Genomic DNA, 72089 nt, shown 5'->3' with positions numbered 1-72089 from the left:
GCCTTCATGTGTCCTATGGAAAGGTCCTCAGAAGGTCAGTTCTGATGGCCAGTGAAGTTGTGCCATCACTTCCCACCTGAGGGTGGAAGACAGCCCTCCTGGGGACTTGGCCAAACTGGACAGAAGGCAACATGTAAGAAAATTTCTACTGCCCATTCCATGTCCCGTTGACCCTTGCCTCCCGAAGTGTCCAGTCACCATTATAGAGCTCACACTTCTCATTCCCTGCCACTGGTGCCCTGGCCTGCCAGGTGATGGAGCTTCTGTTTCATTCTAAATAGAGCAGAGGATGTTGAAAATCTTCCATGGCTTCTGGCAGGTGAAGGATCAAAGTGGTGCTTGGCAGCCACAGGCACAATCAAAAAGGTTAAGATCAAAGGGGATGGGCTCCGTTTGAAAGTGAACTCTCCTGTTCCTCATTACAGTCCTCACCAAGGCTTCTATCATCCTCTGCTGCAAGGAACAAGGATGAGGAATTTGGGCTGCGGCTGGCTGCTGAAGCCACGTGCTGACAGACAGACAATCCCGGAACAGCTGCAATGTCATTGTAAGCCTTGAAATTAAAATAAAATCCATTGATTTATAAGAGGAAAACAGGGTCAACACTAGTGGGGTCAGAAAAACCAATTCCAAGAGCCCTTGGGTTGGCCTAAATCCTACATATAAAATGGGTGATGGAAGTATTTGCCATGGAAACCATCAGAGGGAAGCTGAGGGAATCCAGGTCTTGGCAGGTGATTGCAGCCGTTGTTGCTGGCACACAGCACACCAGGGGAAATAACTGAGGCCTCAATAAATAGGACATCTGGAGAGGCCAGAGCCTAGGCTCAATGTATTTTGTAAGGGGAAGGCTTCCTCACTGAGGATGGGGAATCTGCTTTCCAAACTGTATGGTCAGCAGCTTTGTGTATTTTGTGTCTGTAGGAGTTTATTTTAGCTCTGTGGTGAAGCTTTTTTTTTTAACAAAACGTTGAATAGGGTGCCCACAAGGTATTTGCTTGCTGGCTTTATTTCCCTCCCTGCCTGGGTATGGAGAGGTGAGCAGCACTTCCCCTGACTCAAGCAAACCCCTTCCTCTCTTTGTGCCTCAATTTCCCCATCACACAATGAGGATGCGAGATTAAATGAGCACTTCCCAGATGCACTTTTTAGAGAAGTGTTTGAACAAAACTTGGCTGAGGTATTGGGCGGATGGGACTTAAGTGTCCTAGTACTAAGATGAGTGTGTGCAGGTTAAATTCAAGTTGGCATGCAAACTGCCTCGGCTTTTGGCTGCAGAGTGAGGGCAAGCTTGACTCCTGCTCCTCACCCCAAATCTGCACAACTTGGCTTGCTTCTTCCCCCCTGGATGTTCTCCAAGGTTCTTCCCGGCTCTGACAAGGAGAGCGCTGCTGTAGGCTATGTGTCCTCAGCCCTCAGAGGTAGCTGTGGCATTGCAATTTCATTTTTCCTGGAGGACAAGTTCCCCTGGACTATTGCAGACCCCTGCACAGACTTTGTTATGGAATGGTACTGGGCTCCTTCTTTCAGAGTGAAAGCCTCCTTGTCCATCTGAGGCAAAGTTATTATTCCTTAGGAGCAAAGCCTTGTCCCTCCCAATGTGCTTCTTATCCGCCTTTTCTCTCTTGATCAACGTGAGTGAGTATTAATCTCTCTTAATTCCCTGCAGCTGGCCTTACTTTGCATGGCTGTTTGGGAATAAGGCTCTTTTTTTTTTTTTTTAATAGATCTTTATTGGAGTATAATTGCTTCACGATACTGTGTTAGTTTCTGTTGTACACCAAAGTGAATCAGCCATATGCATACATATGTCCCCATATCCCCTCCCTCTTGCGCCTCCCTCCCATCCTCCCTATCCCGCCCCTCTAGGTCATCAAAAACCACCAAGCTGATCTCCCTGTGCTATGCTGCTGCTTGCCACTAGCTATTTTACATTCGGTAGTGTACATATGTTGATGCTATTCTCACTTCGCCCCAGCTTCCCCCTCCCACCCTGTGTCCTCAAGTCCATTCTCTATGTCTACATCTTTATTCCTGCCCTGCAACTAGGTTCATCAGTACCTTTTTTTTTTTTTTTTTTTTAGATTCCATATATATGCATTAGCATACGGTATTTGTTTTTCTCTTTCTGACTTACTTCACTCTGTATGACAGACTCTAGGTCCATCCACCTCACTACAAATAACTCAATATCGTTTCTTTTAATGGCCGAGTAGTATTCCATTGTATATATGTGCCACATCTTCTTTATCCATTCATCTGTCAATGGACATTTAGGTTGGTAATAAGGTTCTTTTTATCCGCCTTTTCTTTCTTTTTAAGCAAACAGATTTTCTTTTGAGTTCTGGATGAATGTCATTCCAAGTTTTCGGTGGGAAGCAGCTCTCTCTAAAACATTCTCCTGAGGCAGGGCATTAGAGCAGTAAATAGGAAAGAAGCCATTTCCTGTGGTTGGAGAAATGAGTCTGGTTGGAGGCTTCTGTGTTGACAGGAAGGGTTATGGGGACGCAGGGGGTCTGTGTTTCAGGTCTGGATCCATGCTTACTTGCTGTGTGACCTTGGAAAATCCCGTTATCCTCTCTGGGCCACATTCTTGCCATCTGTGCAATCAGGAGTTTGGATTTGATTAATGATTTGCAATACTTAAGAATACTTTGGAATCCTCTCTTAAATTTAAATCTATAGAAACCCAATATGAATCATGTGAAATCGCTATAGGCTATATCATGTGGTTTGGTTCAGGCTTTCTCAACCTCCACACTGTTGACCTTGGGGGAGGATAATTGTGGGAGGCTGTCTTGCAGGATGGATAGCAGCATCCCTGGTCTCTACTCACCGGATGCCAGTAGCACTCCTCAAGTTGTGACAACCAAAAACGTCTTCAGATATTTCCACATGTCCCCTGGGGAGAGGGGCAGAATTGCCCCTGGTTGAGACCCACTGCTTTAATCTAATAAAACAATTAAAAGGTGAGGGTCTCCGTTGAAGGGGGATGGGAGGGAGTGTGACATAGATCCATTCTCTGTGGCCCCAGAGGCTCTTCTGACACACCAGTGTTTCAGGAGACACAGTTTAAAAACTTACAGACTCAGTCCTGATTGTCTCTTAGCTCAAAACTGCTATGTGAGTCCAGGGTCCCCTTTCCAAGTCAGATTTTTAATTGGAAAGGCAGAGGAGGGGGCTAGTCAGCAACTTTCTCAGTGCTCCCAGCTCCCATTTCATAAGGATGTGTAGCAGTGCAAGCTGCTTTTTCTAGGCATCCTCATTTGGACACCTTCTCCAGGAAACCTTCCATCATAATGCCAATGAAAGAACATACTCTCAACTCCTGTATCTATTCTGAAAAGGACCTGTCTATTCTGTTCCACCTAACTGAGCTGTCCTTTCCCTGCCACAGGCTCAGGCACTCAGGCTCTTTGAGATGCTGGCGTCTGGACCTAGGGCGGGTACTTGAGTATGAGGATCTTCAGAAAAGCAGGCCAAGCCTGTTCTGTGCTTGACCAGGCTTGGGGCTTGGCAGGAAACAAATCTGGTGTATTTGGATCCACACTGAGTCATATGAGGTGCCTCCAAGGCCCTCACCACAGAACCTCTGTCTCAGCCTCCATCTGGTTCTGTCACACCGGTTATGGGACCTTGGTCAAACCTCTACTTCCTCATTTACAAAATGCAGCCATTAAGATGTCCTTATAGGATGGCTGAGAAGAGGAAATTAGATTACCTACTTAAGTACCTACACAGTGCCAGGTACACAGTGTTCTCTTGGAACGTGGTTATGAGTGTGACGATTTCAGTGTTGGCACCCCGCCCCCAGTCTCCTTGCTCAGACTCTCTTCCCAGGAAGCCCCCAGCCTCTCCCATGGTGGTGGAGACCGGCTAGACTGGGGCAGGGGCTCCTGGGCCCTGGGTACCCACCAAGGACATATCTCATTATGAGGGTAAAACCTTTCCTCCATAATTAGAGATGAGGCTTTAGAGAACTTCTCACTGAATTTTAATTTGCTAGTCTATTGAAACAACCTCCTGGGGTTATACATTCATTCCACTGATTTTTTTTTTTTTTGAGCATTTACCATGAGCCATTATACTTTACTTGGAGGCTTCTTCCTTTATTCTCAAGTGTTATTTGCCTTTATTTTGCTTCAGTTATGTCTTTCCCCAAATAAAAATAACCATTTTTTTCTGATTATAAAAATACTACCTGCTCATTACAAATAAAATTTCAAACAATACAGAAAAGTATGAATAAAAACGACTCCAATTCCTATTTTGAAGATCTACCCACTTTCAACATCTCGTGGCCCACCTTTCAGAGTTCCTGGATGCACCTACACGTGATTTTACATGCATGCACTCAGGAAATGTCCACTATTTGCTTTTACCTTTTTATTGAAGTATAACCTATAACATGTATGTGGAAAAGTGCACAAATCCTAAGTATACAAATCAAACTTTGACCAATTTTTGCTCATGCAACCACATCACACAGATCAAAATATAGAGCATCCCTAGCACCCCAGAAGCCTTGCAGTCATTACCCATCTCACCAAGGCAACCACTATTCTGACTTCTGCCACCATAGATTGATTAGCTTGACTGTATTTGAACTTCACATCATGGGACTAATGCAGTGTGTAATCTTTTGTGTCTGACTTTTTAAGTTTGACATTGGGAGAGATTTATTTCATGACATATAGTAGCAGTTCATTCTTTTTATTGCTGTATGGTATTCCATTGTATGGCTAGACCACATTTATTTATCCTACTAATACATTTATTTATTCTACTGATGTCAGAATTTTGAGTTGATTTCAGCTTTTTACTTTTACAAATAATGCTGCTATGCACAGTAAATTAACCTTCTAAAGCCTAATGGTAAAGACACATTATCATCTGAAAGTACCTCTTAAACCAAAAGGAAACATGGAGATAGCTACCCCATGCTGGGTCTTGATTTCCCCTGTTGTACATTGAGAGGCTCAGAGGAAATGCTCTCTTAGGATCCTTCCATCAGGGAAATGAGGGGATTCTGGGAGCGCATCGCTACATCCAAGCACCTGCCTGGTCCCTCTTCAGTTTAAGGCAGATGTATTAGTCAGGGTTCTCCAAAGAAACAGAAACAATAGGATAGATATAAAGAGATATATAAGAGGAGAGTAATTGTAAGAATTGGTTCACATGGTTATGGAGGACAAAAAGTCCCACGATCTGCTGTCTGCTGGTGGTGTAATTCAGTCTGGATCTGAAGGTCTGAGAACCAGGGGAGCTGATGGCATAAGTCCCAGTTCAAGTCCAAAGGCCAGAAGCTCAGATGTCTGAGGGCAAGAGAAAATGGATGTCTTAGCCCATACAAAAAGTAAATTTGACCTTTCTCCACTTCTAAGATGCCCACCCACACTGGTGAGGGTGGACATCTTTACTTAGTCTACCGATTCATATGCTAGTCTCTTCCAGAAACACCCTCACAGACACACCCAGAAATAATGTCTTACTGCTATCTGGGTATCCTTTAGCCCAGTCAAGCTGACACGTAAAATTAATCATCACAGCTGGCTTCCATAGGACACATCCCTTCAGTTTGAGTGTTGATGGACATCTCCTAAGAAAGACAAAGCAAACCTTCATCTTGGACCCCCTCTAAGACCCTGAGTCACTTAAAGGGTCCCAGGACCATTTCTTCCCCTTCCCTGAAAGCTCCTGCCACCCCCCAGCCTTGGAGGTGTCTTGGCCTTTGGTCAGAATAAAGAACAGATCACTTCCCCTGTGTCCCACTTCCTGCTGGTTCTCCCCTCCCCTGCTTCCAAGCAAAGTGCTTTGTTTCCCACAGAGGACAGCAGGGAGTAGTCTGTGGTAGTTAGATGCTCTCGGCATGGGCCTCAGACAAGCAGAACACTTAGCAGTCCCCTGGAGACACAAGCTGGAGAAGAGCAGAATGGGAGCTCTTTGCACATGAGTGAGCAGGCTGGGCCTTACACAGGGATGTGGGAATGCTCCCGTGACCCCAGCCAACAGAAAATCCACCTCTGTGAATTCATCCCTTGGGATGAGTACCACCCACCCTGGGCAGGCAGATTAGGAATTGAAACACAAGCTTTCTAATAGAGTTTTACTTGCAAATGCTGACTCTGCCATTCAGCATCCAGGACCTTGGGCAAGATAATAACTTTTTGAAACCACAGTTTTGTCATATTTAAAATGAAGATAAACCCTATCTCCCAGGGTTGTCGTGAGGAGTAAATGAGACAATGCATGCCACCCTTTTGGTCCACAGTGCTTGCATATTGTAAGGTTGGCACCCTGGATCTGCGTGGAGAAGAACAGTGGTCAGGAGTCAGGAACCTGGGTTCCGGTCTCAGCCTACCCCCTATAATCCTGGGTGGCCCCATTGCTCTGATGAGAAGGTTGGCTTTGGTCATCTCTAGATCCCTTCTAGTTGTAATTCTCTTGGAATCTGTGCAGCCATAGTCATTGCCTCCAAAAACAAATTGCAATGTAGAATAGGGGGTGAAACTCAGGCTTAGAAGTCAGGGAACTAAATACTTAGCTCCCCTAAGCCTTAATTGTCTCCTGTATAAAATGGAAGTAATAATACCCATTTCATATAATTGCAGGAAGATTAAATAAAGCAATGTATGTAAAGCACTTTACACAGTGAAAGCCATGATAATAACAAAACCAGTAAATATTACATAATGATTGTATAATATTAATATGATCACTGATAAATAATTTAAATAATTAGTTTCCTCCAGTGGCAAGAAGCTGAACTTGTAAAGCTTGACTTCCACAGCAGTCATTGAGAGTAAAAGAGAATGTTGCTATGTAACTACCCCAAACTTAGTACAAAAATATAATGTTCTTTATTGTTTATAATGCTAAGTTAGCATGCAGAGACCTCACTCTACACAAATGGTGAGAGAATTTAGCCTGAACTCTTTCTCTGTTCCCTAACCCCCTACCCAGTTCTGGAGATTGGGTGATAATCCCTGGAATTCAGTGCCAAGGAATGGGTTGCGGTAAGAGGCTTGCAGGGCCATCTACTTCTCAATCATTGGTTCACATGGGGTTCAACATCCATCATCCAGTGGCCCTACAGGCCCAGAAGATCCATGCCCTCTGTGGGTTATATTTGGGGCATGGGATTCGGTTTTTGGGGTCTTGTGCCTGGGTGCATATTACCATTCCACCTTGGGGCCCAGGTCGCTGCCCTCCAGCTGGGAAGCACGATGCAGACCCCCTCTGTTTAGGACTCATAGATTTCTCCTCTCCACTCTTCTCTGCTCCCTCTGGGACCTGGCCTTCTGGAAACAATAGTCTGGAACTGAAATGCTTGGCAAGAATCGATTCTTTTTCTGCCTTCCCACACACTTTCTTTATCTTATCATAAGCAATAAGAGCATGCTAATGACACAACATTCTGTCTCATGAATTTTAGGTTTTGGTTATGGTAGCCTCCAACTCTACATAACAACTTATGTCTCAGTTATATATTGTTGTGTGACAAACCATCCCAGAACATAGTGGCTTAAAAAAATAACCATTTTTTCAGCTCGTGTTTCTGTGGGTCAGCAGTTTGGGCTGGGCTTACTGAGGCAGTTCTGCTGGTTTTAGCTAGACTTAACTCATGCATCTGTGGTCAACTGCCAGTCATCTAGGAGACTCTGACTGTGTGGGTTGGGTGGCTGTCAGTTGGAACAATGGGGACTCTGGGCCTGTGACTCTTATTGTCCAGCAGGCTAGCCCGACTGTTTCACACATGGGGATGGCAGGGTCTCAAAGGGCAGCAAGAAAAGGAAAATCCCAATATATAAACACTTTTCAAATCTCTGCTTGTGTTATATTTGCTGTTGTTTCGTTGCCCAAAGCAAATGACATGGCCAAGCTCCGAGTCACTGTAGAAGAAGAGTTACCCCTCCTTCTGATAGGGGCTGAAACACTTATTCTCCCTTGACATGGCCCTGCAACTTCCTGGGGTTAGATGTCATGGTTTGAAGCTCAAAGTGGGAGCATAGGATGGAAAGTACCCACACTCAAGGCTAGGGGAAAATCAGACTAGGGGCTGCGAGCTCCCTGCTCCCTTCCCTGTTGAAGCCATTGGTCCAACAACTATGAGTACAATCGTTTAACTTTATTAGAAACTGCCATGCAGTTTTACAAAGTGGTTTTTACCATTTTAGCTCCTCCCAGCAATGTATACTTGGCATCCTTGCCAATACTTGGTATAGTTAGATTTTTTATTTTTAACCTTTTTGGTGGTAAGTAATGATACTGGGGTTTTCATCACATTACTCTGATGGCTAATGATATTGAGTGCCCTTTCATGTGCTTATTAACTATTTGGATAGATTCTTTCATGAAATGCCTGTTCAAGTCTTTGAATCTTTCATGAAAGAGTTAATTAGGTGATCTGTCTTTTTATCATTGAGGTGTGGGAGTTTTTATACATTCCAGATATTATTTCTTTGTCAGATATATATATTGTGAATGTTTTCTCCCAGTCTGTGGGTTGTCTTCTCACTTTCTTAATGGTATCTCTTGATGAGCAGAAGTTTTAAATTTTGATGAAGTCCAATTTGTCCACTTTTTTCATTTCTGATTTGTACCTTTTTGTATCCTCTCTCAGGAATGTTTTGCCTATTCTAAGACCATGAGACTATTCTACATTTTCTTCTAGAAGCTTTATAGTTTAGTTTTCACATTTAGGTTTTGATCTGTCCTAAATTAATTTTTGTGTGTGATGAGGTAGGGACCAAGTTAACTTTATAGTAAGTCTTGATTTCTAGTAGTGTAAATCTGCTAACATTTTTAAAGGTCCTTTGGTTTTACATATAAGTTTTAGAATTAGCTTTTCAATTTACACCAAAAAAAAAAAAAAAAAAGACTGCTGGAGTTTTCACTTAGATTGAATTCACTCTATAGATCAGTTTGGGGAGAAATGACGTCTTAATAATATTGAATCCTTGAATTCATGAATATGATTTACCTCTCCATTTCTTTAGATCTTTAATTCCTCTTGGCAATGTTTTGTAGTTTTAAGTCAGATGTCTTTCAAATCTTCCATTAAATATATTCTTGAGTCTTTGATTTTTTTAATGCTATTATAATTAGCACTTAAAATTTTCATTTTCTGATTTTCATTGGTAGAAAAAGATTGATTTTTCATATTGAAAATGAACATGTTCTAACAGACTAACAGACTGATTTTTGTGTAGCCATGGTAACAAGTCACCACCAGAACTGGTTTTAAACTTGTTCAATTGATCAATGACAACTTGCTTCAGGGAATGTGCTTTTGCAAATCAACAAATTGTTGTTAGCTCCTAGCTTCTGAAAATCAGTCCATCAGGGGCAAACTCACTTTAATAAACACACTTCTGAGTGCCAACCAATCAACAACAGTCTCACCCAAGTAAGCATGCTCCTACAGATGATGTCAATACACTTATGTTATCTAAAATCCACCAACCCCTGAACTCCATTGTCTAATTGGTCCTTGTGATTTTTTCCTTTGACCCATGGGTAATTTGGAAGTGTATTCCTTGATTTCCAAGTGTTTGGGAATTTTCTAATTATATTTTTGTTATTGATTTCTGCATTATGGTCAGGGAATATATTCTGTATTATTTTAATACTTTGCAATTTATTAAGACTTGCTTTAGGGCCCAGCATGTGGTCTATGTTGGTAAATGCTCCATGTGCACCTGAAAATAATAATCTGTGGTTGTCCATCTCATATATGTCAATTAGGTCAAATTGCTTAATACTGTTGTTCAAATCTATATCTTTACTGATTTTTTCTGATTATTTTATTAATTATATAGATAGAGCTGTGTTAAAACTTCTAATTATGATTGTAACATTTTCCATTTCTTCCTTTAGTTCAATTTTTTCTTTATGTATCTTGAGCCTCTGTTGTTAGGTACATACACAATTAAGATTTTTATATCTTTCTGATCACTGTATTTTCTTTTCATCTACTGAAAAAAATGATATTCTTTATCTCTGGTGATATTTCTCATCTTGAAATCTACTGTACTGAATGTACTGAAAATCTGTCTTAAATTGCAGTGCTTAGTCTGTTTTCATTAAACGTGTTTACTAATATGGGTAGACTAAAGTCTATCATCTGACTATTGGTTTTGTATTTTTTTTTTCCCATCAGTTCTTTTGCTGTTTTTGTGGTTTCCCCTTTCCTATTTTCTTTTAGATTAATTGAGTATTTTCTATGATTCTTTTTTTTTTGGTCTCTGCTATTGAGTTTTTTAACTACACTGTATAAGAAACTTAATATAACATAATTATCTTTACCTCTCCCATTTGTGCCATTTTGTCACACATTTTACTTCTGTGCATCTTAGAACTCCATAATACATTTGCATTATATTTGATTTATCATTTTCTTTCAGCCTGAATAATATCCTGTAAGGTTGGTAGTAATGTTTCCACTTTCATTACCAATTTTAGTATTTTGAGTCTTTTCTCTTTTTGTCTTGATTAATCTAAGAAAAGGTTTTTCTTGTTTTGTTTTGTTTATTTTTTTTCAATTTGCTTGGTCTTTTCAAACAACTAGCTTTTGGTTTCATTGATTCTCTTTATTGTTTTTCTGTTGTCTATTTTGTTTATCTCCACTCTAATATTTGTTACTTTCTTCCTTCTGCTTGCTTTAGATTTAGTTTGCTCTTCTTTTTCTAGTCACTTAAAGTGGAATATTAAATGATCTATTTTGGATCTTTCTTCTTTTTCAATGTAGGCATTTATAGCTATAAATTTCCCTCTGAGAACTGCTTTCACTGCACCCCATAAGTTGTGGTATGTTGTACTTTGGTTTCATTCATCTCAAAGTATTTTTTAATTCCCTTGTGATTTCTTCTTTGACCTATTGGTTGTTTAAGAGTGTCTTGTTTAGATTTCACATATTTGTGAATTTTCTGAATTTCCTTTTGTTATTGATTTCTACGTTCATTCCGTTGTGGTAGGAGAAGATACTTTGTATGACTTCAGACCTTTTTATTTTATTCAGACTTGTTTTGTGACCTAACAAATGGTATACCTTGGAGAATGTGCCATGTGCACTTGAGAAGAATGTGCATTCTGCTGTGTTACATAGAATGTGCTATATATGTTTTTTGTTGAGGGATGGGCCCTTGGAATTCCCTAGTCCGTTTTCTCTGATGTCACTCCATATCTCCTGAAGAACATCCTTTAGTCCTTCTTGCAGTGTGGGTCTGCCAGTAGCATATTCTCTCCTGAATATGTTCTTATTTCTTCTTCATTCTTGAAGGATATTTTCCCTATGTAAAGAATTTTACAGTGACAATGCTATTTTTTTCATCATTTTGTTATCTTTTGCCTTCCATTCTTTCTAATGAAACTAGCCATCATTCTTATTGTTCTCCTCTGGAATCCAATATGTATTTTATTCTTTGGCTGCTGGCAAGATTTTTTTAAGCTTTGGTTTTTAGCAATTGATTGTGATGTGCTAAGGTGTAATTTTTGTGCATGTGTTTATCCTGTTTTGGATACGTTGGGATTCTTAGATATGTGGGTTGATGTTTTTCATCAGTTTTTCAACGAATATCACTTCAAATATTTCTTCTGGGTTTGGATTATTTCAGGACACATTTGAGTAAAACTCCCCTTTAACTATCAAATTGGATAGAAAAGCACATTCATAATTTTAAACTTAACATTTATTAAAGACTTGCTCTGTCAGGCTCTAAGCTGGTCATTGATGGTAAAAGGTAAATCTGATGTGTCCCTGCCCTCATGCAGTCCATACCCTGGTAGGAGAGGTAGATCTGAGGCAATATTAAGATCTGGAAGTCATTCATTGAATGAAAAGGTGACTGAGTCCCTAGGAAAAAGGGCTCTGCAAAATTATGGCAAGTATATACTGTGATAATTTCCTAGTTCTTCTCCAAAAGGACTTATGGCTATTTACTTGGGTGACTATGTCAGCAAACATTTCCAAGATTATTGGACACAGAGTTTGAACTGACATTAATATATGGAGACCCAAAGTGTCATCATGATGCCCTTATCAGAGTGGGGGCCTATAGAGGGACAGGTAATAAATGTAGTTCCAGCTAAATTCCAGCTCATAGTGGGCCCACTGGGTCAATGGACCCCACTCAGTAGTCATTTCTCCAAGTGCCCAAGTACATAAATTGGGATTTATATACTTGGCAATTGGAGTAATCCCCCATATTGGGTTCCTGGTTTATGGAGTTAGAGTTATCACAAAGGGAAGGAGGGAAGGCCAAATGGAAACCTCTGACCTGCAAGAATCCAGGAGGCCCCCACTCCATGGCCAAAATAGGAAATAAAAAACAACATTGTATCCTGCAGGAGGGATATGGCATAGATTAGTGCCACCATTAAGGGCCTAAAAGATACAGGGGTGGTAGTTCCTCTCATATATCCATTTAATTCAACTGTCTAGCATCTGTAGAAACTGAATGGAACCTGGAGAATGACTGAAGACTACAGTAGAGTAAACCAAGCAGTAACCCTGATCATAGCTGCTGTGCTAAATGAGGTGTCCTTGCTTGAGCAGACTAATAAAGCCTCAGCTACAAGGTATGTAGCCATTGATTTAGAAAATGCAGTCTTTTCCATTCCAATTTAGAAAGAAGATCAGAAAAAGTTCACATTTTCATAGGATGACTAATATTCACTTATAAGGCTAAGTCTCCACTGTCTGTCATAATATAGTCCAAAGACATCTAGACTGCCAGGTATCCCACAGAACATCATACTCGCCCATTAAATTTACAACTTCATGCTGATTGGACAGGATAAGCAAGGGGTGGCTAGCATTCTGTAGGCCTTGTGCTCCAGAGGGTAGGAGATAAATCCTGTGGAAATTCAGGGAGTGGACACTTCACTGAAGGTTTTAGGAATCCAGTGATTAGGAGCATATGAGGGTCTTCTCTCAAAAGTAAAAGACAAATTTATTCAAATTGAAATTCCTAACAAAAAGAAGGAAGCTAGGCCTCCTTGGGTTCTGTAGGTATGACATTTTATACTGAGGCATGTGGCTTCACTGCAAATACCAGGCGACATGAAAAGCTGCCTGCTGTTTGAGTGATAGGATCTGCCAAGCCCTATGATGTTGGAGATGTCAGAGACAGGAAAAGATGCACTCTATAGAGTCTATGTCAAGCTCCGGTGGGAGAATCATGATACAGGTCCCTGGAATTCTGGAGTAAGGCCAGGCCAACTGCAGCAGAGAATTATATGCCCTTTGAGAAGCATCTCCTGGTATGTTACTGGTCCTGGTAGAGAAGAAATGCTAGCCCATGGGCACTGAGTGACCGAATCTAAAACTTCCCATTATGAGCTGGATCCTGGCTACAAATTTCTTTAGGGAAGGATTGGGGAATTGCTTATTGGTAGTAGCATTGCATAGTTCTTCCTTAAGAGGACCCACATCCTTTATTCAGTGGGCTCAATAGGTTTTGAAAAATGGTTTAGATCTGGAAAGATCTGGTAAGGTATTATGATTTTTCATTATTATGGCTGACATAAAACGTCTGCTCACCAGCTCTTGACTTTTTCTGGTTATACAAGTTAAATAATGTCCAAATTGGCTGCCCATCTATCTTACTTCTAGGAATACCATTGTCTGTTATCCACTGTCATAAATCTCTATGGGATAAGGCACCCTGGTTGCCACTCTGTCTTTGCTGCCCATTAAGGTAATTATTTCTTCCTTATCTGTAGTGGTTAAGTAGCACTAGCTGGCCTCTGTTATTTCAGATTCATTCACACTGAATCTGGATAAAGCCTATTTTCATGGTAGAATTGATTACGGTCAACACTGACCTAACAAGGACTGTCACCATCAGGCTTCTCAAAGATGCTGGTGACCTTTACACTAGTGCATTCCTTGTTGCCCTTGTGAAGATAGCTCCTGGGTGCTCTTGGTAAACATCGTCAGGTGGTGGGTTCCCTCATTTTAGGAAATAAAGGTATTCTAATTGGCCCACAATCCCTAGCTTTCTGATCTCTTCATCAGGACTCTGCCATGGCAATTCTAGCATTCCCATCTCATTTACTATAGGCTGTCATCATGTCCAAGCTTCAAGGAGCCATTCCTGCAGCATGTTAGACCAGCCTGAGGCATTCGTTCCGGACCATACATCCTGAGTCATGAGAATGTGCTTTTGTATTAATCAATTCTCTCCCACACAGTCTTATGTTCTGCCCCATGCCTCAGGTCCACCACCCACAAGAGTCACTCCCACAAATGTTTTTTCAGTTCCTACCAGGACATATTAGCCATGTCATGCAGTTAATTCAGTGAGAAGGCCATTTCCTCCCAGAGAAGGAGCTATTTTCCTTGTTTAGGCTGAAACCTGCCCCTAGTTATTAGCTTGGGGAAATGCATGGAGCAGGGTGATCTTGACGAGGAAAAGCATTTTCATAGGAGACACATGTCATAGATCATGTATACCCTCTTCTAGTGAGAAGGAGAGAGCTGCTCCTGCTAGTCTGGAGAGTTTAAGAGAATCTGGATGGTCATTTCTGAAATGTATACATCCAAACGTCTCCAACCCATGTCTCGGCATCTTAATCATTTCTTATCTGGGACCTGACTTTAACATAGTGGCTCTTTCACGGCTGCACATTCAACCTCCTTTGTAGCTCTCTCACTCTTATGGTTGAATTTTGGGTCTAACTTTCAGAATGATCTAACTATGGTTCCAGGAGGTAAGGTATCTTTCAGAACTGACAGAAGGCCTTCCAATTTTCATGGCATACTCTGTGTTAATAGCTGAGTCTGTCATTTTCTTTTAGGTTTCCAAGGAACTTAAAAGCTAGCCCAAACCACAATCCTTATAATTACCATTGCCTCTATACCTTAGAGTTAATCCATACCTTAGTGCTGCCCCTCCAGCTGGAGAGAGTCTTAGTGACATGATGCCGTCTGACTGGTGAACGATCCAGTTACAGAATCCCACTGAGAGTCTCCTTCCTAGGTCTCCTCCTAGTACTAATTGACTTAGTTTGGTTCCCTGAGAGTAGAGCCTGAGGCAGAGAGGTGAGGAAACCACAAGATCAGTGTGTATTACTGAGACTGCTGCCGTGAGCAAGGAGAGACCAATTTCTCTAGGACTTCCTGCCACCTGAGCAGTGTACCGAATGTCTCCAGATGCTGGAGCACAGGGTTACTCCTGGGGGCTTTAACCGTCCTGTAATTCCAGTCTCACTTGAACAAAGACAAAGGGGAGAAAGTCCTGGAGCAGAGAATAGAAAGTCACGTGGCCCACCCATGCTTCAAGTGGCATGCTGTCCATGCAAGATGAGGCTGAGCCTGCACAGAACTGTCCACTGCAGCTATGACTTAAATCAGAAGTGGGCTGAGGTTATGTGACCAAGTGTGAGTAATGTCGTCGTCGTCGTCGTCGTCATCATCATCATTATTTGTGGCTAAACCAGCTATAGAACAAGGACAGAGTATTATAAATAATATAATAGAAACATCAACAAAATATATAGGAGGAAAGGGAAAAATGAATCTCACATTTGAGAATAAAGAGGTCTATATGGAGGAGATGGTATTTCCGTGAGATCTTAAAAGAGAAGTAGGATTTCATCAGGTGAAGTCAAGGCAAAACATCCAGGAGAGGAAAATGTAATTAACAAAGACTGTATGCAGTCATGGTGTACAGTGCTGGGGATGCAGTGATGGGTGTAGTTATGGGGTTATAGGGATGGGGTGTAATGAGGCATCTATCTGGAATGGCAGTGTTTGGGTTTAACGTGAATGTGAAGTGAGTTTGAAGGAAGATTATAAGAAGGAAACTCTAAAGGTCCAGCTCTGGGCCCATGTGGGATGAGAGGGGCATTGCCTGGTGACCTGATTACATCCCCAGACCATCCTCCCTTTGTTTTGTCAACCTGTAGGCCAGTTTCCACTTTGAGGCCACAGGGTTGCTCTGATGCCTTCAGGGTTCCTTCAGCCTCCCCTTATGAGAATCGGAAAGTGGGCTTTGATCTCCACTACCTATCAGCAGGGGTAGATTAGCGCATGTTTTAAGCCATGCCTCAGACTGAGGTCCTCTCTCGTTTTGTTTTCTCCCTCAGCGTTTCAGCAGAGCAATCTGGAGGACAGAGAGAGCCCATCAAAGGTCTATGTCTCTCTGGGGCCATCCAGGCCACTGGTCTGTGCTACTGATGGGGACATCACAGTCCTAGGAGGTGATGTCAAGTGGTTACTCAGCTTCCTAGATGATTAAGTGATTTTTCATAGTCCAAGAACTGCAGAAGTCAGCCAACCTTCCCGATCTTATTGTTGTTCCTCATTTCTTACTTCATCCTCTCTAAATGGCAAAGCCTGCAGCTTGGTGGCAGGAAATCTGGGCTCAAGTCCCAGCTGTGCTGCTTTTCAGCACTGTGATATTTGATAATTCATCCTACCTTGCAAAGCCTCAGTTTCCTCATCGGCAAAATGGGAATCATTGCATTAAATTAGGGAATGGCTGCAAAGCATTTAGCCCTGGGTCTGGCACCTACAAGGCATTCCATACATGAAAGCTAGTACCATTGTTTCCTGACATATATTAGTGTCTCCCAAAGTGGAGGTCCTGTACATTAGGGGACACCTGAGATAATCAAAGGTGACCTAGACAGAACAACAAATAGAAGATATGCAATTAGGAAGCCATATTCTCCACAGTTCTCTTTCAATACTGATTTTGCAGAGAAGATAGACTCAGTTTGGTGGTAGCATATTTCATATATACATATATACATATAAATTAGTAAGACATATGTATATATATCTTATATATACACATATATATGATATATACTTATATATCTTATATATTAATAAGATATATGTATATAATTATCTTAATAAGATATATATGTATATATATCTTGTTAATTTCCCTTTATAACAAAGAGAGAACACCCTTGTGCCTCCAGTTAATGGGAGAAAATTACATTGCGTTTAATCTGGTAAACTCAGTCCTATTCAATACTTTAAACAGTCTGTTTAAGTAACATAAGCTTTTTCAAATAAATGCATGGCCTCTCAGATTTGCTTCCCATCCTCCCTCCTCCTCTCCAAGATGCAGTCTGGCTGTATGAGTTAGGGGAAACATATATGACCATATGAGTAGAAGTGCAGAGGGAGCCTGGACCCACTTATGAAAGTCCTCTTGTTGTGGTGGTCTCCACAGCAACTTCCCTCTGCACCAGGTTCCTGGGAGGATGATGAATTCTAACATGGTGAGTTCGTGGTCTGTCCTCTTGTCTTGATCAAAGTCCATGGGTCCTCCCCTGCTAACTCAGTCCCCCACTTTGGCTCTGACCAGCACTCAGCACTGTGCTCCACCCAGGTCAAATTGTGGTTCCACTTTGTTTTCAAGCCTGGGAAGCACCTCTATAGGCCCCCTGCCCTCTTCCCCCTCCAGCTCCCAGCCAGGTTCTCAATCACCTCTCAGTTCCCTTCAAGGCCGTATCTGGGGTCCTTCCAAGGAATAGCAGATTTGAGGGAAGTGGGCGCATCACCTGAGATTTCTCTAACCTCTTTTATTTTGCTGTGGCTGCTGCAGGATGGCTCACAGGTGTGGGCACACAGGTGGCAGCCTTCTCCTGGAGATCCAAGGTTGCTTTGAAACTCTCCCACCTCTCATACCTCCCACTTCGGGACTTAAGTCTAAGAGGGGGAATCAAGGCAACTTGTGTCATCCTCTGCTTTCCCTACCTCTGTTTCCTTCTCCTTCCCAAGGTCCACAATGCAAGAGGGGCAGACTATCCTCTTTGTCCTATTTTGAGAACCTCTGCACCACACCCTCCTGCTTCACCATAATGGTTGTCGGGGGAAATGGGAATGATTTTGCAGTATGACAATGCAAAACGTACTGGTTTACTCTTTTTAAAGTACTATCCCATTGCATTAGATATTAAAGATTTCTTTGATAATGAGAAGGTCAACAAAAACTAGAATAAGCCACAAGCAGTTATCCTTCAGAAGGGTAAACACACATGAAATCTGATCAGTTCTTTATTGCACATGGAATAAATTATGAATGGCACTGTAATTAATTCCCATATAGCTCACATACCCATCCCTTTTAATATCCCTTTTAATAAATGTAACATGCAAATTGCTAATGTTTTATGTAAAGGCAACCTATCTGAATACTGATGCTGTTATTAGGAAAGGCTTTCCATGAATGCTGGCAAAAACTCCAGGCGTTTTGTTCCCCACACTGGGCTTCCTTATTCCAGGGCAATGTCAGAACCTGTTGTGCAGGGTTCAAGGCTGGCTTCTCCCAGTGCCAACCCTGGGATTGTGCACTTCCATGTTCACCACAGGTCAATTTAAATAAAATTTTAAAGGCCAAGGTCAATTTAAAGAAAGGTCAATTTTTTTAAGGTCAATTTAAAGAAAAATATCAAGTGAATTGATAGTCAAGTTAGTAGTGGGAATGATACAAATTGTAAAGTTAGGAGGTCAATGGCTGAGTTTGGGGAAACACCAGGGTACACGGAAAAAGCTGTGATGGATACATGAATGGAAAAGACCTTCTCAAGGAGAAAGGCAGTCATGTACACAACTCATTAGGAAACAGGAGGGGCGGAAAAAGCAAAGCATTGAGTTGTTCAGGAGAACCTAGGACAGCTTCTTGGAAGAGGTGGCAGTTGAACTGGCTTTTAAAGGATGAGAAGCTGGAGAAGAAAAACTTCCAAAATGTGTGGGGAGAGATGTGACAATAAGACAGTACATGTGAAGACACTTTCAAAACTGTTGAATGAGTAGTGGTATAAAGAATTAATATTATTTCTGAATGGATGCAGGGACAGAATTATAGAACAGGGAGAATCTTTTTGGTGGCACTGAGGGAGGTCCAGAGTGGGGAGTTAGTCTAAGAAGGCTCAAGATTGTAGACAAGGTGGACATTGAAGATCCTGGTTGGCAGGGCCAGGGGAGATGCCACTCTGAGCTGGCAAAGTTTGTGCCTAAGAGCCAACCACTTATCCTGTCAGCAGCCTTCTTCCTCTCCTTGGAAACTTCTCTGCCTCTCCACCCTGCTCTGGGTTCTTCTGGAATCACAGGCAGGAATGGAAACCTCATTCATACTTGGGCCTCTAGAATTTGTAATCCTAAAACGTCTGCTCAGTTTTCATAAGATGGGAGACTGAGGCCCAGAGAAAAGAAAGGTTTAGATTCTGACTTAGCAAACACTACTGACCACCTGCTACTATACGGCCCAGACATGAGCTAAGTGCTTTGATGTCTAAACAGCTATAATTCTTTTGAACCTGTTACAACAAACATGTCTATAAACATTAAATGAATTAAAATATTTGTATGCTCAATTTTTTTAGTGGCAAATAGTTTTTTTTAATAGTTCATTTTGCAATTTCAGGATGTTCTTTTTTTAAATTTATTTTTTCTTGAAGTAAAGTTGAATTAAAATGTTGTGTTAACTACTTCTGTATAGCAAAGTGACTCAGTTATACATATATACATTCTTTTTCATATTCTTTTCCATTATGGTTTATCACAGAATATTGAATATAGTTCCCTGTGCTATACAGTAGGACTTTGTTGTCTATCCAGTCTATATATACCAGTTTGCATCTGCTAATCCCAAACTCCCACTCCTACCCTCTCCCCCCACCCTTGGAAACCACCAGTCTACTCTCTATGTCCCTGATTTTGTTTTTGTTTCATAGATAGGTTCATTTGTGTCATATTTTAGATTCTACATATAAGTGAGATCATATGTTATTTGTCTTTCTCCCTTACTTCACCTAGTATGATAATCTCTAGTTGCATCCATGTTGCTGCAAATGGCATTATTTTGTTCTTTTTTATGGCTAAGTAGTATTTATTCCATTGTATATATGTACCACATCTTCTTTATCCATTCATCTGTCGATGGACATTTAGGTTGTTTCCATGTCTTGGCTATTGCGAATAGTGCTGCTATGAACATAAGGGTGCATGTATCTTTTTGAATTGTAGTCTTGTCTGGATATATGCCCAGGAGTGGGATTGCTGGATCTTGTATGCTTAATGTTAAACCAAAATGAGTAAACCCTGCAGACAAGCTGGAAACATTTTAGATATTCCCACCCCACCTCCCATTCACCTCCTGGGATTTACGGTCACCTCAAAGGTGGGCAGTTTGAACATCCAGACATCTGAAATGGGCAGTCCCTTTCTTCCTTACCCCCCGTCTGTGGTTCTCATCATGCATAGGGACTGCTCTCCAGGTGTCCGCTGGATTTCAGAGGCAATTTGAGGGATTTTCAACGTTTATTTGAACCATATGTGATTTTTTTGCTGAATTAAGAATCAAACCCTCACATAAGACTCCACTGAAGTCCCCTTTCCATAATCCTTAGTGCTGTCAGTGGCATATCAGAAATGGAGTTGCAGTTGGGAAGGAAGGTGTTATTTACTGGAGGACTTCAAATCTGCAAAAGTTTATGGAGCACCTGACTTGAGCAAAGTGCATGAGGCAGCCCCTTGCTCTGACCTTGAGGAAGCCCTTCCCTGCTTGTGCAGAGTTCTGTGCCCTGCTTGTCACTCCCCTGCCTCTTTTAGGAGGTGACTATTCTGGGAAACCTCCCATGCATTAGACTGATGCTTCCCAAACCCACTGTTGCTGTTGTTAAATTCCTTCCCCACATCTCCAGGGGGTGGGGCCAAAGAACGCACTTTTCAGCAAGTGCCCCTGATAATTCTGACTCCACCTGCCCAGCCCCAAGTATTTGGGAAGCTCTGTCCTGGGCCCTTAACCCTAAGTGAGGCATGGAGCCTGCGAGGGGCAGGATGGTAATCCTCCTGGGTCCTGAGGCGGATCTTCCATGACCCACCAGTACTGCAATGAGATCCTGGAATGCTGAGGACAGGCCCCGACAGAACTGCTTATATTAATAACTTCGCTCCCTAGGCTTGTCTTCTTATATTTACCGTGGGGGGCCTGGGTCTAGATCAGAATTGCAGAGTCTTCATCCACGACACAACTCAAGCCAGTAGAAATGCTGTGTTGGGCTCACATGGTGATTTTTTGTTAATTGAGACCACATTTAAGAATTGAGAGATATCATAGACTTCTGGTTTGGCCCACCTACATTGTCACAAGGCAAATGTTTACTGGAGTTGAGAAGTCATTGCCCCTTTAAACAGAGCATGTGCTGTCTAGTTTTCCACAGTCCCCATGATTCCCTATTGTCTCTCCTGGCCAGCTTCATTCACTGCTTGTTTGCTGCCTTCCTGGCCTCTGTAGACATCTGAGTTGATGTCTCTGGCTTGCCTGAACCCAAATGTACTCTCTGCTTCTACCATCCTGTGAGCCCAAAGCCTATCAAATTATCTTTCCCCCACTCAAGAGTTAATCATCAGCTTCTTGTGTAAATCAGAACAGGAAAGTCTTGCTTGGCCAATTCCTCCAAAAATCTTAGTCTGATGCTATTATTGTTCACCGAGCCTGTGTCCTGTGTCTGCCTGCTCAACACTTGTCTCCTAACCGGAAGCCCTTTCTTGTCCCTGACCGAAGATCCCTGAGGCCAGCCGTGGCCGCGGATGTCCAGGGAGTTCAGGCGGGCCAACCAGATGAGTGGGGAGTGGGTGCACCCAGGCCAGACCCTGTTCTGGGCTGTTTGGGTCCTTGCAGCTGCCACCGAGGGTGAGACACCCAGTGGGAGAGGAGGGCTCCTCAGAAGATGGGATAGGGGATTTCCCTACCTTGGAGGATTTTCCCTGGTGGAAATGAATTTACTTCTCAGGAGTCTCTAGGGGCCCATGGAGGGCTGTGTAGTAACCTCAGGGCACCTGACCAATGTCCTGGTATTACTGAGAGCCCTAGGCCAGGGTCTTCTCAGGTGTGGGTAGAGCACAGAAGACCCTGTCTTGTCCTTGGGTTGTTCGCACCTTTGGGAGCTTGGAGAGCCCTCTGACCTAGGCACTGGAGAGGGGCGTGGGATGGAGCCTGTGCTTCTGTAATGCCAACTGCCCAGGGAGGACTGTCACTATTGAAATGACATTAGAATAAATAATGCCAAGAAATCTGGGTCCTGCTAAGTAAATAGTTGAGCAGCTAACTTCTCAAGGCTCCATATTCGATGTAGAAACTGAGAAGCTTGCATTGCCATTCTCCATAAGAATTATCCTCATACCCCTGGAGGTGGATGAGCTGATTTCAGGTGGCATCTGCAAGAGAGTTTTTTATTTTCGTTGCTGTATATGTATTTTCATGTGTACTCAAAAGCATATACCTAAGTCATCAAAACCACAATTCCATAGACGTTACTGTTTACAATTCCTCTAAGTAAACTTTTAAAAGTTTATTTCAATTTAATTTTAAGAAAAGATAAAAGCCAGTAGTCACATGGGTGATACACAGACATGCCAGCAATTGTGCTGGTGGGTATAAAAATGACTGAAATGTGGGAAACTTTGAGCCAGAAGATTTTTGTGGGGTCCTAGGATCTCTAAAGGCTGGTGTGTATCAGTTCCATAGTAAGGGAAAGTTTGTGTGCAGCAGAAGGGAGATGGATTCCTGAATTAAATTTTGGAAGATGGTGTGGCTTGGTGCTGTGCTCCTAGGAGAAATTAAGTGGGTACTCTGATGCAGATGACTTCTAAGGGAATGTTGAAGGAGCAGTAGACATGGGTTCATTGAGAAGGAATCCAGATACTTGCGCAGCCTCTGGGTTGAGAAAGAGTGTCCCACTATGGGGAGCTCTGAGTCTGGCTTATTCCCAGCCTCTTCCCTGCCAGCTCTTGATTCCTCCCTGTGTGTTTCCCTAGGGCCAGCTGCAGATGCACCAGTGAGGAACACCAGGCTGGAATGGTCCCGGGGGAAGCAAGCTACTGTGCTGGGAAACGACATGCCTGTGAACGTGTTCCTTGGGATCCCTTATGCTGTACACCCTGTAGGACTCCTGCGATTTGCAAAACCAGAGCCTGCATTGCTCTGGAATGATTTCCAAAACGCTACGTCCTACCCTAAATTGTAAGAGCTGGCTCGGTCCTGTGGGTGGCCTGTGACCTGGGCGTAGGGGCAGAGCACATGATAAAGATCATGCAGCCCAGTGGGAGGATGTGGAGGGTCAGATGTGGGTGAGGCTTCTGTGATGGCATGGCTCCCCGTCTGGTTTAGAACAAGCAGATTCCCTGGGCTCCCTTCCAGACTTCCTGAATCTGAATCCCCAAAGCTGGGCCTGGATAACTGGATTGTAAAGAAACTCTCTAGGAAGTCTGAGGACCAGTCAGGTTTGGGAACCACTGTGACGGGCTTACTGAGTCTTTTGGTTAGAAGGGGTTGTTGAAGCGTTTCCATGTGACCTCTCCCCAGGCTTAGTCTCCACACTCAGACTAGGTAAGGGCTTTAGAGTGGAATGGATACATGAGTGTGTCTCTGTGCCCCAGGGTAGCTGGGAGGGCAGGAACTCCCAGACACTGCAAATTTTCAAGCTTAGATGGGCAAGAAGTTCACAGGTAAATTTTGGAGGTGTCTCGTGCATTGGATGGGAGGTGAGACTTGGAAATCGCCAAGAATCTGTTGACTCTCAGATTCTGTGAAGCCCTCAGGTTGGGCCATGTTAGTTCTTGGCATTGGGGTCCCAGGCAGAAGGAGTACCCTGGTGCCAGAAAACTCACTAAGCCACAGAAGACCCCATGTGGTCCAGAGACCAAGGACAATAAGCTGAATCTCATCTGCTTGTTCATTCATTCATTCAACTGATATCCACTGAGAACCAACAATTAAAATATAGGGTCTAACTGGAGAAATTTCAGAAGGCTTCTTGGAGGAGGTAGCGTTTTGACAGAATCTGGAAGAAAGGGAAGAACATGAGCAAGAAGATCTGGGGAGAGAGCAGTCCAGGCAGAGGTACCAGCTTAAGTGAAGGCCTGAATGCAGGAATCTCCCTGCTTGTCTATCTCAGTTGGTTCCTGGTAGAAGGCCTGGAAATGTCCTTTTGTTCCTGTAGGGGCAGAAGGGGGAGCCGCCAGAGTAAAACCCTTGATACGCAACCCAGTGTCCTACCTTTTACAGCTTGGGGAATTGTTGAGCCACCTTGAGTCTTTATGTGTGTGTCTGGATTATGGTGATGGGGGTAGGCATGGGTGGGTGCTGGGGGTTAATGGTATAATTATTCTGCATGATGTGCTTTCTTACCCAGGAACCAGATCAAAGAGAATTATAGCTTGTTTGTTTGGGCCACCATAGGGGTTGGGGTATTATTAGACTTTGTACCAAGAGTGCTGTATGCCTCTTCTGCTCAGGCACTGGAGACCGTTAGGCCTCCCTGCTGTCATAAGAACTGGTCCCTCCCAGGCAAGTTTGCTGACAGCAACTCTGAAGGTTTCTTCTTCCCTTTTTCAAGGTGCCTCCAGAACTCAGAGTGGCTGTTCTCAGATCAACACATTCTCAAGGTGCATTGTCCCAAACTCAGTGTGTCGGAAGACTGCCTGTACCTTAACATCTATGCACCGGCCCATGCGGACACTGGCTCCAAGCTCCCCGTAAGGAGGCCTGCCTTGCTGAGGGCTGCAGTTGGCAGGTTCTGTGCCTGGGACCCAGGCGGAGTGGCAGGATGTCTGGAATCAGATCTAGGCCCCCACTGGGTAAAAGGGAAATGCAATCACTTGACATGTCAATAACTTTCTTAAAAAATCATTCTAATGACAGATTCACTTTATCTCCTTTTCTGATTGCTTCCTTATTGGCAGTGACTTGATCTTTGATTTTTATTTTGTTTTGTTTTTCCCCTCTGTTGGGTATTTAATGGTCTGTAAGCATTTAGAAAAGACTCTGCTTCAGAGGACTCTGATTTTTCAGTTTGGGAAATCCTGTTTTAAAGAGGAAAAATGCCTTTTTCAAATTTTCTGTTTTCAATGAAGACAGTCAGGTAATAATGTGAAATGTTTCACTTAAGAATGTGAAAGATCACTGTACAAGTGAGTGGAGAAGGTAATTCTACCATCTAATTTTGAACCACAACCTCTATCACCCTCTCTCCCCTTGCCACTGCAATGGAGACTCGCTCTATTGTATCGTAACAGCAACACCTATTGAGGGCTGACTATGTGCCAGGCACAGTTCATTATCTCATCTAACCCCCACAATAACCCAGTGGGTGAGGATAATTGGACCTATTCTACAGCTGAAGAAGCTGAGGCACAGGAAGGGCATAAGTGACTTGGTCCATGTTATACACACAGTAAGTGGCAGATCCGGGTGTCAAAGCCAATGCTTTGTCCAGTTCTCCTTTTTCCTCTGTGGCTTTCTTCTCTTTTCTTGCCCCAAGAGTTGTAGTCACTAATATGACCTTAAAAAAGAGATGGGGAGGGATTTATTATTAAGTATATAAATTGTGGTAATACCATTTGAATGTTTGATGTTTCCTGGTCCCAGTTTTTCTAATCAGTATAGTAAAGCTTCCATACTTCTCTTCCCTTTTTTCCCTCCTCTCTTCTCTTTTCTCTGTAAGTAGGGAAAAGTCTTAGAAAAGCAGCTTTTCCTCTCATATATGGCTTACAGTGATTTCCATCCTCCTGTGGGTCACAAGTTCAAAGACATTTAGTTAACATTTTCTGAGCACTTGAAATATACAACATTGTTCTATAGACTTCGGATGAAGAATTTTATTTAAACCTAATGATAACCTCATAAACGAGATACTTTAATTCTTCACATCTTACAGATGAGAAAAACAAACCTCAGAGAGGTTGTGGAAGCTGCTCAAAGTCACACAGCTAGTCAGTGGCAGAGCTGGGAATCAAACCTAGGCACTCATATGCCAGAAGCCACATGCTTAATCCTGGGCCTTCTTCAAAAGACAAAAACCTCTGATGCTGTTTGGAAAGGAAAGTGAGACATTCATATTTCCCTAAAGAAAGAATGTCCCAACATGCATGCGGAGGGGATATGGGTGCCTGGTGGGCTGACTGGAGAGTTCCTCTCTCCTCCTTAGGTCATGGTGTGGCTCCCTGGGGGTGCCTTCGAGACTGGCTCAGCATCCATCTTCCATGGGTCTGCCCTGGCTTCCTATGAGGACGTGCTTGTTGTGACTATCCAGTACCGGCTAGGAATATTCGGCTTCTTCAAGTGAGTCTCCCCAAGTGATTGACACCCCTGATCCCCAAGGGGCAGCTGGACAGCAGCCACAGGGGGTTCAGTGCCCAGCAAGCTAAGGAGAAATGAGCCTTTAGTGACACTGAACAAATTTGGCCCAAATTAGTTAGGTAATTTTAGCGGCTATAACATGTAAACCCCCAAGTCTTAGTGGCTTAAAACAATAAAAAGCTCCTTCTCACTCAACTAAAATCCAATCAAATGTTTCTGACTGACAGATTTTCTTCTGTGTGGTCAATCAGGGACCCAGGCCCCTTCCATATTGTGGCTCTGCCCTCCTCAAGGGCCCCAGATCCTCTTGGATCTGCTGTACTTGGACAGCAGATGAAGAAAGAGCATGAAGAAAGTGGTCTTTCTGGGTCAGCCTGGAGGTGGCGATTATCACTGTGTTCACATACAACTGGTAGAACTCAGTTATAATAACCACACCCAACTGCAAGGGGGATGTGTGCCCTAGAAAGTGAGGAAACAGGGTGTGTGAGCAGTTCGTAGTCTCTGCCATAGGGCCCACATCAAGGCTCCTCAGGCGCTCACCTGAAAATAATCACTCCATTGCATGGCTTCCCTTCCCCCAGTAACATCGAACATGTTTCAGATGCTCACTATGAGCCAGGCATGGTGTTGTGCACTTGCTATGCATCCATTATAGCTCATCCTCAGAATAATTCTATGAGAAACATACTGTTGTTATTCCCATTTTACAGTTGAAAAATAGAGGCACAGAGAGGTGAAACAGCTTCCCAGAGGTCACAGAATAGAGCTGGGGCTCTTGGCCACTTCCATTATCCTACTTAGAACATGGCAGAACCTAAGCCCTGACCAGGATGCAGTGTGAGCCAAAGGAGTAGTGAGAGGCCACGGTCAGAAACTACGGGGAAGGTGGCAAGGAGTCCAGCGTGAATCCTACCCTCGAGAGGCTCTCAGTGTCATGGGGGAGATAACACAGGGACACAAATACCCTACCAGGCAGGACATGAGTAATGGTCTGAGGGTGAGAGGCGACAGAGCTGTAGAAACAGAGGGAGCTGCCAGAAACCAGCGAGGCTTCCTGAGAGAGGTGGAATTTGATTTGCACCTTAAAGATGAGGTTGGGTTTGGGGAGGAGGGGTTGGGAGAAAGCACACTTGGCAAAAGGAGCTGTCTGAGCAAAGGCTGGGAAGTTGGAAAGAAATGTAGCAGCACCTGGGCCTGGAGCAATATTTGCAAACTGGGCTTTGAGCACATAGCACGGGGAGGTGGCTATGGGGCTGCGGTGGAGGCAAGAAGGCCTGAGAGGGGTGCCCTGATTACACTTTTAGCAGATCTGTACATTGGGATTCTGCCTAAGATTCCTTCGACAGAAAGGTCTCCAAAAATTGCTTATAACGTCTGGTTCTAGTAGACAGGTAGATGAGGATATAACAGGAGATGGATGTGAAAAGGTAGGGACAGGCCTGATTGGGAAAGACCTTGAATGCTAGGCTGTGCACGGTGACTGGTTTTTATTGGATAAAGAAGGAGGGACAAGAGACTTCCCTGGTGGCACAGTGGTTAAGAATCCGCCTGCCAGTGCAAGGGAGATGGGTCTGAGCCCTGGTCTGGGAAGATCCCACATGCCGTGGAGCAACTAAGCCCGTGCGCCACAACTGCTGAGCCCACATGCCACAACTACTGAAGCCTACATGCCTAGAGCCTGTGCTCTGCAACAAGAGAAGCCACCGCAATGAGAAGCCTGCGCACCACAACGAAGAGTAGCCCCCGCTTGCTGCAACTAGAGAAAGCCCACGCGCAGCAACGAAGACCCAATGCAGCCAAAAATAAAAAAATTAATTAATTAAAAAAAATTTTTTTTTAAAGAAGGAGGGACCCAGGAGTGCCCTGCACAGCAGTATAGTAGGAAGGTCACTCCAGAGCAGAGTGCAGGCTGGGCTAGGGGCACCTGGCCTTCAGATGGGGAGTCCGGTAGGGAGACTGCTGTACAGCATAGGTGCAGGTCATGGGGTGAAACAGGCTGGAGGGATTGCTAACATGTACATGGCACTTGCTGTGTGCCTGCACCGTCAATCTTCACAACAACCATGTGAAGCAGGCACCGTTATTAACCCCATTCAGACATGAGAACAATGAGGCAAAGCAAGTTAAGTGACTTGCTCAAGGTCACCCAGATCATAAGTGACCAGATTATGAATCAGGATAAACAGAAATGGAGGAATGGGGACCAATGTGGGGCCTATGATGGAATGGAGGTAAAATTGGCAGGGCATACGTGGCTCCTGACCAGATACGGAGGCTGTGGGAGAGAGAGGGCGGAGTTAGGGCCAACCCAGGGGTCATGGACAGAGAAAGGGAACCAAGGGGAGGAGCGGTGTGGGGGACTGGGGGACAGGAGGAGTAGACTATGATCCCGGGGTTACTCTCATACATGGTGGGTACCACACGGATGTTTTGGTCTAGGCGTTTCTTTGATTCTGTGTTTCTCCCCTTGTTTCCCCGTTAATTGTCCACTCATCCTGGGAAACAGGCTATTCTGCAGGGGCAGCAGCATGGAACATGGTTAGGAGCATGGATCCAAATCTGCAACTTTCTGGCTCCTGGGCAAGGGATTTAACCTCTCTGTGCCTCCATTTACTGTCTGTGAGAAGGAAACGATGAATCCATCAGTATCCTTAGAACATGCTTGCGGATATCACTGATGGGCGTGGGGGTGATGTGAGCTGTGGCTGCAGAGAAATGCAGCCACTGCCTAAACCACTTCCCAGCAGAGGGTGGTGGGGCATGGGGTGGCAGAATAAACTTCCCAGTCCCTCAGTATCCCACCCTGAAGCCCCCAGCCGGTGTCTCCCACTGGCCACAGTTCATAAAGGTCAGTCTTTTGAGAACAAGGTGGAGAAGGGTGAAGAGAAGACCCAGAGGGATAAAGGAGAAAGACCAGCACCACCTACCTCACAGGGTGGGAGGATCATAGGAGCATCAGCTGTAAAGCCCTTGGGACAACGTTGTGCACGATGCTGCAGCAGCTGCTATTATTATCATTATTATTCATTTAGTCATTCATTGGAACCCCTGTGCCCAGGGAGGTCTTGCTTCCTGGTGCAGACCAACTCTCAGGGGCAGGACTTTTCTGGAATCCATGGATGCAGGGGAGCCTATGATTACCCTGGATTGCACATATAAGATCGTCTGTGCATTTTTCTGGGGTGTGGAGCTATCATCAGATTCTCAAAGAAACCCAAATCCCAGCAGAGGGTGAGAATTAAGCCTGGTTTTCCCAGCTGCCCCAGGCCTCTGACTCTCAGCTCCTTTCCAGCTGAGGTGGCGATGCCCTGACACCAGCCCACGGCCTCTGCAACCCACTCCCTGGGCTGTGAGAAGCAGACAGCGGCCACCTGAGCATTCTCACCCTGCCTCTTGTCCACAGCACAAGGGACAAGCACGCACTGGGGAACTGGGCCTTCATGGACCAGGTGGCTGCCCTGACCTGGGTCCAGGAGAACATAGAATTCTTTGATGGGGACCCACACTGCGTGACCATCTTTGGCGAGTCAGCAGGAGCTATAAGTGTTTCCAGCCTTGTGAGTTCTTCTCTTTGGGACTTGAAGGAACCTCGGTGTCACCTCATTTTTGAGGTGACAAAAATGAGGACAATGAGTCATTCACATCTAATTGCTGCTTTCATGTTGAACAAACACTTATAAACACATTGTCTCCCTCGAGCCTCACAAATACATTGTGAGTTAAGGGCTCAGTCTCATTTCAAGGACGGGGGGTGAAGGAGCTAGCACTCCCACGGCAGAATGCTTGACCTCCAAGTTCATGAGGAACCTGGGGCTCGGAGAGGTTAGAAAACTTGCCCAAACCTTCGCAGCTAGTCCTTGAAACCTCCAAACCAGGATTTTTTCCCCTCTGAGTTTAGAGCTCTTAAGAAGGCTTCCTGGGAAGTTTTCTTTAAAGAAGGGCTGGGTTTTGTGTGTGATAGGTGGGGAGCCCCCTGGATAACTTTTCCTGGGTCTCCTGTGTTCTCTCTCCAGATTCTGTCCCCCATGGCCAAAGGCTTATTCCACAGAGCCATCATGGAGAGTGGGGTGGCCATCATCCCTTACCTGAAGGCCCCTGATTACGAGAGGAATGATGATGTAGGTATATTGTTAACTCTTCTCCAGCTTCCTCTCCTTGGTCAGGAGAGAATGTGGTCAGGTGTCCATAGACCACGTGCTTGGCTATCCTTGCTGACCATGACCAAAGGATCTGATGTTGGCCCAAGGTGACCCTTGTTGCTCCATGGAAGGGCTGGTTCAATAGCAAATCGGTCCAGGTACACAATGCACTACTGCTGGTGTGCATGAGTGTGTGTGTGTGTGTGTGTGTGCGTGTATAAGCATATGTGTAATAGTTCTTACATCTTATCCATTACTCTTTGCTTGTGATATATAATTCAGTCCTCTGTATTATGTATGGCTTTTCTCCTGTACTAAATCTACTCCACCTAGAGTACTATGTTAAGAAAGATTCTGAGGTTGTTTCCAGCTCAGTGTGAAATAATGCTGTGACTGATAAATGCTGTCTGGCATGAGATTGTGAGGGGGAAGTGAGGCATATGCCCTAGGTATGTGTCATCTATCATCTTGTCTTAGCGCTCTACCAGATAAGAGGACCTAGAGGCCAAGGTCTCTGTATCTTTCATGTCCCAGCATAATGTCTGGTGTATATTAGGTGATTATAAATGTTTGCTGAATGAATGAGTTAACGAATGAGCTGATTCATTCAATGAATACTAATTAAGCCCTGGACTGTGGAGCCACCTCCTGGGTATTATTCGCTTTAGTGGTGCATTTTCTTAAACACCTTGTAGAAAATAACAACTTACACCAAGAGTGGGAACATAGAGTTATAATATCGTAAAACAAAATACCCTCAATACACAGGGAATATTGATTTTGGTAACATGATATATCAAGCTTTTTTTAGTTTGTGCATTCGCCACACACATATTGAGTGCTCATTGTTTTCCCTGCTCTGTTTTAAGACCCATGGGTTTATAAGTGGAGAAGACATATACTAACTTGAGAAGACTATAATCTTTTTATGGCAAGGATTTTTAACCTGGAATCCATGGAGAGTTTGATAGGTGGTCCTAGAACTCCTACAGTTGTATGGAGACTCTATGTTTGTGCATTTTCCAGAGAGAAGGTCTGTAGCTTCCATTGGATTCTCAGAGCATCTATGACTCCCACAAGAGTAAGGACCACCACTCTCAAGGGACAAGTTCTACACATGTGGGAAGTCCAATGACAGGGCAAGAAGGTGTTTAGCAAAGAGCTAGGTAGAGGAGGTGAGGACACTTGGAGTAACAGGAGATTAGAAGAGGAAGGGGCTCATGGGGGCTGCAATGGTCTAAAAGAATATCCTGGAAAAGATGGGACTTGGGCCTCAAAGAATGAATGGAATTGGTGTAGAGATAGAAAAAGGATGCTCAGGGCATGTTCAGATATTCCAGGCTGGGGTGGGGCTGGAGCAGAGCTGATAAGCTGAGATGGATCCAGCTCTGGTGATTGCTAAAGATTACAAGGAGGGTCAGGCAAGAGAGTAAGGATGATGCAGTGCCAACCTGTCCTCAATGTGTGCGTTCCATTATGAGCACGTGGGGGTGGGGAGAGGCAGCAGGCCGGACTTCATATATAAAGCACCAACCTGGGGCTGGACTGAGGACATTTTCCAACTTTCATTTTCCTGGAGGCTTTCAGTCCTGTGCGCTGACCTGTTCCTTCTCTGGAAATAGTCGCAGATGGTTGCAGATATTTGTGCCTGCAATGTGTCAGACTCCGTGGCCCTGCTACAGTTCCTGCGGGCAAAATCCTCCAAGGAGTTGCTGAGCATCAACCAGGTGAAGAGGGAGGGGAGAGTTTGGGGACAGTGTTGCCCTTTGAATGGAGTGGTAGACAAATCCTGCCACTCTCTTATTTATTTTGATTTGGGACTTGGACAGGTGGCGGTTGGGGATTCATAATAACGGCTGTAAAAAAGCAATGTGGCATGTAGAACCCTTATAGGTAATTTAAGGACATTGACAAGCCAGGGTGCTGCTTAGCTTGGATAAGACCCAACAAAATACAAAGGTTGTCTCTACATCATTGAAGGCATCTCACTGGGAAGAGGGACCACATTTGCTCCACAGGCCACTAGAAACTAAAGTCAAGATCAAGAGCTGGAAGTTGGGAAGCCATTTTGGCTTGAGATGACCAAGAACTTTCTAAAAACTCAGCTGTCTGAAAAAGGACCGGCTCCTTTAGAAGGCAGTGAGATACCCACCTCTGTAGGTATGCAAGCAGGGTCTACATGACTGCTGACGAATTTCAATCACTGGATGATTCATTGGACTGGATGATCTTTTATGTCTAATCTTCCAATCTTGAGACCCTCTGGTAGTCCTTGAGAGAATTAGGTCCTTACCTGTTCGATTCTAACATTTGTTAAATAGTTATTTGGCATGGATTGAGAATCTGCTGTGAGTTTTACTAGGGTCCGGGAAATGGGTAATAAGTTCTTGACCCAGTGTAGTGTGAAAGCTCTTTTGTGTGCTCCCTTCTACCCCCACTCCCAGAACAGAGACCTAAAAAAAATCATGAATAGAGCCAGGTGTTACTTCCTAAGACCCAAGAAATATCCATCCAGATCCAAGGCCCAGTGCTGAGGAAGATGCCTCAGGAAGACGCTCACACGAACCCACACTACCCTGGCCATCCCCTCCCCTCACCACTCTGCCCATCGCGTTTGGCCAGTGGTTCCACACTTGAGCATGCATCAGACTCACCTGGTGGGCTGGGCTGCACCCCCTAGAGTTTTGTATTCAGCAGGTGTGGGATGGGGCATGAGAATTTGCATTTCTAACAAGTTCCCAGGCGTTGACGCTGCTGGTCCAGGAGCCATGCTCTGAGAACCGTTGTGCAGGGGTATTATATTTCTTAGGTTATTACTATTATTATCCCTATTTAGCAGATGAGGAAATTAAGGCCCAGAAAAGTTGAGCCCCTTTGCCTAAGTGAATGGCAGAGCTGGCCAGGCAGCACTGATGTGTTGGGATGGGCCAAGAGTGGCTTATTTTTCCCTTCCTAATGCCCTTTGCTATAGTGGGTTGGCTCAGCTAGGCTAGGGTTTGGGGACAGCAGATTTCGTGAAGAGAAACAGCTGCCGATTTTTCTCTTCTTCCTTATTTCAGAAAACCAAGTCTTTAACTCGAGTGGTTGATGGCTTTTTCTCTCCCCATGACCCTTTAGACCTATTGGCTCAAAAATCATTTAAGCCAGTTCCTTCTGTCATCGGAGTCAATAACCACAGGTGTGGCTTCCCGCTGCCCATGGTAAGAACTCCTGCTGTGCCTCCTTCTGCTCCCTCAGCAGTGAGGCAGCTGTTTGCTTCACACTGGGCACGCCCATAGATTTCACCCAGCGTTACAAGGGCTGGAGCCCATCACCCAAGTACACAGCTTGGGTGTACTTCTCATCTTTCCTCTCTCTGAAGGAGGAGAACTGGGGATTGGGGGCAGCCGTAGCAAGTGTCCACCCTGCTCCTCGTATAGGTTTAAAGAAACAACTCTACAAAAAGTAAGAGAGGGTTGGACCCATTTGAACTTTGTTCAAAACGTTACAAACGATTGTTTCAAATAGGCACTGCTACTACCTCAAAGGTGAAATTCATACAGGTTTAGAAAACTTCAGTCCTTTACACTCTCATGTCCAGCCTTGGTTCTGGTATTTGATTTCCAAGAACGCTCTCTAAGGCAGTGCAAGTTGCAAGATTATTGAATTGTTTCATTCCTTCAACAAGTATGAAACAAGCATTTACTATGTGCCCTGCACTCATAAAAAACCAGCATTCGGCAGTGAGCAAGTCACATGGTTCCTGCTTTTTGCCCGCTTACATTCTCAAGGGGAGAGACGGGTGACATGCAAGATTGAAAGGATGGTTTCAGAGAGTCTAAGTGCTATGAAGGACATCAACTGGGAAGAGGAGGCTTCTTTAGGGAGGGAAGCAGGGGTCGGGAAAGGCTTCTCTGAGGAAGGATCATTTGAGCTGAGGCCTGAATGCTGAGTAGGAGCCATGATTTCGTGACCCTGTAGTTTGAGAAGACCCTCCCCATTCAAAATAAGCTTTTCGTCTGTCCTCAGAAGAGCAGAGTGCTCAATTCTTAATATATCAAAGCTCACTTCTGCAGACCAACCTCTACCTTTCAAGCTGGGGGAAGTGAGGTTATGAAATACAGAAGTGTGTCAAGTTACAAGGCTAGTTGGTGACACTCTAGAATCAGAATCAGAACCCTGAGTTCACTGAGCTGTTAAAGGCATGTTCTGGTAATTACTAATTTGACACATAGAGCAATGTTTAGGGGTAAGTAGGGTTGGGGATTTTTTCCCTCGTTGTAAATGAGACAACTGAGTCACAGGCTGTGGCTTAAGTTAGGTCTTCTAATGCTTTCTGGATCTGTGCTAGAAAAAGGAAGGCAGCTGCTACTGATAATAGCCACACCACCATAACCACTGTGACTGAGTGCCTTCCATAAGCCAAGTGCATGCTGTCGGTACAACTTGCAAACAGGCATTATTATCCCCATTTTGCAGCTAAAGAAACTGAGACTCAAAGTGACTAATGTGACTTTCCTAAGTCTCCTAGCTAGAGAGGAGACAGCAGTGTATAAATTTTGTGTATATAGGCTCTGCCTGTAAATGCTGAGTTCTCTATTTACCTGCTGTGTGACCTTTAGGGAGCTCCGTAACCTCTCTGAACCTCTGTTCCCTCATCTGTGAAATAGGGCTAATGTTATTACGCACCTCACAGGTACACATCAGGTAGCCTGGCATATAGTCTGAGTGCTCAGTAAATGTTAGATATTGGAATTATTCAAGTGGGAGAACAGAACTTGGTGCCCAGGTCTGCATGCACAAGAGGCTGCATGGGTGCTGTCATTCTGTGTGACCATTGCTGGTTGTTTGAGACCATAGGAAATCTCCAAAAACCAATCCTAGTTCCTGAACGTACAGAGAGGGTTCTTGTAGTTAAAATGTACTTATGGATTATTTCAATGACTCTGGGAGAAGACAGATATGTTTAAATATCTGTCATGACTCGTTACCCCAAGATTTTCAGCAGAAAATGTACCAGAGAAATTCATTTGACAAGTGAATTAGTATTCACTTCTACCCCCTCATGTTTTTTTTTGTTTTTTTTTTTAAGTTATTTATTTTTGGCTGTGTTGGGTCTTCGTTTCTGTGCGAGGGCTTTCTCTAATTGTGGCAAGCGGGGGCCACCCTTCATCGCGGTGCGCGGGCCTCTCACTATCGCGGCCTCTCTTGTTGCAGAGCACAGGCTCCAGACGCGCAGGCTCAGTAATTGTGGCTCACGGGCCCAGTTGCTCTGTGGCATGTGGGATCTTCCCAGACCAGGGCTCGAACCCGTGTCCCCTGCATTGGCAGGCAGATTCTCACCCACTGCGCCACCAGGGAAGCCCCCCTCATGTTTTTAAGCTGTGATATTGGCTAGGGAAGGGTCATTTTAAAAATAATTGCTCGTAGCTCTTACTCTGTACCAAGCAGCCCCTGTGTTTTTAACCATCCTCTCTGCAGCCTCACTAAGCTGCCTGCCCCTGCCAACTGCTGGCTTCTGAGACCCTAATGACAAAGGTCTTTAGAAAGAGAGCAGTAAATAAACCACTAGTTTTGAGATTTTCAACCTCTCTTTTAACTTGCTGTTGAAGCCAAGTGGTGGCCTGTGTTAGTTTCCTAGAGCTGCCATAACAAAATAACACAGACTAGTGGCTTAAACGACAGAAATTTATTTTCTCAATGTTCTAGAGGCTAGAATTCCAAGATCAAGGTGCCAGCAGATTTGGTTTCCTCTGAGGCCGCCCTCCGTGGCTTGTGGGCGGCCGCCTTCTTGCTGTGTCCTCACAAGGTCTTTCCTATGCGTGCGCACCCCTGGAGTCTCTGCACTTCCAAATTTCCTCTTCTTATAAGGACATCAATCAGACCGGATTAGGGCCTACCCTACCATCCTCATTTTAGCTTAAAGACCTCTTTAAAGACCCTCTCTCCATATACAGTCACATTCTGGGTGTTCAACATAGGAATTTGGTAGGGGACGCACTCAGTCCATAACATGGCCTTTCCACAGGGCAGCCACTCAGCTCCCACAAGACTGCAGCTATGACAGGGAATGGCTGCCTCTTATCAAATGTGAGGAGAAGAAACTTCGTTGCTCAACCAACCCACTGAGGCTGCTCCTTACACGTGGACCCCTGGGGGCTGAAAGGGTTCCTGCTCTTGCCAGCCTCCCCTCTGAAAGGCGGGTGCCTGGGCCCTCGGGGAGACCAGTTTCCCTTCAGATGACCTGCTGTGCTCACAGAGGGGGCACCTGCTTCTTTCCAAAGGAGTTTCCTGAGATCCTCGGGGGCTCCAACAAGTCCCTCACCCTGCAGTTGATACACTCAATCCTGGTAAGTGAGCCTGACTCTCCAAGATCCATTCATTTCACAGACCTCCTTGGGTCACACACAGGGGTAGCACTGGGGGTACAGATCTTCCTCATTCATTCATTTAGTAGGTCTTTACTAAGCAGAGTTCTGCAATCCCTTATCCACAATCTCAACATCCAAATCGCGCTGACAACCCAAAGGCTTCTTGTGACCCACATGGCAGCCAAAATTGACCTAGACTGATACGTAGCCGTTGGTCTTTATTGTTGCTATATGTTCATTCACTTTATCCCACCATATGTTTCTCTTTGGGCATATTAATATGGGGGCTGGGGTGCTGCCCCGTCCCCCCACCCCTGAACATATCACATAATATGTAGCATATGTACTGAATTATCTGTCTACGGACGGAAAAGTTCTGAATTCTGAAAACCACTTGGGACTAGGGACCCATATTCACTACATACCTACATACCAGCCAGGCACTGTACTAGGTTCTAGCAATACCGAGGACCATTACTCACTCACTCCCTGCACTAGGGATTTAGAGATATAGTTATCCTAGATACTAGGATATAGAGAAGGATTTCTTTCCTTCCTTCCTTTCTTCTTTCCATAAACATTTATTCAGTGTGTATTTTGTGGCAGATTCATTTCATTCATTTTTTATTGAACAAATGTCTCTTATGCATCCACATGCCCCAGAACTTCCCGAGGCACTGGGTGCAGTGATAAGCAGGCACTCCCCCTGCACTTGAGGGACTTAGATACTGTTGCGGTGGACGGACATGACCGGGCACTTTGGTACGGTGCTGTACGCACCAGAGCAGAGATGTGTTCGAGGCCCTGTGGTGCCCGCAGGAGGGAGCAGGTGGCTTCCTCGGGGAGGAAGGCTTTGGAGGATGAATTAAGTTTGTCTGGTTAATGGAGGAGCAGGACTGAGGGGAGCTGGAGGGGCTGAGAGGACCAATTAGGAGCAGAGAAGCGTAAGGAGATCAGTGGAAGAGGTTGGCTGCAGCAGGGGAGGATGCTGGCAGCTGTTTCATGCTATGGAAGGAATATAAAGTTTATTCTGGGGGCTGGGAACAGAAAAAGAGAAGCATGCTTTGACTTCCACTTTAGAAATAGCCCTATGGCTGCAGAGTGGCCCAGACTGAAGGCAAGGGATCCATCAGGTCCTAAGGCTTAGAGGGGATGTTTGGTGAGTCTTGGTTGTCTGGTGATGAGAGTTGGGATGAAGGTTTCAGATATTTACAATATGTTGGACAGAGGAATTTCTCAGGCTGGATTGGAGATGGCCTCATGGAGGAGGAGGCCATTGATCTGGGCCCTAGCAAAGCGGAACATTTGAGCAGGAGGGCATTTCAAGAGGAGAAGGTATCTTGAGCTAGGTCCCAGCGGGTGGGAAGTAGGTGTGTGGGAAGCTGCAGGAGGACCGGAAGGGCACGCAGTCTCTCTTCCTCCCAGTAGCAAGGCAGGAAGTACTTTCCAAATGGTAAGTAGTTTTCTCATGCAGAAGCCATAATTTTGCTCCAGAACCCTAGGGGTCTGCACTGTGACTGCCCAGCTGGGGCTCGCCAGAGGCTCCACATGGCGTATGTACCCCCCTTGGACACCTCAAGCACCGAGGTGTCTGCTGGTCCTATGGGCCATGCAGGGGAACTTGCACCAGAACCTGGACCTGCTGCAGAGCCCTCACTTGCTCTGGGCCTGATTAAAAGCAGTTGGCCTTCAGAGGACCCAGTGAATGTGTCCAAGCAGCATTCCCTGGCGTGGTATACGCTGCCTCCAAATCCCAAAGAAACCTATGAAGGGCTGTGCCTCTGTCTTAGTGGTAGGGGGTTGAGGTGCAGTAACTTCTCCCAGTGTTCCCCAGAGCACCAGACTCCCACGAACATCACCAATGTGGCAGACCTTGAACCTTTATGATGTTTCCCTTCCATCCTCTGGCATTTGTGCTGGGGCCACACTGAAGGACTGAAGACTGGGAGGCAGCCTGGTGTCAGGTCAAAAAAGCATGGGATGCTCTGTTAAAGGACTTGGCAACGGGTTTCAGAGGGAACTGACAGAACTGAAGGCCTGCTCTGTGCCAGGCAGCATGCTTTTCTTTTTGTATCTTGTGTGATCCTCTGAACAACAATTGTTGTTGAACAACAACAACAATAAATAAACAACAATTTTTTTTTTTTAATAGAAGAGGTAACTCCAAGAGACCAACTCGCTTAGATCAAAGAGCAAAGGTCTGGAGACAGTGCTGGTACCAGGAGCAACGCCAGCCTCAGGAGTGTGCAACCTGTGTAGTTCAAAGGGCCTCATGCTTAGAAGAGTCCTATACTTGGTTGAATGTTCTGTTGTCACTATCTTAAAATTCTTAGAGTTTTTGAACAAGGACCTCACATTTTTCACTTTGCACTGGGCCGCACAAACAACGTAGCCAGATCTGCCCAGGGGTGGCTGTTTCTAAAATATTTCAGGGAGGCGCACATACTGTGATTAGAGCATGGGATTTGGATGCAGATAGACTTGTGAAGGAATCATGGTTCTACCACTTTGGACAAACCATTTAACCTCTCTAAACCTCAGTTCCCTCACCTGTCAAATGGGGCTGATTTTGATACTTGCATCGTAGGGTCACTGCGTGGATTAAATGAGACAATGCATGTAAAGCACTCAGAATTTTGCCTGCACAGGCAAATGCTTGACTGTTGTTGCTGTGTGTTGGCTATTGCTGTTGACCTAGATCTCTTGCAACCATGATGTTTTACAGCACATCCCTGTCCAGTATTTATACCTTGTGGCTAATTAATATTTCTACAACAAGCACTCTCTGATTGATACACGAGATCGCTTCCTGGATTTGCTTGGAGATGTGTTCTTTGTGATCCGTGGGCTGGTCACAGCTCAATATCACAGAGGTGAGTCTCCTAGCACCGCTCCTCCTGCAAGGCTGGTGGCTGCAGGGATCCCTGTCGCCTGCTGACTGTCCACCTGCTCTGCCCTTCTTTTGTTTTGTTTATGGTTTGCTGAGAGGGGGTTCCCAAGGCTGTCTGGGATATAGCCCTGCATGCTGACCTTAGCAGTTCCCCTGCCTTTCAGAGTAGGAATGTTGATCAGTCCTTGTTGTTTATATTCCTTCCCCTTCTTCAGGACCATGTAGAAAAGTTCTACCCCTCCATATTTTCTGGGGCCTGGCCCCCACTTTCCTTCCTCTTCGGAAGTGTCTTCCCAAAGATCTTAACTAGAAGGAGTAGTGGAGCAATCAGAAAGAGAAGATTACTCGTGGGGAAGCAAACCTGCCCTTCTTTCTTTTTAAAAAATTTTTATTTTTATTTATTTTTTAAATTGAAGTATAGTTGATTTACAAAGTTGTGCGAATTTCTGCTGTACGGCAAAGTGATTCAGATATATATATGTGTATGTATATATATTCTTTTTAATATTCTCCTCCATTATGGTTTATCACAGGATATTGAATATACTCCCCTGTGCTATACAGTAGGACCTTGTTGTTTATCCATTCTATATATAATAGTTTGCATCTGCTAACCCCAAACTCCCACTCCATCCCTCCCCACCCCCCTCCCGCTTGGCAACCACATGTCTGTTCTCTATGTCTGAGTCTGTTTGTTTCATAGATAAGTTCATTTGTTGTCATATTTTAGATACCACATATAAGTGGAATCTCATATGGTATTTGTCTTTCTCTTTCTGACTTTCTTCACTTAGTATGATAATCTCTAGGTCCATTCATGTTGCTGCAAATGGCATTATTTCATTCTTTTTATGGCTGAGTAGTATTTATATATTTATATATATACACACCCCACATCTTGTTTATCCATTCATCTGTCGATGGACATTTAGCTTGTTTCCATGTTTTGGCTATTGTGAATAGTGCTGCTATGAACATAGGGGTGCATGTATCTTTTTGAATTATAGCTTTGTCCAGATATATGCCCAGGTGTGGGATTGCTGGATCATATGCCAACTTTATTTTTAGTTTTTTGAGGAAATTCCATACTGTTTTCCATAGTGGCTGCACCAATTTATATTCTCACCAACAGTGTAGGAGGGTTCCCTTTTCTCCACACCCTTTCCAGCATTTGTTATTTGTAGACTTTTTAATGATGGCCATTCTGACCGATGTGAAATGGTATCCCATTGTAGTTTTGATTTGCATTTCTCTAATAATTAGTGATGCTGAGCATCTTTTCATGTGCTTGTTGGCCATGCGTATGTCTTCTTTGGAGAAATGTCTATTTGGGTCTTCTGCCCATTTTTTGGTTGGGTTGTTTGTTTTTTTGTTGTTGTTTTTGAGTTATATGAACTGTTTGTTTATTTTTGAAATTAAGCCCTTGTCAGTCGCATCATTTGCAAACATTTTCTCCAAGTCCGTAGGTTGTCTTTTTGTTTTGTTTATGGTTTCCTTTGCTGTACAAAAGCTTGTAAGTTTGATTAGGTCCCATTCGTTTATTTTTGCTTTTATTTCCATTCCCTTGGGAGACTGACCTAAGAAAACATTGTTTCGATTTATGTCAGAGAATGTTTTGCCTATGTTGTCTTCTAGAAGTTTTATGGTGTCATGTCTTATATTTAAATCTTTAAGCCATTTTGAGTTTATTTTTGTGTATGGTGTGAGGGTGTGTTCTAACTTCTTTGATTTACGTGTGGCTGTCCAGCTTTCTCAATGCCACTTGCTGAAGAGACTGTCTTTTCTTCATTGTATATTCTTGCCTCCTTTGTCAAAGATTAATTGACCATAGGTGTGTGAGTGTATTTCTGAAACCTGCCCTTCTTTCCTTTCTCCCTCCCTCCCTCCCTCCCTTCCTTCCTTCCCTCCCTCCTTCCTTCTTGCTTTCTCTCTCTTTCGTTCTTTCTCTCTCTTTCCTTCTTTCTTTCTCCCTTTCTCTTTCTTTCTTTCTTCCTTCCTTCCTTCCTCCCTCCCTCCCTCCCTCCCTCCTTTCTCCCTTTCTTTCTCTCTTTCTTTCTTTCTTTCTTTCTTTCTTTCTTTCTTTCTTTCTTTCTTTCTTTCTTTCTTTCTTTCTTTCTTTCTTTCTCTCTCTCTTTCCTTTTCCCTTTATTCCATCCCCCTTTCCTTTCCTTTTCACAGATATTTTTTATCAAGGGCCTGCCATATGCCTGATACTATTCTAGGCCCTGCAGACATAGCAGTGAACAAAACAAAGACCCTGCAACCATGAAACTCACATTCTAATCAGGAAGACTGAAAACAAATAAACTAGTAAATATAGAGTACCTACTTGTTAGATGGTAATAAGTGCTATACAGTAAAATAAAGCAGGGTAGTGGATAGTAGTGACAGGGTGCTGTGGGAGGATACTGTATTATAAGGTCTATTAAACTGACAGGTAACAACCAACTCTTAAATTTGGCAGCTTGGAGGTCACTTGAGAGGTAACCTTGAGAGGAAACATTTTGATGGAATGATGGAGGTAAAAGTCTGATTAAAATGGATTCAAGATAAAATGGGCAAACTGATCTCTATACTCAATACAATCCCGATCTCAATGAAAATCTCAGCAGTGGTTTTGGAAAAATGAACAAGCAGATTCTAAAACTTTATCTGGAAACGTAGGGGTAGAGAAAACAATCTTGAAAAAGAATTACAAAGTGGAGGACTTACAAGTCACCTGATTTCAAGACTTATCTTTGAGCTATAATAATTAAGAAGGCCTTCTATTGGCTGAAGGATAGACAAATAGAACAGAGTGGACAGTCCATAAGATGGACAGTTAATCAATTTTCAACAAGGCACTTAGATAATTCAGTGGCAAAGGAAATTCTGTTCAACAAATGGAGCTGAAATAAATGGATATCTTAACATAAAAAGTTAACCTCAACTCCCTAACTCACATCATACACAAAAATTAGTTTGAGACAAATTGTAGATCCAAATGTAAAAGGTTTCATTGTATTTTAGCAAAATTTTTGCTTATCAAAATACACTGTTAACAACATCAGCAGGAATGGTGGAGTAGGGAACTTGCAAAGACTGCCCCACCACGAAAGCAGTGGATAAACTGGCAAGGACCGTCAGAATCAACTTTATCAGAACTCTGGAAACAAATTGAGAATTTACAGCAAGCAAGGGAACATTTCATCAAGACATAACCTTGAGTTTCAGTTAAAGAACTTTGTGGCATTTTAACTTACTCTGCACCATCCCCTGCTACCCAGCTAGGTGGTGGTCTTGAAGACAACAGCCCACACTTATAGTATAGGTTCCTAGTACTAGAGGGAGAAGAATGGGCCTTATTCTCAATGAATTGTGGTTGCTTGTTTTGACCTGTGTGGTGGCTCCCTAAACAGCTAAGCTCAAAAGGCTTGGTTTTTGTTTTGCCAAACTCAGAACTCTCTCAGGGGCTGAAGCAGCTACCTGATGGGCATTTTTCATAAACATCTGCAGGTGCCACTAGGGTCCAGGGATAACAAGTCGGAACAAATAATAGACAAGAAGAAAGACTGGGCAATGAGATACTTTGGAGAATAAAGGCTTGAAAAGCCCCCTCATGTTCCTGAGAATCTAGAAAGCCATGTATATGTCCATAGTGGGGAGCATGCTCAGAAAAGGCCTGAGAAGGCCTTAAGCTCTCACATCTGGCTGACCCTCAGGCTCTGCTCAAAGAGAACATGAATGCTAAAGGAACCTAATAGAAATTCTGGCATTGAAAATACAATAACTAAAAATTCACTAGAGGGGAACAGTGGTAGATTTGAGCATAGAGAAGAAAGAATCAGAGAAGTTAAAGATAAATCGATTGGGATTACCCAGTGTGAGTATCAGAAAGAAAAAGGAATAAAACAATAATAATAGAGAACCTAACGACCTGTGGGATGCCACCAAGCATGCCAACATATGCATAATAGGAGTTCCAGAAGGAGAGGAGAGAGAAAAGAGACAAAAATAATATTTGAAGAAATAATGATCAAAATGCCCCATATTTGATAAGAGACATGAATATACCCTGCCAAGAAGTTCAGTGAATCCTAAGTAGGAGAAACTCAAAGAGAACCCACACAGAGACATGTTATAATCAAACAATAAAAAGCCAAAGACAAAGAGATTTTTTTTTTTTTTAATTTTTGGCTGCGTTGGTCTTTTTTGCTGCACACAGGCTTTCTCTAGTTGTGGCGAATGGGGGCTACTCTTCATTGCGGTGCACGGGCTTCTCACTGTGGTGGCTTCTCTTGTTGTGGAGCACAGGCTGTATGCATGTGGGCTTCAGTAATTGTGGCATGCAGGCTCAATAGTTGTGGCTCGCAGGCTCTACAGCTCAGGCTCAGTAGTTGTGGCACACAGGCTTAGTTGCTCCACTGAATGTGGGATCTTCCCAGACCAGGGCTCGAACCCGTGTCCCCTGCATTGGCAGGCAGATTCTTAACCACTGCACCACCAGGGAAGTCCCAAAGAGAAATTCTTGAAAGCAGTAAGAGAGAGGAGACTAATAATGTACAAAGTCTCTTCAATAAGACTAACAAGTGATTTCTCATCAGAAACCACGGAAGCCAGAAGGCATTAGAATGACATATTTAAGGTGCTTAAAGGAAAAAAACCCTGTCAAAAAAGAATTCTACATCAATCAAAACTATAATTCAAAAATGAAGGGGAAATCAAGATATTCCCAGAGAAACAAAAAATAAGGGAGTTTGCTACTAGTAAACCTGCCTGAGAAGAAATGCTAAAGGGTGTCCTTAAAGCTAAAACAAAAGGACACTAGACATTATCTCAAATCCGCAATAAGAAAAAAGAACATCATTAAAGGTAACCACTTTACTTATGCTATGTTTACTTATAATATGAAAGAAAGTATTAATATATTTATTATTTCTAACTTCTCTTTTTTTCCATATGATTTAAAAGACAACTGCATAAAATAGTAATTATAAATCTGTTACTGACCCACAATGCACAAAGATGAAATTTGTAAAAATAACAACATAAAGGGTGCAAAGCTATATAGGGGGAAGTTTTTGTATCCTACTGAAGCTAAGATGGCATTAATTTGAAATAGATTATTAATTGTTAACTGTAATACCCAGGATAACCACTTAAAATAAAAATATGTAGTAAAAAGAAACAGTAAGGAAATCAAAATGGTACACCAGAAAATATTTATCTAACATAAAAGAAGGCAGTAATAGAGGAACTGAAAAACAAAAAGTATATAAGACAAACAAAGATAGGAAACAATTAGCAAATGGCAGAAATAAGTCCTTCCTTATTTGTTATTACATCAAATGTAAATGGTTAAGATCTCAGAAGGCAGAGATTACAGAACGAATGGATTAAAAAAAGTAATCCAACTATATGCTTTCTACAAGACACTCACTTTAGAATCAAAGATACAAATAGGTTGGAAGTGAAAGGATGGCAAAAGATACATTCCATGCAAACAGTAACCAAAAGAGAGTTGTAGTGGCAATACTTAAATCAGACAAAACAGACTTTAAGACTAAATAGTTACAGAGAAATTGTTACAGGCTAAAAGAGACAGAGAAGCACATTATATAAGGATAAAATAGTGAATCCATCAAGATGATATAGCAATTAAAAACCCAGATGTACCTTACAACAGAGCCCCAAAATATATGAAGCAAAAAATGACAGAATCAAAGGGAGAAACAGACAGTTTTACATTAATAGTTGGAGACTTCAACCCCACTTTCAATACTAGAACAACTATACAAAAGATAGACAAGGAAATAGAAAACTTGAACAATACTATAAACCAACTACATCAAACAGAAACATAAAGAACACTTCACCTAACAACAGCAGATTGCATATTCTTCTCAAGTACACATGGAACATCCTCAACTATAGACCATATACTGGACCACAAAACAAGTCTCAGTAACTTTTAAAAAGATGTAAATCATACAGAGTATCTTTTCCAACCACAGTGGAATGAAGTTAGAAATCAATAATGAAAGGAAATCCGGAAAATTCACAAATATTTATAAATTAAATGGCACTTTTTTATAGTTTAGAAAATTGTGGCAAAATATGCATAACAAAAATTTTACCATTTTAATAATTTTTAAGTGTACAGTTCAGTGGAATTAAAGTTCATTCACATTATTGTGCAACCATGCCACTGTCCATCTCCAGAACATTTTCATCATCCCAAATTGAAACTCTGTACCCATTAAAAAATAACTCCCCACTCCTTCTGTCTCTATGAATTTGACTGTTCTAGGCACTTCATATAAGTTGAATCATATAATATTTGTCCTTCTGTATCTGGCTTAATTCACTTAGTGTAATGCCTTTAAAGTTCATCCATGTCATATCATGTATCAATTTCATTCTTTTCTAAGACTGAATAATATTCTGTTGTATGTATATAACACATTTTGTTTATCCATTCGGCCATCAATGGACATTTGGGTTGTTTCCACCTTTGGTTGTTGTGAATAATGCTTCCATGAACATTGGTATACAAATATCTGTTCAAGTTGCTGCTTTCAGTTCTTGGGGTGCATACCCAGAGGTGTAATTGCTGGATCATATGGTTATTCTATGTTTAATTTTTTGAGGAACTGTCCTATTGTTTTCCACAGTGGCTGCACCATTTTACATTGTGCATTTATAATGCACAGGGTTCCAAGTTTTCCACATTTTTACCAATACTTGTTATTATCATTTTTAAGTAATAGCCATTCTAATAGGTGTGAAATGGTATCTTATTGTGGTTATGATTTGCATTTCCCTAATAATTAGTGATGTTGTTGATATCAAATATCTTTTCATGTGCTTATTACCCATTTGTATATATTCTTTGGAGAAATGTTTATTAAGTTCTTTGCCTATTTTTGAATTTAGCTGGTTTTTGTTGTTGTTGCTGAGTTTTAGGAGTTCTTTACATATTCTAGATACATTAATCTTTTATCAGATAAATGATTTGCAAACATTTTCTCCCATTCTGTGGATTGCCTTATTATTTTGTTGATAGTGTGCTTTGCTACAAAATAGCTTTTAAACAACAAACTCTTAAATAATCAATAGGTCAAAGAAGAAATCACAGGGAAAATCAGAACATACTTTGAGATGAATGAAAACAAAACCACAAGATACTGAAACTTATGGAGCATGGTGAAAACAGTGCTTAGAGAGAAATTTATAGCTGTAAGTGCATACATTAAAAAGAAAAAAAGATCTCAAATCAATAACCCAACCTTCCACCTTAAGGAACAAGAAAAATAAGAGCAAAGTAAATCCAAAGCAACCAGAAGGAAGAATATAATAAAGATTAGAGCAGAGATAAATGAAATAGAGTATAAAATCAATAGAGATAATGGATGAATATAAAATTTGGTTCTTTGAAAAACAACAGAGACTTCCCTGGTGGCACAGTGTTTAAGAATCCGCCTGCCAATGCAGGGGACACAGGTTTGATCCCTGGTCCAGGAAGATCCCACGTGCCGTGGAGCAGCTAAGCCCGTGTGCCACAACTGCTGAGCCTGCTCTCTAGAGCCTGTGAGCCACAACTACTGAAGCCTGCACACCTAGAGCCCATGCTCTGCAATGAGAAGCCACCGCAATGAGAAGCCCACACACCTCAACGAAGAGTAGCCCTCGCTCGCTGCCACAACTAGAGAAAGCCTGAGCACAGCAACGAAGACCCAACGCAGCCAAAGATAAAAGTAAATTAATTAATTAAAAAAATAAAAATAAAAGAGTGTTTATTGAAAAAAAAATAAAAGAAAAACAACAAAATTGACAAACTTTTAATCAGACTGACCAAGAAAGAAAGAAGACTCAAATTAGAAATGAAAGTGGGTGCATTACTACAGACATTACAGAAATAAAAAGGATTATTATGAACAGGTGTATGGCAACAAATTAGGTAGATGAAATTGAGAAATTCCTAGAAACACAAAAACTACAAAAACCAATTCAAGAAGAAATAGAAAATCTGAATATACCTGTGACAAAAGAAATTATTGAATCAGTAAGCAAAAACCTACCAACAAAGGAAATCCCAGGACCAGTTGTCTTCACTGGTGAATTCTAGCAAACATTTAAAGAAGAATTAAAACCAGTCCTTCTCAACCCTTTCAAAAAAGTGAAGGAGGAAGGAATACTTCGTAACTCGTCCTATGAGACCAGTAGTACCCTGATAGTAAAGCCAGACAAAGACATCACAAGAAGAGAAAACTATAGACCAATATCCCATATGAGCCTAGTTGCAAAAATCCTCAACAAAATCCTAGCGACTGAATCTAGCATATTAAAAGGATTGTATACCATAATCAATTGGGATTTATCCCAGGAATATAAGCATGGTTCAATATATGAAAACCAATCAATATAATATACCTTATTAATAGAATACAGGAAAAAACACACAATTATCTTATTAGATGGAGAAAAAGCATTTGACAAAATTCAACACACATTCATGATGAAGACACTCAACAAACTAAGAATACACAGGACCTTGTTCAAACTGATAAAGGACTTATGTGAAAAACCCACAGCTGATATCTTACTTAACGGTGAAAGACTGAAATCTTTCCCTAAGATCAGGAACAAGATAAAGATGTTTCCTCCCACCATTTCTATTCAAGTTCTAGCGAGGACAAATTAAAAGGAATCTAAATTGGAAAGAAAGAAGCAAAACTGTCTCTATTCACAGATGGCATGATATTATGTGTAGAAAATTCTAAAGAATGCACAAAAAACCATGAGAGTTAATAAATTCAACAGAGTTTCAGGATACAAGATCAGCATACAAAAGTCGGTTTTATTTCTACACACTAGCAGTGAACAATCAAAAAATGAAATTAAGAAAACAACTTCATTTAGAATAGCATCAAAAAGAATAAATTACTTAGAAATTAATATAACCAAGGAGGTACAAGATATGTGCACTGAAAACTATAAAACATTGCTGAAAGAAATGAAAGAATAAATGGTTTGGAAGATTTAGATTTAAGATGGCAATACTCCCAAATTTAATGCAACTCCTATCAAAATTCTGACTTCTTTTTTTGCAGAAATGGACAAGCTGATCCTAAAATTCATATGGAATTTCAGGGGACCCAGAATAGCCAAAATAATCTTGAAAAAGAACAAACCTGGAAGACTCATATTTACTGATTTTAAAACTCACTTACTACAAGCCAATGGTAATCAAGGTGGTGTGCTACTGGCATAAGAATAGACAAACAGATCAATGTCCAGAAATAAACCTATACATATCTATGGTCAACTGATTTACACAAGGCTGCCAAGACTATTCAATGGGGAAAAAATAGTCTTTTCAACAAATTGTGCTGGGACAACTGAATAACACATGCAAAAGAATGAAATTGAACCCTACCCTCACACCATAATCAAAAATTAACTCAAAATGGTTATTTGTAGTGAGGTGGATGGACCTAGAGACTGTCATACAGAGTGAAGTTAAGTCAGAAAGAGAAAAACAAATACCGTATGCTAACACATATATATGGAATCTAAAAAAAAATGGTTCTGAAGAACCTAGGGGCAGGACAGGAATAAGGACACAGACATAGAGAATGGACTTGAGGACATGGGGAGGGGGAAGGGTAAGCTGGGACGAAGTGAGAGTGTGGCATGGACTTATATATACTACCAAATGGAAAATAGATAGCTAGTGGGAAGCAGCCGCATAGCACAGGGAGATCAGCTCGGTGCTTTGTGACCACCTAGAGAGGTGGGATAGGGAGGTTGGGAGGGAGACGCAAGAGGAAGGAGATATGGTGATATATGTATATGTATAGCTGATTCACTTTGTTATAAAGCAGAAATTAACACACCATTGTAAAGCAATTATACTCCAATAAAGATGTTAAAAAAAAAAAATTAGCTCAAAATGGATCAGAGACCTAAATGTAAGAGCTGAAACTGTAAACTTCTTAGAAGAAAACAGGGTACATTTCCATAACCTCAGATTTGGCAATGGATTCTTAGATATAACACCAAAAATATAAACAAAAAAGAAAAAAATTGGGCTTCATCAAAATTAAAAATTATTGTGCATTAAAGGACAATATAAAGAAAGTGAAAAGAAAACCCACAGAATGGGAGAAAATATTTGCAAATCATATATCTGATAAGGGTCTATTATTCAGAATATATAAAGAACTCTTACAAGTAAAAAAACAAACAAACAAAAAGCCCAAACAACTCAAATAAAAATTGGGCAAAGGATTGAATGGACATTTTTCCAAAGAAGATATACAAATGGCTAATAAGCACATGAAAAGATGATCAACATCATTTGTTATTAAAGAAATGAAAATCATAACTACGAGATACCACTTCACATCCACTAGAGTAGCTACAATAAGCAAATAAACAAAAAACAACAACAACAAATCCAGAAAATAACGTGTTGTTGAGAATGTGGAGAAATTGGAACACTCATACTGCTGATGGGAATGTAAAATGGTGTACCCATTGTAGAAAACAGTTCGGCTGTTCCTCAAAAAATTAAACGTAGACATATCAACAACCCAGCAAGTACACTCCTAAGCAACTATACTCCAATAAAAACTTTTTAAAAATAGGTGGTCAAACAAAAATCTTACATGAGTGTTCATAGCAGCCTAATTTATGGTAGCCAAAAAGAAGTAACAACCCAAATGTCCATCAATTGGTGAATAGATAAACAAAAGGTGGTGTATATATATACAATGGATTATAATTTAGCCATGAAATATTGATACGTGCTACAATATGGATGAACCTTGGAAAAACTGCCAAGTGGAAGAAGCCCATAAAAGGCTATATGTTGTGTGATTCTATTTATGTGAAATGTCCAGAGTAGGCAAATCTATAGCACCATAAAATTTCCAAGGGCTAAGGGGAGGGGTGAGTGAGGGAATGACTGCTTGAATGGGTCTGGGTTTCTGTCTGAGGTGATGAAAATGTTCTGGACCTAGATAGTGGTGATGGTTGCACAACATTCTGAACGTACTAAAAGCTGCTGAATTACACACTTTGAAATTGTTAAAATGCTGACTTTTATGTTGGTGAATTTTTAAAAATTACTGTGAAGAAAATGCAAAAGCAAGCCACAGACTGGAAGAAAATATTCACAATACAAATCTGACAAAAAATTCATATCCAGAATAGAAGAACTCTTACAGTTCAGTAATGAAAAGACAAATAATCCAATTACAAATGGGTAAAAGGCTTGAAAAGACACTTCACTAAAGAGGATGAATGAAAGCAAAAAGCACATGAAAAGGTGCTCGACATTATTTGTCATCAGGGAAATGCAAAGTGAACCCAAAATGAGGCAACCATTTTTACACCTGCTAAAATGGCTAATATTAAAAACTCAAACCATATACCAAAAAGTATTGCCAAGGATGTGGAATGTTCAGAACTTCTGGTGGGAATATGAAATGGTTACAATCACCCTGGAAAACTGTAAGTTTCTTATAAACATACACCTACCCTGTTACTCAACCACAGAAAAGACTTGTATATGGATATCCACAGCAGCTTTAATCATAATAGCCCAAGATTGGAAAGAACCCAAAATGTCTATCATCAGATGAATGGATAAGTAATTTATGGTATATTCATGCAGTAGCTTACTACTTGGTGATTAGGAGTCAATTATTGATACAGGCAAAACATGGATGAACCTCAAAAGCGTTATGCTGAGCAAAAGAAGCCAGATACAAAAGAGTACATATTGTGTTATTCCATACAGAGTTCAAGAACAAACAAAATTAATCAATTGTGATAGGAATAAAAACTTTGGTTTTCTCTTGGTAGAGTGACTAGAAGGAGATACAAGGGAACTTTTGGGGCGATGGAAATGCTCTGTATCCTGCTTGGGGTGGTGTTTACATGAACGTGCATGCATTTGTAAAAACTCATCAAAATGTACACTTAAAATCTGTGCTTTTTATTGTCCATACTTGATACGTCTATTAAAAGAGAAAATGAGAGGAAAGGAAGCAGAGATAATAAGGCAACTGCACTGCAAGTCTTGCTAGAAGGGATTTAGAGAAATAAGCCAGTAACTGGAGGGGAAGTTGAGACCAAGAGTATGTATTGATATGTTTGTGTGTGCTTCTGTGTGTGTGTGCCCATATGTGTGTGCACACGTGTGTGTGCTTTAATGAGAGACTCTGTAAGCATGTTTGCTACTGATGGTGATGATCCAATAGAGAAAAACTGTTGATGCAGAGAAAGAGGGGAAATTACAGAGCAAAGACCTTTAGAAGAGAGGTGAAGAAACATAGGATGCAGCAGAGCATCTTGGTAGCAGGAAATAATTTTGTTCTGTTTTCCCCAGACAGTTGAACCAGGGTCAAACAAAGGAAGTCACAAGGAGGTAGATCTCGGATCAGTATAAAGGGTTTTTTTTTGAGAAGTAGTACTGTTGCCCTCTCAGGCCGCCCTGAGGAGTAGTGAGTTCTGTCTCCAGGGGCATGAGGGCCACTGTAGCAGGAAACACTAGCCTCACATTGTCTCTGGGCTGTTCCACCCACGAGTCTGTGGATCCCAGACTAGATGGACGGAAATGCAGGGCCAGCCCCTACTGCCCCCTGCATGCATGCCTGCCACAAACCCTTCCTACCTTTCCACAGATGCTGGTGCACCTGTCTACTTCTATGAGTTTCAGCATCGGCCCCAGTGCTTAAAGGATAAGAAGCCGCCTTTTGTCAAAGCTGATCACACTGATGAAATCTGCTTTGTCTTTGGAGGTGCCTTCCTGAAGGGCGACATTGTCATGTTTGGTAAGAAACTGGCTTCAGGGGCTCCTGCTCTTGCAGGAACATGAGCTTGGGATGAGTTGGGGAGAAGATGAGAATCTCCACTGTTAGCACGAAGCCTCACCAACCGCAACACTATGCAGGGGATGGGAGGACTGGCAGGGTGGTTTACAGACACAACCTTTCCCTGGAGAATGTCTCCACTCGTAGTTTCAGAAAAAGGGACCATGAAAAAGAGGGGCCAACATTTGCTTGATGAGTGTTTTTCTCTGGACTAAAGCCTATAGGGGTGGGCACTTGGGGGCACTCATGCAATCTGATTTTTTGGGGAAAAAAAAACAAAAACCACTTACTTCCTTCTCTTTGACACCTGGTCTCACCCTCCCTGCCCTTCCCAGAGCTCCCGTGAGGCTACCACCCAGGGCTTTCAAAGGCAAGAACCACATTTTTCATAATTGCAGCTGAAAGTGGTCTGGATCCAGGTGATCTAATGTAAATGCTTGTGAACTGTTTCTGGTGAGGTTAGCTCATTTATTCCTGAATTCATGACCTGTTCGGTGCCTAAAATAATAAGCCAATCAGATGAGGTTATCAAAATTTAAAAAACCATAGGAACTACATACAGGAGTTATGACTAAACTATTTAGTTAAAAAACTGCACAATATAGGCTCTTAACCAGTTCATGCTAGCCTCTCCGTGAAAAGGACAGAACCTCTCCTCTAGAGTGTGTCTGTGCATTGTGGTTTGTTCATTGTTCTATTTATTCTTTCTTATCTTATAATGCCAATAATAACAGAACTACCTCCTAGGTTGTCATAAGGATTAAATGAAACAATTCTCATAAATCATATGGTGAGTGTTTAAGAAATATTACTATTATTATTACTCAGTAACCATCACTGAACCTGTACTATGTGACGGGCACATGGACTCTCAAAAATGGAAAAAATGAACAACATATGTATGTATCAAAGGGTTAAATTCCTTGATATCTAAAGAGCTCATAAAATCAATGAGAAAAACACAACCCAGTCAAAAACTGGGTAACAGATATAAATAGTTTATGGAAAGGGAAACATGTGGCTTTTAAACATAAAAATCCATTCAACCTCGCTCATAGCAAAGAGGATTAAAAACTAACCTTGACCAAGGACTCATTTTTCATAGATCAAGGTTGGGAAGAACATTTTACATAATGTATTTGAGCAGGTGGGGGAAAATTGACAACCTCATATGTCAATGGAAAACTCTATCAAAATTTAAAATGCATGGGGCTTCCCTGGTGGCGCAATAGTTGAGAATCTGCCTGCCAATGCAGGGGACATGGGTTCGAGCCCTGGTCTGGGAAGATCCCACATGCCGCGGAGCAACTGGGCCCACGAGCCACAATTACTGAGCCTGCGCGTCTGGAGCTTGTGCTCCGCAACAAGAGAGGCCGCGACAGTGAGAGGCCAGCCTACCACGATGAAGAGTGGCCCCCGCTTGCCACAACTGGAGAAAGCTCTTGCACAGAAACGAAGACCCAACACAGCCATAAATAAACAAATTAATTAATTAATTTAAAAAAAATTTTAAATGCATGTAGTTTTTAGCCCAGCAATTCAACTTCTGGGATTTTTTGTGCAATTATACTTCCACATGTGCAAAAATATACACACACACACACACTAAAACATTGCTTTTACGAGCAAAAGATTGAAAAAAATGTCAAGACCCATCAATACAGTACTGGATACATGAATTATATATTTACATATATATATTTATGTATTATATATTTATAGAGCAACAAAGAACAGTAAATTGAAGGTTTATAGGCAGCAATGTGGAACTAACTCCTGGATACAATTTTAGTGAAAGAGAAAGATGTATAATGTGTGTCTACTATAGCACCAAGTGTGTTAAAAGTGTCTGCTTAAACCCTCATGCACGTCTAGACTCCTTCGGAAGTGCGCTCAAGAATGTGGTAACAATGGTTGCCTCTGAGGCTGGTAACTCGGTGACTAGAGGGAAGAGACAGGGAGAAACTTACTTTCATTAGATATACTTCCTGCATTTTGAATTTTGTGCTTTAAGCAGTGTTACATTTTCAAATAAAGAAGTACAATAATTGATTGATTGATCTAGAGAGAGAGGTGGTCTCTGTCCCCAACGAACTTGCAGTCCCGTGGAAAGGGCAGGAAGAGCATTGGATGGTCAGGGAAGATGTGTGTTCAGCCTCCACCATTTGGAACCATGATTCCTCAGGCAAGTCAGTATCTGCAAATACATGATGAGTGCAGTGACTTGGTAGGCTGTTAAGGATGAAATGGGAGGAAATGTGTGAAAGTGATTCATCCAACGTGAGGCCCCTTGGGCTTCTGGCGAATCATTGTGAGAGCGGGATTTTGTGCTTATCTCCTTCAGAAGGAGCTACAGAGGAAGAGAAACGGCTGAGCAGGAACATGATGAGATATTGGGCTAACTTTGCTCTGACTGGGTAAGTGAACCTCCCAGCTTCCTCCATAACCAGGTGTTTGAGGATGAAAACTCTCACCGGGTGTTTGAGGCTGAAAATCTCTCACTTCCAGGAATCCTAATGGGGAAGGCCTGCCCCTGTGGCCGGCCGACGGTCAGACTGAGGAATACTTACAGCTGGACTTGAACATGAGCATGGGACAGAGACTGAAAGAGCTGGAGCTGGAGTTTTGGACAGACACCTTCCCCCTGATGATGTCCTCTTCCGGAACTCTCCTTGCTTCTCTTTCTTTCTTAACCTTCCTTTCTCTGCTCCTGCCTTTCATTTTCTCTTTTGCTCCTTGACAGGTTATCTTTGTGTGATTCTGGTTTTCCTTCTCCTTCTGCGGTTTCTCCCACAATCATTAGCTTCATCTGTGTTTAGCTACTTTATGGAATCAACTGCTTTAGCTGATGTTTTGGGAACTTGGGGATGATCCTTAAAGAATTATTTTCAACATCAAAAAATGCAATTTGCCTTGGAAAGCTACCAGATTTGTTCAATAAATCGCAGGAGTGCTGGCCTATTAGTTGGCATCATAATGATCTTGTTACTCATATAAAATAAAATAAGAATGCAAAATATGTACAGGGAACAGAATTTAATTATGGGCTGAAAACTCTCTCCCTCTACGCCAGCATCCAAGATGAAGTGAACTTTCTAACATGTCTTGGTGTGTGTTATCTGAATTATGAGTCCTCCAACCCCCATCTAGGTGGGTTTTAGCCACGAACCAAGCATGGATGTCCTGAACATCACTGCCTTGAACTGGCTCTCTTCTCTGGCTCAGGAGATATGTCGGGGAGAGGGACATACCAGAGACCCTGCTCAGAAATGGAAACCAGACGTCCTCCAAGTTCTGGAATGCAGAAGTCAAACACCAGGCAGCAAGTTCAGTCAGAGATACCAAGAAGAAAGGATGTTTTACTGATGGGGTGGAGACTAATCCATCATTCAATAAATCTACATTGGGTGCCTGATATGTACCAGCAATAGCCCCACTGGGGATACAACGGTTAACGAAGACATACTCTCCACCAAATGGTGAGCAAACAGACAGTAAGCAAACATTCACACAAGTGACTATCTTAAGATATAAAGTTGAAGAGTTCACTCAGTAAAGGAAGGTGTTTTAAGAAAGTGTAAGAGGGGAACCTAATTTAGGTGAAAGTCTTAGGAAGCTCTCTCTGGAGAAATAACATTTGTAATAAGAAAGGATGAATTAAAGTTAACCAGATGATAAGTAGGGAGAATGTTATACATACCCTCATTCAAAGGATGCACTTTTACTTTTTATATCCATATAATTCCTGTTACATCCATATAATTTACCCAGGTAATTAGTATTTCTTTCTGATTCCTTCAAAATTACACGAGGTACATAGAATAGGAGGGTCTCTGAAATGTCAGTAACTTACAGTTCTTCTGGGTCAGAGATCTTCAACTTACAGCCTGAATCTGACCCCCAGAAGAGTTTTGGTTAGCTCACACAATGTCAAATATGTTTTGGTATTAGTTTCCACCTAATTTTAAATTAGGGACGTTTCACATTAAAAGCCATATTTCCAGCTTCTCAAAAACAAGAACAACAGATCCAGCAACATTAGAACTGTATTCCCACATGGTAACTAGGGCTTCTGAAAGCCCATATAACACCTTCGTGCAAATTAGAAGGTATCCTTTCCTCAAAACCCTCTACAGAAAATATCTACACCTATGATGTGAATGACATGTCCTCTGAAATAGTGTCCTTGTGCAGTGCACAACCTTCATAACTGTTCTCAGCAACCCTGATAAAACAATCTGCAGGAGCTGAGGAGTGGCTATCCCTTTACAAAGGCATGAACTCTCAACTTTCCCCAGTCCTCACTATTCTCCATTGTCTTGGTCCTGGCCCATTTCACTCACTGATATTACCTGCCCCCTGAAGGTGTTTAAGTTTGGACCCCTTACCTCTCATTTTACAGTAATCTGCAAGGGTGAAGGGACTCACCCAAGATCACTTGTGAGTTAGCAGCAAGTCAACACCAGGCCTTGAGTCTCTTGTCTCTCCAGCGCAAGACTCTTCCTGCCATGCTGCCTGCCTCCCTCAGCAGATGGTCCAAAGCTGTTGGATTATCTCTAGTTTAGGTGATTTTGAGAGTTATGGATCAGTGATGTTCGGGACATTTTATGGCTCTTAAAAGAGGGACTGAGCCGCATACAAGCAAGCTTGAAATTCAGTTGCCTCTGCAGCTGCAGAAGGCTAATTTCTACATTGGTATTTGGCAAAACTAACAGAACAGCTAGAAAAATACCACTCAACTCATATTTTTAAATATTATTATATTAAATGAAATTACACATTATTTATATACTGCTTGCAGTCCTAGTGTCATCAAATATGGTTCTTATTTTGGTTGGTACCTTGCAGGAGGGAGCATATATCCACTTCATCCAGATACAGGGCCCTCTTCCCTCCTTGTTCCTGTCCACATGCAATCAAATGTTTTATCAAATTAAAGTTGAAATATAAATGACAGTTGGCATCCAGGTTTTTTTCATTTAATTCAGAATTTTATATGGGGTGTAAGTAGAAATACACTTGGAGGGTTTTTCCAAAATCCAATGCCCTTCCACACCCAGTCCAACTTAGGCATAATCTTCTTGGGTAGGACCTGGGAATCTATATTTTCAGTTTTTACATGTTCAGTGCTGAGCATTAAGTGCTGAGCATTAAGAACTGCTGAGCATTAAGCATGTGTCATATGTATTTTCCAAGTTACCAGAGGGTCTTTAAAAAATCAGCTTTTATGGGGCATGGCCAAGATAGCAGAGTGGGAAGATCCCAATTTCACCTATTTACATGGGCACACCTAAATTACACCTATTTACAGACCAACTATCAATGAGAATGACCTGAAGACTAGCAGAAAAGATATTGTATAATTAAAGATATTAACTTTAAAAGGAACTACAATGAATGGGTTGGAGGCACAGAGATGTTATATAGTCAAGATCCATACCCCTGCATAGGCAACCCACAAACAGGATTATAATTACAATTGCAGAGGTTCCCCTCAAGAGTGAGGGGTCAAAGCCCCACATTGGGCTCCCCAGTCCAGGGGTCCTGCACTGGGAAGATGAGCCCCCAGAACATTTGACTTGGAAGGCCAGTGGGTCTAACTTTCATGAGAGACAGAGGGCTGTGGAAAATAGAGACTCCATTCTTAAGGGCACACACAAAATTTCACATGCTTGGAGATCCAGGGCAGAAGCAGGAATTTGAAATGACCTGGGTCAGACTCATTACAGAAGGCAAACATCACCCTGATACTGAAACCAGGCAAAGATATCACAAAAAAGAAAATTGCAAGTCAATATCACTAATGAACATAGATGCAAATTCCTTAACAAAATATTAGCAAATTGAATTCAACAATGCATTAAAAGGAACATATACCATGATCAAGCAGAATTTATGCCAGACATGCAAGGATAGTTGAATATCTGCAAATTGATCACTGTGAAACACCACATCAACAAATTGAAGAATAAAAATCATATGATAATCTCAATAGATATAGAAAAATCTTTTGACAAATTTCGACATCAATTTATGATAAAAACTCTCAAAAAAGTGGATGTAGAGGGAACAAATCTCAACATAATATAGGCCATATATGACAAACCCACAGGTAACATCATACTCAATAGTGAAAAGCTGAAAGCATTTCCTCTAAGGTCAGGAACAAGACAAGGATGCCCACTTTCACCACTTTTATTCAACTTAGTACTGGAAGTCTTAGCCACAGAACTTTGAAAAGAAAAATAAATAAAAGGAATGCAGGTTGGAAAGAAAGAAGTAAAACTGTTACTGTTTGCAGATGACATGATACTATATATAGAAAATCCTAAAGACACCACTGGAAAAAAATTAGAACTCATCAATGAATTCAGTAAAGTTGCAGGATACAAAATTAATATACAGAAATCTGTTGTGTTTCTATACACTAACAATGAGCTACCAGAAAGAGAAATTTAGAAAACTATTCCATCCACAATCACATCAAAAAGAATAAAATACCTAGAAATAAATCTAACTAAGGTGATAAAAGACCTGTACTCAGAAAACTGTAAGACACTGATGAAAAAATTGAACATGACGGGCAAATGGAAAGATATACCATGCTCATGGATTGGAAAAATTGACATTGTTAAAATGGCCCTACTACCCAAGGCAATCTACAGATTCAACACAATTCCTATCAACATACCTATGGAATTTTTCACAGAACTAGAACTAGTATTTCCAAAATTTGTATGGAAATACAAAAGACCCAGAATAGCCAAAACAATATTGAGAAAGAAGAACAAAACTGGAGGTATCATGTTTCTTGATTTCAAACTCTGGTACAAAGCTACAGTAATCGAAACAGTATGATACTGGCACACACACACACACACACACACACACACACAAAGACACATAGATCAGTGGAACAGAAGAGAGAGTCCAGAAATGAACTCACACTTATATGGTCAATTAATGTAGGACAAAGTTAGCAAGAGTATACAGTGAGGTAAAGACAGCCTCTTCAATAAATGGTGCTGGGAAAACTGGACAGCAACGTGCAAAAGAATCAAACTAGACTACTTTCTCACACCATATACAAAAATACTTTCAAAATGGATTAAAGACTTGAATGTAGGACCCGAAACCATAAAATTTGTAGAAGAAAACATAGGCAGTACATTATTTGACATCAGTCTTAGTAATATTTTTTTTTGGATCTGTCTCCCCAGGTAAGGGAAACAAAAGCCAAAACAAACAAATGGGGCTACATCAAACTAAAAAGGTTTTACACAGCAAAGGAAGCTATCAACAAAACAAAAAGGCCATCTATTGAATGGGCAAAGGTATTTGCAAATGATATATATGATAAGGGGTTAATATCCAAAATATACAAAGAACTCATAGAACTCAACATCGATAAAACAAACAACCTGATTTTAAAATGGTCAGAGGACCTGAACAGACATTTTTCCAAAGAAGAAATACAAAGGCCAACAGGCACATGAAAAGATGTTCAGCATCACTAATCATCAGGGAAATGAAAATCAAAACCACAATGAGATATCACTCACACCTGTTAGAATGACTATCATCAAAAAGACAACAAATGGCAAGTGTTGGGGAGGATGTGGAGGAAAGGTAACCCTTGGCACTGTTGGTGGGAATGTAAATTTGGTGCAGCTACTCTGCAAAACAGTATGGAGAATTCTCAAAAAACTGAAAATAGAACTGCCATATGATCCAGCAGTTTTACTCCTAGGTATTTTTCCAAAGGAGACATAAACACTAATTTGAAAAGGTATATGTATCCCTATGTTCATTGCAGAATTATTTATAATAGGTAAGATATGGAAGCAACCTAAGTGCCCATCAATAGATGGACATAGAAGATGTGGTGTGTGTGTGTATATATATATATATATATATGGCTGAGTATATATATATATACTCCGCCATAAAAAAAGAATGAAATCTTGCCATTTTTGACAATATGGATGGACCTAGAAGTTATTACGCTAAGCAAAATAAGTCATACAAAGAAAGACAAATATCATGATTTCACTTATATGTGGAATCTAAAACACAAAACAAATGAACAAACATAACGAAACAGAAACATAGTCGTAGATACAGAGAATAAACAGGTGGTTGTCAGAGGAGTGGGAGTTGGGGAGAAGAGAAGAACAGGGGAGGGAGATTAAGAAATACAAACTTCCAGCTGTAAAAAAATGAGTCATGGATGTGAAATATCCAGTGTGGGGAATATAGTCAATAATTATGTGTTATTGTATGGTGAGAGATGGTAACTAGACTTATCATGGTGCTTTTTTTGAAATATGTAGAAATAACATCACTATGTTGTGTAACAGGAACTAACAGTGTTGTAAGGCAATTACACTTCAAAAACAAACAAACGAGTGAACAGAAACTAGCAAACTTATATAAGAAGAGATTGTATTTGTGGTTACTAGAGGCAGGGGTGAGGGAGGGGAAATTGTATGAATGTTGTCAAAAGGTACAAACTTCCAGTTATCAGATAAATAAGTACTAGGGATATAATGTACAGCATAATAAATATAATTAACACTGCCATATGTTATAAAGAAAGTTGTTAAGAGTGTAAATTCTAAGAGTTTTCATCATAAGGAGAAAAAGGTTTGCTGTTTCTTTAATTTTGTGTCTGTATGAGTTGATGACTGTTCACTAAACTTATTGTGGTCATCATTTCATGATACATATAAGTTAAATCATTATGCTGTACACCTTCAACTTACACAGTGCTATATGTCAATTGTATCTCAACAAAACTAGAAGAAAAAAATCAGCTTTCATATCTGCCTGATGTGGATATATCACAATCTCTTTAGCCAATAGTGTGCTCCTGGATATTTATGGGCATAATTTGATGAGTAATTTTGGGAATGAGTACTTTTACTTTTTTACTTTTTTTTTTTTTACAGTCCAGGTCTTTTATTTTCTTTACACCCATCATGCCATGAATTCATGGGGAATGGGCTCCAACAGTTGAGGCTCCTTTCCGTTGGTTCTCATGAAGTGTGCTTCTCTGGGTGGAGCAGGCTGGTGCTTCAGTTGACCCCAAGTACCTTTCTCTTTGGCTTCCTTCTTTTTCTGACCATTTTCCTTCACCCGTTTCAGGAAGCTGTGTCGGCTCTTAGAGCGCTTAATATGCTTGATATGCACATTAATTCTCTTGGCAAGAATCTTGCCCTTAACTTGTTTATTTATAATGATGCCAACAGCATGCTGGGTAACATTGTAGGCTCTCCCAGTTTTACCATGGTAACATTTGTGGGGCATTCCTTTTTGAACAGTGCCCATTCCCTTGATATCTACAGTATCACCTTTCTTGTAGATTCGCATGTATGTGGCCAAAGGAAGAACTCCATGTTTTCTAAAAGGCCTAGAGAACATGTAGCGGGTGCTCCTCCTCTTTCCCTTTGTGTTGGTCATTTTGGACAATTACTGGAAGATGGCAGTTCCGGCCAAAAGGTGAGTACTTTTACTTTTTAAAATTACTTCTGGCTTCTGGATTTGCAGAAGATCAACTCGATCAAAGGCCCTTTGATTTTATTTATTTTTTAAATTTTTTATAAATTTATTTATTTTATTTATTTATTTTGGGCTGCGTTGGGTCTTCGTTGCTGCGCCTGGGCTTTCTCTAGTTGCGGAGAGCGAGGGCTACTCTTCGTCGCGGTGGGTGGGCTTTTCACTGTGGTGGCTTCTCTTGTTGCAGAGCACGGACTCTAGGCACGTGGGCTTCAGTAGTTGTGGCTTACAGGCTCCAGAGCGCAGGCTGAGTAGTTGTGGCGCACGGGGTTTAGTTGCTCCATGGCATGTGGGATCTTCCCGGACCAGGTCTTGAACCTGTGTCCCCTGTGTCTTAACCACTGCACCACCAGGGACGCCCCAAAGGCCCTTTTAAAATTACTCTCCTTACGTTCTACAAATTCAATTCCGTAGGGTCACATCACTTCACACTCATCAACAATACAGGTACATGTATTTCACAATCACTTCTGCTTTTTCATCATTGTAAAAACATAAAATATTTAACACTTTCTTGTTGTAAATTTTAAAAATTATTTGTTTACAGAAAAATCCTTTATTTTTTTCAAACAATCTTGAATTTGAATTACTAAATCAAACCCAAACAAAACTTTAGAGACAAATCAGCCTTCTCCTGTGGATTGCCTCTCATCCAGCAGAGGTCAGCAAAGTAAAAGGGGAAAAAATATTCCCTTCCCTCAGGGATCCTGGGATGCAGGTGATATGATACCCTAGAACTTAGAAGGAAGAGAAAACCATACAAAATAGTTAAGTTACAAACCTATACCATTAATCATTGTCCCTTTTCCCTGTAATATTTGGAAAGGGGAAAAGTACAGTTCATTACCTCAAAAGACTGAAATGACTCACAGGCAGAACAGAGTTTGGGGCCAGCAGGTTTTTTCTTTCCTGTTTTTTATACTTTCCCATCAAGTCCCTAGGAGCCTGCCTCAGATGGGCAGAAAGTAGTTCCTTCCCCTGTGGGTCCCTGTTCTTTCTACTCTTGCCTCAGTGGCTCTTTGGGCTCTGGACCTTTCTGCGTGACCCCCAAAGCCTGATTCTCCTCCCTCTCAGCCTCTGGTCTTGGCTGAAAGTCACGGGTTTCCCCTCCTGGCAGAGGTGGAACAAGGTGCAAGGTGGGCTCAGGACCTGCACCTGGGAAGCTGCCCTGCCTGGCACTGCCCCAGGTAACAAATCTACAAGATGAACCCCCTTCCCACAGCTGAGACTGACCCAGCCCACCATAGCCCTTCTGCTCTGCTAAAAGTTTGTATGTGTGCACCTCATTTTATTCCCTGGGAAGGGAAGAGTGGGGAGAGAAAAACCTGTCACTTGATTATGTCCAAATACAAGGGAATTCCTGGGCAAAGAGGTTGCTGTGCTCCATGGATGGGTTGGGTCTCAAATTGGGACCTAAAGAATGGATGGGGGGATAAAGGCCAGCAAAGGTGTGTGGAAGCTCGACCATAAATGTGCAGGGCGGGGAGAGGGCCAGCCCAGTGGGCAGCATGGCTGGTATTGTCACAGTTGCTAGAGCACAACTTTGAGGCTTAGGGAACAGCTTTTATACCTTGACCTGTAGGAAACAGATTTCTTTGTTTAGAGTGGGATGATTGATAAGAGGTGAATTTATCTACCCATCCATCCATTCATCCACTATCTATCATCTCTATCTATCTATCTATCTATCTATCTATCTATCTATCTATCTATCTATCTATCTATCTATCTATCTGGGCTCCTTTATAGGCATACCTCATTTTATTTCACTTGACTTTATTATGCTTTACAGATACTGCATTTTTTACAAATTAAAAGTTTGTGGCAACCCTGTGTAGAGCAAATCTATTGGTGCTATTTTTCCGAAAGAATTTGCTCACTTTGTGTCTCTATGTCACATTTTGGTAATTCTCACAATATTTCAAACATTCTTCATTACTATATGTGTTATGGTGATCTGTGATGAGTGATCTTTGATCTATTGTAATTGTTTTGCGGCGCCAGGAACCATGCTCATATAAGATGGCGAACTTAATAAATGTTTTGTGTGTTCTGACTACTCCGTCGATGGACCATTCCCCTCTGTCTCTCCCTCTCCTCAGGCCTCCCTATTCCCCAAGACAAAACTATATTGAAATTTGGCCAGTTAAAAAGCCTACAATGGCCTCTCAATATTCGAGAGAAAGAAAGAGTTGCACGTCCCTTATTTCAAATCAAAAGCTAGAAATGAGTAAGCTTACTAAGGAAGGCATGTTGAAAGCTGAGATAGACTGAAAGCTAGGCCTCTTGTGCCAAACTGTTAGCCTCATTGTGAATGCAAAGGGAAGGTTCTTGAAGGAAATTAAAAGTGCTGCTCCAATGAACACACTAATGATAAGAAAGCAAAACAGCCTTATTGCTGATATGGAGAAAGTTTTAGTGGTCAGATAGAAGATCAAACCAGTCACAACATTCTCTTAAGCCAAAATCTAATCTAGAGCAAGGCCCTGACTTCCTTTAATTCTGTGACAGCTGAGAGAGGTGAGGAGGCTGCAGAAGAAAAGTTTGAAGCTAGCTGAGCTTGGTTCATGAGGTTTAAGGAAAGAAGCTGTCACCATAACATAGAAGTACAAGGTGATACAGCAAGTGCCAAAGTAGAAACTGCAGCAAATCATCCAGATTATCTAGCTAAAATCATTAGTGAAGGTGGCTACACTAAACAAGAGATTTTCAATGTAGGTTAAACAGCCTTATATTGGAAGAAGATGCCATTCTAGTATTTTCATAGCTAGAGAGGAGAAGTCAATGTCTGGCGTCAAAGCTTCAAAGGACAGGCTGACTCTCTTGTTAGGGGCTAAAGCAGCTGGTGACTTTCAGCTGAAGTCAATGCTCATTTACCATTCTGAAAATCCTAGGGCCCTTAAGGATTATTCTAAATCTCCTCTGTCTGTGCTCTATAAATGGAACAACAAAGCCTGGATGACAACACATTTGTTTGCAACATGGTTTGCTGAATATTTTAAGCCCATTGTTCAGACCTATTGCTCAGGAAAAAAAGATTCCTTTCAAAACATTACTGCTCATTGACAGTGCACCTGGTCACCCAAGAGCTCTGATGGAGATGTACAAAATTGTTATTGTTTTCATGCTGCTAACACAACATCCAGTCTGTAGCCCATGGATCAAGGACTAATTTCAACTTTCAGGTCTTGTTATTTAAGAAATACATTTCATAAGGCTATAGCCGCCACAGATAGTGATTCCTCTGATGGATCTGGACAAAGCACATTGAAAACCTTCTGGAAAGGATTCATCATTCTAGATGCCATTAAGAACATTCACGATTCATGGGAAGAGGTCAAAGTATCAACACTAACAAGAGTTTAGAAGAAGTTGATTCCAACCCTCATGGATGACTTTGAAGGGCTCAAGACTTCCCTGGAGGAAGTAACTGCAGATGTGATGGAAATAGCAAGAGAGCTAGAATTAGAAGTGAAGACTCAAGATGTGACTGAATTGCTGCCATCTCGTGATAGAACTTTAACGGATGAGGAGTTGCTTCTTATGGATGAGCAAAAAGAGTGACTTCTTGAGATGCACTCTACTCCTGGTAAAGATGTTGTGAAGATTGTTAAAATGACAACAAGGATTTATGATACTATTGTACATAAATTTAATTGGTAAAGCAGCAGCAGGGTCTGGGAGAATTGACTCCAATTTTGAAAGAAGTCATACTGTGGGTAAAATGCCATCAAACAGCATTGCATGCTACAGAGAAATCATTCATGCTACAGAAAAATCATTCAATCAATCAGTGCACAGACTGCATTGTTGTCTTATCTTTAAAAATTGCTGCAGTCAATCCAGTGTTCAGCAACCACCACCCTGATCAGTCAGCAGCCATCAACATCGAGGCAAGACGCTCCACCAGCAAAAAGATTATGACTTGCTGAAGGCTCAGATGATTGTTAGTGTTGTTTAGCAATAAAGCATTTTTAAATTAAGGTATGTACATTGGTTTTCTAGACATAATGCTATTGAAGACTTAATAGACTGTTGTAGGATGTAAATATAACTTTTTTTTAACATCCTTATTGGAGTATAATTGCTTTACAATGGTGTGTTAGTTTCTGCTTTATAACAAAGTGAATCAGTTATACATACACATATGTCCCCATATCTCTTCCCTCTTGGCATCTCCCTCCCTCCCACTCTCCCTATCCCACCCCTCCAGGTGGTCACAAATCACTGAGCTGATCTCCATGTGCTGGGAAACCAAAAAATACAGAGATTGCCCATCTCCTCACTTTCAGTCTGTGTGCATCTTTAGATCTGAAGTGAGTCTCTTTTTCTCTTCTCCCCTATAATGTGAATGTTATTCTGCATGATGTTGTCCTATAGGTTCCTTAAGTTATCTTCACTTTTTAAAGTTCTTTTTTTCTCTTTGCTGCTCTGTTTTGTTGAGTTCCACTGCCCTGTCTTCCAGATCACTGATTCTTTTCAATGCTTCTTCTATTCTGCTGTTGAACCCCTCCAGTGTATTTTTCAGTTCAGTTTTTGTATTCTGCAGCTCTGTGATTTGTGTGGTACTTTCTCATGTTTATTCTTTGTTGAAGTTCTGCTGTGTTCATCCATCCTCTCCCAAGTTTGGTGAGCATCTTCATGACCATTACTTTTACATTTTTATCAGGTAAATTACCCATCTCTGTTTCATTAAGGTTTTTTCTGGGGTTTTATCTTATTCTTTCATTTGGAAAATATTCTTCTGTCTCCTCATTTTGTTTGGCTCTCTGTGTTTGTTTCTATATATTAGGCAAAACAGTCTTGAAGGAACAGACTTGAGTAGGAGATCAAGACTTATCATTTAACCTTGACCTAGCTCTTGGTCATCTCTTAATCATTTGTGATTGTCTAAGCAGCCTGATTTTTTCTTGCTAGGTCCCAGTTTTTGAGCGTGTCAAGAACTTTCTGATTTTTTCGGATCCCTGGGACCCAGAAATATAATACCCCTTGCCACCACAGTGAACCACTCAGTGGGTATCCCCGTTATGGGCTGCATGTGTCTGCTGGCTTTGGTGGGGCCACAGGAGTAATGCAGGGGCAGTGTATTTGCCCGGTCAGGTTTGGTGAGACTGTGGGAATAGCACAGGTGCAGGGCACTCACCCAACTGGCTTTGCTGGGGCTGCAGAAGTGGTAGGGCTGAGGTACTTGCTTGGCCAGCTTTGACTGGGGCCAAGGGAGAGTCTCAGATGCCAGACATGCCCCCTGTTGCTAACAGGTCAGAGGGAGAGTGCAAAAAAGGTGTCTGCCAAGCCGATGCTAGCAAGGTAGAAGGAGAAGCAGAAAGGGTGCCCAACAGTGCCGGTGTCCCCAGAGAATGTCCTAATAGGTTCCTGCCCCTCCAGCAGATGCTTTAGGATTAACAAATAAATCTTCTTCACATATGGTCTAGGCATTTTTCAAACTGCAGCTTTTCTGCTTGGTCCCAGGGCAAATGAGTCTGTGTACAAGCTCTTAAAGAAAGAAATCTCCATTCCCTATAGGCCTGTGGTTTTCCTGAACATAAGCCCTGTTGGTTTTCAAAACCAGACATCCTGGGGGCTGTCTCTCCAGTGCAGGTCCCAAGGGTTAGCATGCCTGATGTGGGCCACAAACCCCTCACTCCTCAGGGATAAGCAGTGCATTTGTGAGATCCCTCCTGCTTGTGGGTCACCATACTGGGGATGGGGTTTGGGGAAGACTGCAACTCTGCCTCTCCTACCCATCTCGATCTGGCCCTTTGTTGTGGAGGAGCTGATCTACTACTGTGAGTATATATTTATCTTTACCAGTGAGATTTTTTCTTCTGTAATTTTCATATCTCTAGCTGTGGTCTTTTCATTTCTTCTTAGAGAAGTCCCTTTAGCATTTAGTGTAAAGCCAGTTTTCTGGTGCTGAACTCTTTTAGCTTTTGCTTATCTATAAAACTCTTTGTCTTGCCTTCAAACCTGAATGATAGCCTTACCATGTAGAGTATTCTTGACTGTAGGTTCTTCCTTTCATGACGTTAAATATATCATGCCACTCCCTTCTGGCATGCAGAGTTTCTGCTGAAAAGTCAGCTGATAGACTTATGGGAATTTCCTTGTACATAACTAGTTGCTTTATCCTTGGTGCTTTTAATAGTCTCTATCATTAACTTTTGCAGTTTTAATTACAGTGTGTCTTGGTGTGGACCTCTTTGGTTTGATCTTGTTTGGGACACTCTGTACTTCCTAGACCTGGATGTCTGTTTCCTTTCCCATGTTAGGAAAGTTTTCAGCTATCATTTCTTCAAATAAGGTTTCTGCCCCTTTCTCTCTCTCTTCTCCTTCTGGGACCCCTGTATTGCAAATGTTAGTATACTTGATGCTGTCCCAGAGGTCTTTTAAACTATTGTAATTTTTTAAAATTCTTTTTTTTCCCGTTGGGCTTCAATGAGTCCCACTACTCTGTCCTGCAGTTCACTGATTTGTTCCTCTGTATCACCTACTTTACTGCTGATTCCTTCTAGCGTATTTTTAATTTCAGTTATTATATTCTTCAGTTCTACTTTTCTTTATATTTTCTAACTCTTTGTTATACTTCTCACTGTGTTCATCCATTCCTCTCCTGAGTTTGTTGAGCATCTTTATATTCATTACCTTGAACTCTTTATTGAGTAGATTGCTTATCTCCACTTTGCTTAGTTCTTCTTCCAGGGTTTTATCTTGTTCCTTCATTGTGACATATTTTTCCATTGCCTCATTTTGCCTAACTCAGTTTTTATTTTTGTGTATTAGATAGGTCAGTTACATTTCCCAGTCTTGGAGAAGTGGCCTCATGTAGGGGTTGTCCTATGGGGCCCAGCAGCAGACTCCCCTCTGGTCACCAAAATTGTAGGCTCTAGTGGTGCCACCTATGGGGGCTGCATGGGTCCTTCTATTTTGGCAGGGCCGACTACTGTGAGTCCACTGGTAGGTGGGGCTGGTCCCTGGCCCCGGTGGCTGCCAGTGGGTCCTGGGGGCAGAGCCGTCCCAGGGCTGGTCCCAGCCCATTGGTGGCAGGGCCATGTGCCAGTGTGGCTGGCTGCTGAGGCTTGGTGGTTTTATGGCTGGTGCTGTCCTGTTGGTGGGTGGGGCTGGGTCCTCGGCCTGTTGATGGGCAGGGCTATGTCCCAGAGTGGCTGGCTGCTCAGCCTAGGGGGTCCTGGGACTTGTGCCAACTAGCTAGGGGACAGTTAAGATTCAGTGCTAATAGACTAGAGGTAGGACTCCAAAATGGCACTTGCCATCACCAGTGTCCTTGTGGTAGAACAAGCTCCCATAAATGGCTTACGCTGTAACCTTTTTCTCTAGGGGGAATCCCTGTTGCCTCCTGCCTCTTCAGGAGGCTCTCCAAGATTAGCTAGTGGGTCAGATCCAGGCTCCTTTCAAGTTACTGCCTCTGTGCTGGGTCTAGGAGTATGTGATATTTTATGTGCACCCTTTCCCACAGCCCTCCAGCTCTCCTATATGCTGGCCTTCAAAGCCAGAGATTCTGGGGGCTGGTCTTCCTCATGCAGATTCCCCAGGTTGGGGGGGCCTGATACAGGGCTCAGACTCCTCGCTTCTTGGGGAGAACCTCTTCAATTGTGATTATCCTCCCATTTGTGGGTCACCTACCCAGGGGGTGTGGGTCTTCTCTGTCCGTCCTCTCATACTGTGTTTCCTTCTCTGTATCTTAGCTGTGGAAGACCTTTTCTGCTAGTCTGCAGATCATTCTCGTTGATAGTCACTCTATTTGGTGTGCCTGTTGGAGGAGGTGAGCTCAGGGTCTTCCTACTCTGCCATCTTGGCCACTCCCTTACAAAATGGTTTTCCTGAAAATAAGTTACTCAGTGGGAAAAGCTGACCACTGATGGTCAGCTAGTAACATAAGAATGGGACAACCTTGTCCACCGTCATGACCACTAGGTAGGTGACCAGGCGTTGTCTTCATCACTGTTACTACAGCCGCTTCCTTGAACTTCAGGAGACTTTTCCTTTTGACACTCAAATCTCTGGACAGAAATCACATTATGTTGATGCTGCCACAGTCCTTCTGTTGTGATCAGGTGATTGGATTCCCCAGATTCAATCCAATTCTGGCAGAAGCAGAGCACATGTGGGGAACTTTAGCCGGGGTGGATCTTGGAGGGGAGAGCTGCACTCTTGATGTGCATAAGCTGGGGGTATCTGCATCCCCCACTTTCACAGCTACCTGGCACCTCTAATCCAGAGTGTTGTCTACTGTTTCCATTCTGCATCCATCTCTCGGGGCCTCCCTCCTCCCCATGCATTGACTTTCGCTCTCTCTGCCCTAAAAGCAGTGGTCATTGTTCTGTCATCTTTCAGCTTCCAAAGTGCTGTTGCCATCGTCTCCTCTTCCACTTTGGACACATGGGCTTGTGCCTTTACAGACTTTATTTTACTGTCCTTTTAGAAAAACTGGGGGAGGGAGTGAAAATAAATTCAGGTTTTTATCCTCCTTCTTTAATAGCCAGTGCCACACTGCTTTTTTTTAATGAACACTTAAAAACAATATTATGTATGTTTCTACACTTTTGACTGCTACATAGCATCCCATAGTAGAAATACTTAATAAATTATTTAACCATTTACTATCGTTGGTCATAGGTTATTTCATACTTTTTACTACTATCAGTATCATTGAGGTGAACAATCAGTCTGATACAGACATCTTAGGGCTCATTCAGAATTATTCCTCAATAGAAAATAGCTAGGGCAACGAAGATACCCTTTTTAAGTATTTGGATAGATTTTGCCAAATTGCCTCAAGAAAGGCTGTACTAATTTATCTCCCACGTCAGTGGTGAAAGTTCCTGTTTTTCTACACTCTTGTCAATACTGGGCACAACCATTAAAATAGTATTGAGATGATTCCTTGCCAACTTGACAGGTACAGTTTGAGTATCTGGTTTTAATTTGCACGTCTTGGTGTTCATGCTTATTGTATATTGAAACGACATTTTATATGTGTGTAGCTTGAAGGGTACTTGAAACCTGGGTGATGGGTTGGGGGAACCGTGGACTGACTCAGCCTCCCACATACACACTTGTGCCCACCCCTCAATGTGCTCCCAACCTGCTTCTATAGAAGGACAAGTAGGCACAGAACAAAGACAATGATTCAGGGGATCTCAGTTGGTTACAACTTCCCTGTGGCTCCTGTGACCTTTCAGAGTGAGAACTGAGAGCTCACATCAATAGGTCCTGGGATTTGGCAAAACTTTTTGCCATCTAGTGTTTTGGAAACGCTTATGTCATTATTCTTTCTGAGGCCTGTGGGAGCCCCAAAGGCCAAGCTTTCACCTGCAGAGAACTTATCTGTCTTTGGAAAAGAGAGCTCACCCTCCACCCTCCCAGTGAGTGTTTGGGAGGTTCCTTTTCAGAGTAACCCTCTTGGCCTCTCCAGTGGCTTACCTGCTTCTGCCAGATTCTACTTTTGGAAACACCCTTGTTATCTTGTCATTACCATTGCAATGGCTCCCCATTGTCTGTCCAGGGTGAAACCCAGTTCTCCTTAGCTTGGCACTCGTGCCCTCTGTCCTTTATTCACCTTTCAGCCCCTGCTGACCTCCCCAGGAAGCCTTCAAACCCACCTTGCACTGCTGCTAATGTCCTTTCTTCTCTGTCCTCCAAATTCTGTTCACCTCTTAATGCCCAGTATGATCAGAAGTCATGGGAAGTTTGGGGCATTTATATATATGTATATATTTTGACAATTCCAGGATAAAAAAAAACACACAAAACACTTCTGTAGTTGGAGGTCACTGTATTTGCCCAGATGTCTATAAAAAATCTGTAATAATAATTTGAACTTCTTCCAGAATATAATTCAATCTTAACTTTTCTAGGTCTAAATTTTTACATGTCTTTCTGATTCACCCTTTTTCCTTTTTGACTCTTAAAAGGCTGAAGGAAAGCTTTATAGAGTAGTCCTAGCAAGTAGGGACTGGATTTACAACCAGGCTACTGTAATTTAAATCAAAGAAACAGAAAAACTCAGTGTTTACCAAAGTGTAGTACTTACTCCCAGAGTTATGCAAGGTCATTTTAGATGGTGTGCAAACAAACTTTAAAGGGTTTATATAATGGTTACATGTTTATTTTGCTATGAATTAGGAAAAAAATCTCTAATATCAAATCCATGATTTAAT

At 42.1% G+C, this 72089-nt stretch overlaps 2 protein-coding genes across 2 annotated transcripts; one reads left to right on the top strand and one right to left on the bottom strand.

The window, feature by feature from the left end:
• Positions 1–21589: 21589 nt before the first annotated feature.
• Positions 21590–55130, top strand: CES5A (carboxylesterase 5A). The gene is given in 13 exon segments (XM_068527298.1): positions 21590–21662; positions 22787–22991; positions 24367–24505; positions 25957–26090; positions 29515–29668; positions 30125–30229; positions 31873–31977; positions 33310–33465; positions 36526–36579; positions 39326–39473; positions 52165–52314; positions 54698–54770; positions 54862–55130. Coding segments are annotated over 13 exon segments (1728 nt in total). The 3' UTR covers positions 55094–55130.
• Positions 55131–61308: 6178 nt separating this feature from the next.
• On the bottom strand, positions 61309–61818 carry LOC137753308 (large ribosomal subunit protein eL21-like). The gene has a single exon (XM_068528410.1). The coding sequence runs from the start codon at positions 61813–61815 to the stop codon at positions 61333–61335; it is 483 nt and encodes a 160-aa protein (XP_068384511.1). The 5' UTR covers positions 61816–61818; the 3' UTR covers positions 61309–61332.
• Positions 61819–72089: the final 10271 nt, after the last annotated feature.

The sequence above is a fragment of the Eschrichtius robustus genome, chromosome 19 (assembly GCF_028021215.1).
Source record: "Eschrichtius robustus isolate mEscRob2 chromosome 19, mEscRob2.pri, whole genome shotgun sequence".
Classification (NCBI taxonomy): domain Eukaryota; kingdom Metazoa; phylum Chordata; class Mammalia; order Artiodactyla; family Eschrichtiidae; genus Eschrichtius; species Eschrichtius robustus.
This window is presented reverse-complemented; position numbering and strand designations above follow the sequence as displayed.

Bases quoted from the DNA above. Each gene is read 5' to 3' on its own strand.
- LOC137753308 (XM_068528410.1), bottom strand. From the start codon at position 61,815: ATGACCAACACAAAGGGAAAGAGGAGGAGCACCCGCTACATGTTCTCT.